The sequence below is a fragment of the Oncorhynchus mykiss genome, chromosome 7 (assembly GCF_057628025.1).
Source record: "Oncorhynchus mykiss isolate SJ-2025 chromosome 7, ASM5762802v1, whole genome shotgun sequence".
Lineage (NCBI taxonomy): Eukaryota > Metazoa > Chordata > Actinopteri > Salmoniformes > Salmonidae > Oncorhynchus > Oncorhynchus mykiss.
In genome coordinates this window covers 3,455,580-3,517,080 of record NC_143028.1, presented here as the reverse complement: position 1 = coordinate 3,517,080, position 61,501 = coordinate 3,455,580, and the positions used below count along the sequence as shown (strand labels likewise).

Genomic DNA, 61,501 nt, shown 5'->3' with positions numbered 1-61,501 from the left:
TTTGAGGTCATGCTCACAATTCACTCTGTGGCAGCATAATGACCAAACAATCTAATGTATGTGAGGCTCTTGATCATACATTTGATCATGACACTGGTGAGGAGAGAGTCCTTGTAAAACGTTGACACAAAGTAGTCTGATGAATAACACAATATGTTTCATCTGAGTATACGTTATAGTCAAAATAATCCATACATTATGCTTTTTTTAAACTCAAAAACGAGTTGTATGAGCTCAGGTCAATGAGGCCTACAGGCCATGAATAGCAAATAGAAGTTCAAAACGTGTAATGTGCACAATAACTTAAGTTGATAAAAAGATGAACACAACATTAGGTGATAATATGTATTATTGTGGATTTATAATCAGCTATAACGGGGCGGTCATTTTGAACCGGGAACGCAATGAATTAACATGAAACAAACACAACATGAGGGTTAACTAAAATGTCTAGCAGTCATAACGTGCATTATTAGTTCACCAAAGGCACTGAACATAAAAATGGAGCGCAGCACAAAGCAAGCAATTATTTCAGTGTAAAGCACTGAAGAAGGAGATGGTCTTAGTTGATGCATCCAGGGTTGAACGTGCATTAGTCCGTCCTACACAATCCTTGGTTGTTTGTTTGACAAAAGCTTGCAACAATGTTGCTAGTAATCCATGAGATCAAAGGATGCAGGGTTCCAACTCGTCAGGAGTAGCGCGGTAACAAAGGCGATCAAACTCAGAATTTTTAAGCACGCTGAATTTTTAAGCACGCTGACTTGTAGATGACCTGGAGCTAGTGGGTCTGGCGACGAATATGTAGCGAGGGCCAGCCGACTAGAGCATACAGGTCGCAGTGGTGGGTGGTATAAGGTGCTTTAGTACAAAACGGATGCCACTGTAATAAACTGCATCCAGTTTGCTGAGTAGAGTATTGGAAGCTATTTTGTAGATGACATCGCCGAAGTCGAGGATCGGTAGGATAGTCAGTTTTGGCGGGGTGAGTGAAGGAGGCTTTGTTGCGAAATAGAAAGCCTATTCTAGATTTGATTTTGGATTGGAGATGTTTGATATGAGTCTGGAAGGAGAGTTTACAGTCTAGCCAGACACTTAGGTACTTATAGATGTCCACATATTCTAGGTCGGAACCATCCAGGGTAGTGATGCTAGTCGGGCATGCGGGTGCAGGCAGCGAAAGGTTGAAAAGCATGCATTTGGTTTTACTAGCGTTTAAGAGCAGTTGGAGGCCATGGAAAAAGTGTTGTATGGCTTTGAAGCTCGTTTGGAGGTTAGATAGCACAGTGTCCATGGAAGGGCCAGAAGTATACAGAATGGTGTCGTCTGCGTAGAGGTGGATCAGTGAATCGCAGCTAGAGCAACATCATTGATATATACAGAGAAACGATTCGGCCCGAGAATTGAACCCTGTGGCACCCCCATAGAGACTGCCAGAGGACCGGACAACATGCCCTCCGATTTGACACACTGAACTCTGTCTGCAAAGTAGTTGGTGAACCAGGCAAGGCAGTCATTAGAAAAACCGAGGCTACTGAGTCTGCCGATAAGAATATGGTTATTCACAGAGTCGAAAGCCTTGGCCAGGTCGATGAAGACGGCTGCACAGAACTGTCTTTTATCGATGGCGGTTATGATATCGTTTAGTACCTTGAGCGTGGCTGAGGTGCACCTGTGACCAGCTCGGAAACCAGATTGCACAGTGGAGAAGGTACGGTGGGATTCGAGATGGTCAGTGATCTGTTTGTTGACTTGGCTTTCGAAGACCTTAGATAGGCAGGGCAGGATGGATATAGGTCTGTAACAGTTTGGGTCCAGGGTGTCTCCCCCTTTGAAGAGGGGGATGACTGCGGCAGCTTTCCAATCCTTGGGGATCTTAGACGATATGAAAGAGAGGTTGAACAGGCTGGTAATAGGGGTTGCGACAATGGCGGCGGATAGTTTCAGAAATAGAGGGTCCAGATTGTCAAGCCCAGCTGATTTGTACGGGTCCAGGTTTTGCAGCTCTTTCAGAACAGAACTGGAGTATTATGGCGTCTTATCAGTCCCATAGATTATAGTGTGTAGAGATGGGAGAGAGACAGGACTGGAGTATTATGGAGTCTTATCAGTGCCATAGATTATAGTGTGTAGAGATGGGAGAGAGACAGGACTGGAGTATTATGGAGTCTTATCAGTGCCATAGATTATAGTGTGTAGAGATGGGAGAGAGACAGGACTGGAGTATTATGGAGTCTTATCAGTGCCATAGATTATAGTGTGTAGAGATGGGAGAGAGACAGGACTGGAGTATTATGGAGTCTTATCAGTGCCATAGATTATAGTGTGTAGAGATGGGAGAGAGACAGAACTGGAGGAAGACTGGAGGAAGTAGTAGTTGCATTTGAAAATTCCTGTGTGTGTATGTGTGTGTGTGTGTGTGTGTCTGTGTCTGTGTCTGTGTCTGTGTCTGTGTCTGTGTCTGTGTCTGTGTGTGTGTCTGTGTGTGTGTGTCTGTGTGTGTTCAAAACAACCCCATATTCTGCTTAAGAACAGCTGTATAGCTTTGTCAACACTGTTATGAGGCACACAGTGTGTTATTATATTCCAGGATGACAACATCCCATTTCAGATCGTATTCTCATTAGCATGCGGGTGGGAGTGTCTTCTGAAGGGCCTTCACATCATGTTGTCACTCATATGGTGACTAAGTCCTCTGATGTCAGCACTAAACAAAATACTGCCTTACTGGTTGCTTAGCTCCCACCACACCCATGACAATTAGGGACGTTTATGTGTTCAAGGATCTGACTAGTGGTTCTGACTAATATAACCTTTCTGTGTTTTTGTACCAACACATTCGATTCTTACTGCACATTGACTTATTACCCTGTATACTTCTTTATTTAGAAGAATGGCAGGGGAGCAGGAGAGCATAACAAGCCCTTTGATATCTAGTGAGGACATTTAGAACCTTTCAGGGGGAATATTATGGTCCACATAGTGAGGCTTTTACTTCAGTTTACAGTCGTGGCTGGTCAGAAAACCTACAGCACAGCATTACACTGGTGAGTTGTTTTAACATCGTCAAGGACCGGGATTACATGTTGATGAAATCAACCAGATGAAAATGGAAGAGCTGGGCTCTAGTGACAGTTTGGAGGCCATTTGCAATGGGCAATGGCAATGGGCACCGGGCAATGGGCACCAGGCAATGGGCAATGGGCACCGGGCAATGGGCACCAGGCAATGGGCACCGGGCAATGGGCAATGGGCAATGGGCAATGGGCACCGGGCAATGGGCACCGGGCAATGGGCACCGGGCAATGGGCAATGGGCACCGGGCGCAGCAAGTCAATATTTTCAAGATGTTGTGGTCACTGGTCAACAGACTTCAGTCTAAAGTTGGTCAGAAGTCTGTCCTTACAAATACTAGCCGGAGTCTCACTCGAGTCCTGGACTATAGTATGATGACAGACTGTCTGTCGGTCTCCCTATGATTGTATCCCCATCAACTTCTGATTGTGTTTCCTCCACCCAAACAAACATCATCAAACATCTCATGTGGTCCTCTGTGGCTCAGCAGGTAGAGCATGGCGTTTGCAATGCCAGGGTTTTGGGGGTCGATTCCTGCTGGGATTGCCACAGGAAAAGGGTATTAAAGTGGCTGCAAAATGTGCATATTATATTCTGTGGCTTACTTCATCTCCTGTCATTGGTCTGCACAGATTTGTTTTGACCTATCCTGTGACCTCAAATTGTTGTAACTAGAGGAGGAGACAAGGGGAGAACGAATAAGAATAAGACTGTATGTAACGCAACAAAATGTGGAAAAAGTCAAGGGTTCTGATTACTTTCTGAAAGCACTGTATATCCATAAAAATGAAGCTGATTCATGTTTTCGACTGGCTGAGAAAAGCTGCCTGCCTGTCTGTCTCATCCCAACTCCCGAGGCGTTCATTACTATGGGACAGCTAGAGATCAAATTTGAATATTGAAACAATGTTGAAAATGTCAGAGAGACAGACAAGAAGGTTTATACAAATCTCCACTGTTGAAAACTAAATGTTAGTCTAAAATAAATAGTGTCTAGGTGGTTTTTATAGTGGAGATCAAGGTAATAAATTGCCTGGCTGGGCTGATGAGACAGTGGATTGGCAGTCAGATGGAAAATCGGCATTTTAAAGTCATAGATTTAGCCGGTGGTAATTTGTGGAATAGACACTGGCTGGAATGCAGTTTTAACCAATAAACATTCCGGATTAGACCCACCCATTGTATAAAGTGGGCTAGTACAGTAGGCTAGGGTGAGTACTATAGCGTCATGAGCAATAGCATGTGATGGAGTTCCATAAATTGTAATTGGAGGATAGATGTGAGGGTTATTGAATCAGGATCAAATTGTCTGTTCTCCATTCTGTTTAATATGACATGGAGTGGCCTGATAACTTGTACATGCAGGCGTGTACCTAAAAATTTCTCTCACGCTACAGTAGCTTCATAGGTGTGGCCACATCACTCATGGAGTCCCTGTTTTGGGGAGGGAGGGGTGTATGACTTTCAATCATGGCAGAACATGTTGAACCTAACCTTGCTTTCACTTGCTGTGGCACAAAAGGTTGTCCCACAGTAGATGCTTATCATTCACTTATCTAACACAGAGGTAGAACATACGATGCAGCCCTACAGACTACTACAGATCATCGGTTGAATTTACACAAGAAGCCTCACAACATCACAACAAAGAAAAAGAGCTTAAAGTAAGTTCATATTTGTCATAGGGCCAATGCTGTAAGGAGTGATATTCACAACCTGGTCTCAGAGCATTTTGTGTTATTCTGTATTTATATCTGAGACATGCCATTTAGCATGATCTGTTATGTTTCATGCGGTAGGTATTAAATTGTGGATGTCCATCACCCATTTTGTATGGTATGTTACAAATTACAATTCGTATTATAAGTTGTGATTTTGCAAACTGTACAATATGTTACGAACCTGCAAAACTTACTATATGTTACATATTTGCAAAACGTATGATATGCCACAAATTCTATATAGTTCACTAATATTAACTATCTGGCTGATGTTAGCTAGGCTAGGGGTTAGGGTTAGGGATCAAGGTTAGGGTTTGTCACGACTTCTACCGAAGTCGTTGCCTCTCCTTGTTCGGGCGGTGCTCGGCGGTCGACGTCACCGGCCTTCTAGCCATCATTGATCCATTTTTCGTTTTCCATTGGTTTTGTCTTGTCTTCCCACACACCTGTTTTCAATCCCATTCATTACCTGTTGTGTATTTAACCCTCTGTTTCCCCTCTTGTCTTTGTCAGAGAATATTTTATGTCAAATGTTGTTTTATGTTGTATAGGTAGGTGCGTGACGGGTTCTTGTACCCATGTTCGTTTATGTATGTACGTATTTAGTGTTTGGAGCATGTTAAGTGGACTTATATTAAAAGGCTCCATTTACACTCCGTTTAACTCTCCTGCCACCTATCCACACGACTTTGACAGGGTTAAGTTCATGAGTTAGGTTAAAGGGTTAGCTAACATGCTAAGTAGTTGCAAAGTAGCTAAAAAGTAGTAAGTAGTTGAAAAGTTGCTAATTAGCTAAAACGCTAAAGTTGTATGTGATGAGGTTTGAACTCACATCCTTTGGGTTGCTAGACAGTCGTGTTATATGCCTCCCCATCCACCTCGTCCAACCACCCTACTTTTGTTATTGCCCTAAGTAACCATCTATCTTATGTAACCATACAAAACGTAGCATATCATACTGATACATATCATTCTAGTGTTCCGGATTTACATTTACTATGTTACGGCTAGTCTATGAGACCAGGCTGGTATTCAAGGTGGGTACACAATTAAATAATTTAATTGTGATTAATTGTCAGAAATCATGAATTTATTGTGGGCAAAAGTTGTCTTGATCTTATTGTTTTGCCAAGAGAAATTGTAATTCAATTCAAAAGTTTTGAATATTATTATAGTATAGTAATATAGTATTCCCCAAATTGAATTGAGTGCATACTTGCACTTTATGATTAAAACATTCAGGTTAAAATGTATATTTCAATGTATTAAAATAGCCTTTTGAAATGATGAATAATAGCCTATTGAAATGTATTACATTTATGTAAACCTATTGAAATGTATTACATTTATGTAAACCTATTGAAATAATGACAGTATTGGTATATTACATTTAAATAGTCATATGTTACAGCTTTATTATTATTATTATTAATTGTGTCCAATATTATTAGAATTATTAGAATTATTATGTCCAATATTATTATTATTATTATAATTATTGTGTCCAATATTATTATTATTATTGTGTACATTATTATTATTAATATCATCATCATTAATAAGAATACGATTATTCTATTATTATTATTATTAATATTATAAATACGATAGAATGTGCCCTAGTGGGCTAAACCGGCATCGCAGCTTGTTTGACAAAAGGGGAGTGGGGGGTCGACTGAGAAGTCACTACAGAGTTAATAATTATAACAATTGAAATGCTAATCCTTACACATGAACGCTCACTCAGTCGGGAACAATTGCAATCAATATATATATTTACGCTCAGTGTGTCGTCTTGATCGCTGGTGAAAAGTACATTTATTTTGCAGAATTGTCCCTCTCTCTCTCAGTTGTGGTTAGATAGAATTGTTCAGAGTGACATTCGTTATAGAATGGATGTTTCGGCGGTTGTCGTTCTTCGCGTTCAATGATGCCAGATTTCCTAGATGCAGACTAGTAATTAGTATCAAAACGCACCAGTTCATAGCTGGATTCTTCACTGATCTTTTACACTTTCTCTGAAACATGAAATGTGTTCGTACCTCACGTTCTGTGAGGTGGAAGGATTTCCTTTGTCTCCATGAAAAACTACTCTCTATAACTGTGTGTCCATGAGGCAGGGTCTTCCTTAGGAGTTTACGACCTCACTCTGCCCACAGCATGATGCTCGATGTACTCAAAGAGGGCAACATAATGACACAGGCTTCAGCACATTCATAATCCCTCTTCTTTAATTCCTTATTAAATCCATATCAAACAATAAGAATAGGCCTTTTATGCAGAGAAAAGTCAAATCAACTGTCTGTACTCGGAGTAGGCTACACAGTGAGAGCATGCGCAATTTTACATGTTGAATGGCTTTCAATATCTGGGAAAATATCAACATCGGGCAGCAGGTGAGCAAGTGTCAGAATGTGGTGATGAGGCTTGTGGAACCTTACCTTGGTAAGGGAGGATCGTCACTATGGACAATTTCTTCCTTTGTTGGCGAACAAGTTGCTTACAAAGAAAACAAGTCTGGCTGGCACCATGAACAAAGTGAGATGGGAACTCCCTCCCTTTGCCCAAAATAAGGCTCCTTGGCAGCCGTTGCACCCCAGAAGTGCTGAAGAATGACAAGGGGACAGGGACACAATAAAGAGAAAACAGGAGACATTTACACACTACAACCAAACAAAGTATGTCAAAGTGTGACAAACAAGTGAAAGTTATGACGATTTTGCCATCTGTTAGAACCAGGGATAACAGCTAAATGAAATCCAACTGATGCCATTGGTGAATACATACAAGCTGACAATAATTGACTATTTTTGACTGCTGTCATGTGATACTTATATTAATTTCAATGCCATTATTGATTTTCACTATTTATCAAGGCCACTTGGCCCTTATGATGATGCTTAGGCTACGGATGTTGTCATCATTTGACCGCGCGTCTTGACTGGTCTGGGTGGTTGAGGTGTTTTACTTTTTTTTTTTTTTATAAAAATAAGCTGTTACCATGTTCCAACACATGTGCTTTCTGTTTCATAGTTTTAACAAAGTCACTCCACAAATACAATTTATGTAATGCTTGAATGTTTGTGTTTTTTGTGTTTTTTAGTTTGTACATACAAAACTAACTACATACAAACTACATATAAACTAATGAAAAAGCTATTGTGTTATTTAAAATAAAATAAAAATGGTAATCTAATGTTGTTACCCAAGGCCTTCATAAACACAACCAAAATATTATTTTTGCTTTAGCATGCTGTATATAAAATGTATTAATTACACTGTTAGAATGTTGCTGTCAGAATGACTGCTCATTAGTTTAAAGGGGGGCCCTTGAGGCCCAGCAGTTATAGTGTAATGTAACCTATGTTGATTGGCCATCCAGAGCCCCCCTTCATTTTCCTGGAGATGTTGAGAAGAAGAGCAGCACGGTCATCTGGACCAGAGCCTGAATCTCTTGACTGCCCCCCTGAAACTCCTGACACCAGAGAGATGAGAGACTCCCCCACAGCCCCACTGACTGACAGAACAGACCAGGAGGTGGAGGATCACACAGACAACATGTAAGTATGGAGATATCAGGATATATGTTTGGGGGGACCAGCTGGATTAAGCTGATTGAAAGCCAGTTTGCCTTGATTTTCCCTGTCTGATTGTTCAGTGCATCACTGATAATATCCCTGTCAATGTTTTGATTATGACAGGGATAGTGAGTATGTTGTGATGATGATGATGATGTTGTTGTTATCATCGTTGATTGTTGATTGTGACATGATCCTCCTATAGGTCTCCAATAGATCAAATGGCTGACATGCACCAAACCAGGAGTCAGAAATGGAAAGTAGTTTTGATCATCCTGTGTCTGTCTGTCACAGTATCTGTCACACTGTCTTCCCCATTGGTGACTTTCAGGACCAACTCTACTCAAGCTCACTCCCTTCCTCCCCCTGTTCTCTCTACCTGCCCTCTTCACACAGCCAATGAGACTATAACACCAGTCAAGGGTTCAACTCATCTAATGGTGTCTGCATACCAGGACCACAGGGAAAGGGGAGCCACGCGCATCATTGCCATGGTCAACAGAGACCGACCCATGTCTCTGTACTGTGTGTTGTGCTGCTCAGGACACGCCCCCCAGGTCGCTCCAGCTGCTGTCGTAACGCACAGCGTCCACTATGGTTACCCGTATGTGGCCGCAGACATGCTTTGCCTCGAAGAACCAGGATGCAACGCCACACACGTCACTCTTGGCACATCCCTTGACATCCAGGACTCCCTCAACCAGACATTTCTGAGCATCCAGAACCGGGAGAGACGGGAGGAGGACTTCCCCTTTTACCTCACCGTGTGCATGTCCAGCATGTTTGGAGACTACAACAACGTCCAACAGTTTGTCCAGACCATGGAGTTTTACAAGCTCCTGGGGGTGCGGAGGGTTGTCCTCTACCTCACCAGCTGTGGACCTGACCTGGAGAAGGTCCTCCAGTACTACGCAGAGGAGGGCACTCTGGAGGTGATTGGCTGGCCCATCAACCACTTCCTCAAGCCCTCTACTGGGTGGAAGGCCCAGGAGCTGGAAGGGGATATCCACCTCAACGGCCAGCTGACCATCATGAACGAGTGCATCTACAGGAACATGTACAGGTCACGGTACGTCCTCCTGGCTGACGTTGATCAGCTCCTGGTCCCGGCCTCACACAGCTCTCTTCTGCCCCTCATGGAGGACCTGCAGGGGCAGCACCCCGATGCAGCCGTGTTCCTGATGGAGACGCACCTCTTCCCTGCCACAGCCGGTACTGCTACGCAAGACCATTCCGCACGGAGAAGGGCGCCGGGTGTGGATCTGCTGGACTACGTCTACAGAGAGCTTGTTCTTGAAGACGCCTTCCGCTCCTACAAGATGGTGGTCAACCCCCGTCTGGTGCTGCAGACGGCCATGTTTGAGGTGACACAGAGCTATGGGGACTCTGTCAGGGTTCCGTCCGACGTGTGTAAGATCATGCAGGTGAAAGAGGCTCAGAGAGAAAGCTGGTCCAATGAGCAGCTGATCCTCGACAGAAGGCTCTGGGAATTTGGAGATTATCTTGTGCCATCTGTCGATGAAGTTTTACAGAAATTAGGAATTCAGACATCTCCTTGGGAGCGTGTAGTACTGTAGTTGGTTAAAAGCTTTCCAATGTTTTTCATTTGATAGAGATGAGAGAAACAGTGAATGAACTGTTACCTGCCTCTGATCTTCAGTCTATGTTGTTCCACTCAACCCTAAACTTTTCTTCTTGTTTGGATGTGTGGTCATTTTTCCTGGGGGAATTGAACTTAATTAATTATGCCTATAATTGTTACTGCTTGTTCTAAACTTTCTTACCGTTTTTAATGCTGACTTTATTGTAAAAGCTCTTGTAAGATTTATTACGCATGACAAATAAACAACTTTTTTAAATCAAGATGCCGTGTTCATCTACCGTGGTGCTCTAACACATCGGCACCCTTGCACTTTACAATGGAGCGCAATAGAGCAGAATATTGTGGTTTCTATTGTCAAAACTGGTTGAATGGCTAATTTGACCCTGTAGGCACCTGCAATTTATCACCTTTAGTCCAGGCCATTTGAGTGAAAAATCGAAATTTCAGTTTATAATTTTTTCTCTTGGTCCTGTGCAGTTATAAATCAAACAAATACACGTGTGAACACCAAATGGTTTTTCAACTTATTTTTTTGAAGAAATATTGAATCTTGCAAGTGTGCCAATATATTAGAGCACAACTGTAGAGATGATAATCATGGAAGAGCATCTATATCCCTCCAAACTAGGATTAGGATTTCTATGTAAACTGTCATTATATCCTTCTTTAATTACACATTAGACAGTATGTTAATAAAGAAATCGAACATAAATAGTTTGTGTGCTCTTGTTAATTTTTCCTTCTTGGATTATGTCTCTTTTCTAATTGGTGAAATCTCCCCAATTTGTAATTCCAGGGGTGCAACTTTCACTGGGGACGGGGAAATTGCTAAAGAAATATAAATATTATGTCCCCCCCACTTCTAAAATCAAAGTTGCGCCCCTGCGTAATTCACTGTTATTAAATGGGAAGGTATTTGTTTTATTCATCCTGACCTGAACCTTAAACCAGATTGACTGAAAAGGGCACGAGATTCATTTTATTGGGTGTAACACCATCAGTGGACAGAAGAAAATATAATATCAATAATAAACAGGAATAATAAACGTGTGAAGAGCAATTGACATTCTTATGTTGCATTTACATTAGAAAAAGGAATACAGTTGTTGTTGTTTTGTCTCTACATCAAGTGACAGTATATCTATTTAGTGGCATTCACTGAGAAACTGGTAAAGAAATGTATGATGGAACGTCGTACAACACTGACAATTAAGCTCCATAAATTGTCATGTTTTCAACAAGCTGAAACCTTCAGGCCCTGAAACTCCATTATGATACAAACTTCTTAATACAATTCACCTGCATTCCTCAATAGTAATTACTACCAGTACCATTGCACTAACAACTTTAGTTGTTTCTTGGAAAGAAGCAATAAATATTTTAGTAGCAGGCAGTACATATACTGTACTGTAGTTTCTCCGCCCTGCCTTTATGTACAAAGCTGATTGCTTCAGCAGGTAGATCAAGAGTCTTGGGAATGTTTAACCCTTTGGAGGAGAATGGACAACAACATTCCTAACGATTCTAATTGATGACATCACAAGGTGTTGTTGTTCATTATTAGTTATTGAACTGAAACCTAATTCTTCAAGAGGCAATCTTTTAAATGAGTGATATATAGCCATTGATTCTTTAAGAATGTAACTTAAAAGTGAGTGCTTTTTTGTTGTTTGAAATCCAGATTGCCTCTTTGAACAGGATTGAGGATGGCGTTCTAAAAAAAAATCACTCCTCATAAGGTTAAATAAATCCATCCATCCGTCCATGTGTGTTGGGTTTAGGAGAAACACACAGGGCCGATGTCCAGTCCAAACTCCTGATCCTCCTTGCCTATGTCCATGGGGGCCAAGTCTACGATAGGTAGTCTGGCTGGCGTCTGAGTTCTGTACTCAATCACAGTCTTGCCCCAGTCTCCATTCGATTTCTGCAGACACAGGAGAAGAAGACATACTGTAGCTATACCTCTGAATTCAACTCATTGTCCTGTACAACGTAAACAAGTAAACAATAGGACAGAACCACATAATCAGATGACTATGAAGGCAGACATGTATGAAAGCTTGTATACTTATTTTAAATGTATGTAGTTCTGTCCTTGTGATATCTCTTAATGTTCTGTATTATATGATGTTTTATGTGTTGTGTGGACCCCAGGAAGAGTAGCTGCTGCTTTAGCACTAGTTCATTATACAATACTAAATACTAAAAGACAGGGTGGGTGGGCTTTTGTTCCCACTTCCCAGACCAACTGTGGCACACCTGATTCAAACATTCAACAACGCATGTAGGTAGATGGTTGGGTGGGGGTGGGCGGGTGGGCGGGTAGGTAGGTAGGTAGGCAGGTAGGCAGGTAGGTAGGCAGCTAGGTAGGTAGGCAGGCAGGCAGGTAGGTATAGATAGGTAGTAGGGCTGTGGCGGTCATAACATTTTTTCAATCACCGTGTGGTGAGTTTTAAAAGCACATACTAGGTAGAAGTAGGTAGAAGTAGGTATAGGTAGGTAGGTAGGTAGGTAGGTAGGTAGGTAGGTAGGTAGAGGTTGGTATAGTAGGTATAGGTAAGTAAGTAGGTAGGTATACTGTAGGTAGGTAGGTACAGTAGGTATCCTGTAGGTAGAAGTAGATATAGGTAGGTAGGTACAGTAGGTATCCTGTAGGTAGAAATAGGTGTAGGTAGGTAGGTATGTAGGTACTGTAGGTATCCTGTAGGTATAGGTAGGTAGGGAGGTAGGTAGGTAGGTAGGTACAGTAGGTATCCTGTAGGTAGAAGTAGGTGTAGGTAGGTAGGTAGAAGTAGGTGTAGGTAGGTACAGTAGGTATCCTGTAGGTAGAAGTAGGTGTGGGTAGGTACAGTAGGTATCCTGTAGGTAGAAGTAGGTATAGGTAGGTAGGTAGGTACAGTAGGTATCCTGTAGGTAGGTTGGTACAGTAGGTATCCTGTAGGTACAGTAGGTATAGGTAGGTAGGTACAGTAGGTATCCTGTGGGTACAGTAGGTGTAGGTAGGTAGGTACAGTAGGTATCCTGTAGGTAGAAGTAGGTATAGGTACAGGTAGGTACAGTAGGTATGCTGTAGGTATAAGTAGATAGGTAGGTACAGTAGGTATCCTGTAGGTAGAAGTAGGTATAGGTACAGTAGGTGTAGGTAGGTAGGTACAGTAGGAATCCTGTAGGTAGAAGTAGGTGTGGGTAGGTACAGTAGGCATACTGTAGGTAGAAGTAGGTATAGGTAGGTAGGTAGGTACAGTAGGTATCCTGTAGGTAGGTTGGTACAGTAGGTATCCTGTAGGTAGGTTGGTACAGTAGGTATCCTGTAGGTAGAAGTACACCACTGGTCAAAAGTTTTAGAACACCTACCCATTCAAGGGTTTTTCTTTATTTTTACTGTTTTCTACATTGTAGAATAATAATGAAGACGTCAAAACTATGAAATAACAAATATAGAAACAAGTAGTAACCAAAAAAGTGTTACACAAATCAAAATCAATTTTATATTTGAGATTCTCCAACTAGCCAATCTTTGCCTTTATGACAGCTTTGCACACTATTGGCATTCTCTCAACCAGCTTCACCTGGAATGCTTTTCCAACAGTCGTCAATGAGTTCCCATATATGCTGAGCACTTGTAGGCTGCTTTTCCTTCGCTCTACGGTCCGACTCATCCCAAACCATCTCAATTTGATTGAGGTCGAGTGATTGTGGAGGCCAGGTTATCTGATGCAGCACTCCATCACTCTCCTTCTTGGTAAAATAGCCCTTACACAGCCTGGAGGTGTGTTGGGTCATTGTCCCTTTGAAAAACAAATGATAGTCCCACTAAGCCCAAACCAGATGCGATGGTGTATCACTGTAGAATGCTGTGGTAGCCATGCTGGTTAGGTGTGACTTATATTCTAAATAAATCACAGACAGTGTCACCAGAAAAGCACCCCCACACCATAACACCTCCTCCTCCATGCCTTACAGTGGGAAATACATAGGGCGGCAGGGTAGTCTAGTGGTTAGAGCGTTGGATTAGTAACTGGAAGGATGCAAGTTCAAATCCCCGAGCTGAAAAGGTACAAATCTGTCGTTCTGCTCCTGAACAGGCAGTTAACCCACTGTTCCTAGGCCGTCATTAAAAATAAGAATTTGTTCTTAACTGACTTGCCTAGTTAAATAAAGGGAAAAAATAAAAAACATATGTGGAGATCTGTTCACCCACATCTCACAAAGACACAGCTGTTGGAACCAAAAATCTCCAATTTGCACTGCAAACCAAAGGACAAGTTTCCACCGGTCTAATGTCCGTTGCTCGTGTTTCTTGGACCAAGCAAGTCTTTTCTTATTATTGGTGTCTTTAGTAGGGGTTTCTTTGCAGCAATTTGACCATGAAGGCCTGATTCACACAGTCTCCTCTGAACAGTTGATGTGTCTGTTACTTGAACTCTATGAAGCATTTATTTGGGCTTCAATTTCTGAGGCTGGTCACTCTAATGAACATATCCTCTGCAGCAGAGGTAACTCTGGGTCTTCCTTTCCTGTGGCGGTCCTCATGAGAGTCAGTTTCATCATAGCGCTTGATAGTTTTTACGACTGCACTTAAAAAAACATTCAAGGTTCTTAAAATGTTCCGTATTGTCTGAAATTCATGTCTTAAAGTAATGATGGACTGTCATTTCTCTTTGCTTATTTGAGCTGTTCTTGCCATAATATGGACTTGGTATTTTACCAAATAGGGCTATCTTCTGTCTACCCCCTTAACTCTGGGTCTTCCTTTCCTGTGTCGGTCCTCATGAGAGTCAACCCTGCCTTGTCACAACACAACTGATTGGCTCAAACTCATTAAGAAGGAAAGAAATTCCACAAATTATATTTTAACATGGCACACCTATTAATTGAAATGCATTCCAGGTGACTCTCTCATGAAGCTAGTTGAGAGAATGCCAAGAGTGTGCAACGCTGTCATGAAGGCAAAGGGTGGCTATTTAACACTTTTTTGGTTACAACATGATTCCATGTGTGTTATTTCATAGTTTTGATGTCTTCACTATTATTCTACAATGTAGAAAATAGTAAAAATAAAGAAAAACCCTTGAATGAGTAGGTGTTCTAAAACCTTTGACTGGTAGTGAGTGTGTGTGTGTGTGTGTGTGTGTGTGTGTGTGTGTGTGTGTGTGTGTGTGTGTGTGTGTGTGTGTGTGTGTGTGTGTGTGTGTGGGTGGGTAGGTAGGTAGGTATACTGTAGGTAGAAGTAGGTTTAGTGAGGTAGGTACGCATGTAGCTAGGTATACTGTAGGTAGAAGTAGGTATAGGTAGGTAGGTAGGCAGGCAGGCAGGTATAGGTAGGTAGGCATACTGTACTGTAGGTATAGGTAGGTAGGCAGGCAGGCAGGCATCGGTAGGTAGACATACTGTACTGTAGATATAGGTAGGTAGGCATACTGTACTGTAGGTATAGGTAGGTAGGTACTGTAGGTAGGTAGTTAGGTGACTTACGGAGCAGCCATCCTCCAGGACAGTGTATCTGAGGCGGGAGTTGCCCTGAACCTTGACCTCCTGTCCGTTGGAGCCCTTGAGGATCAGAGCCTTCTTCAGGTTGCCTGTGGCTTCGTCATTCACGGCCACGCTGTTCTTGCAGTGGTAGGTGACATTCTGGACACCCTCCTTAGAAAGCAGGCGGATCAGCCTAATCTGAATGGTTACGGCGTTGGGCAGCTCCTCCTTGTTGCCGTAGCTAAACTGGAATCAGAAGTTTATTGAAAAAAAGTATTTCACAGGGACACTATTGTACAATAATTAGCGTTTCAGTTTTTACATCAATGTTAGAAAAATACACTTGGAAGTGTAACAGTTTTTCACAAACATCTCCAGATATTTCTCTGACAGAAAGAAGTCTTCCATTGCTATATAATCAAGGCAGCAGAGGACGTATGTTTTTAAAGCAGTATTGTGCTTGGTGAATTTATTCTACAGTATGGAAGCTGGTTTATTCATAGAAGCAGTTGTCCGCTTTAGAGGTATCCACAGTGTAAAGCTATCTTGCGTTCATTGAATAGACATCGGGTATATTTTATATACTCACTTTAGTTCCTCCATTCATATTTGCTCCAAACCAGACAGGTTTGCTGGCAGTGGGAGTGGATTTGGTCCACCATGTTTTGCGAGGGATGCTGGCTGAGATGGGGTGGGCTGAGATGCAGGTCTCACCAGTCTCCATGTTGCAGAACACCTTGATAACATCCTTGGTACTGCCCTGGTTGGGGTCCAGCCAGTAGTCTCCTGGATATGGAAAGACCAAGTATCAGATCATACAGTAGATACATATCAGCTACCTCATCAGCTATTGGACACACGGACTCCACTTGTCAATAAAGTTAATATCACCTAACGAGTATATCCATCCATTAATTCATTTATAACACCCTAACTACGTCGCAGCAAATCAAACGCTTGAGTAAAGAATAGGCAAGACAAATAGCAGTTAAAAACAAGAGAAGAAGACAATCTGTGGTGAAAAGTGGACATACTGGTCTTTTGAGTAGTTAAAAACTAGAGAAGAAGACAGTCTGTGGTGAAAAGGGGACCTACCGGTCTTTTTAAGGGGGTGGCACTGCTTGATGTCCTGGCAGGTTTTGGCGGGGTTGGCCTGGCTGCCATCGGGACACTTCATGTTCTGCAGGTTTCCACTGAGGCTCTTCAGCGTGGTCTGGACGCTCTGGTCTGCCCCGAGGACGGTCGAGGCATTATTGGGACGCGCCTCATCGTCGTTGAACTCTGGAGGGGGATGGGGGCCAGAGTCGATCCAGTTGGACTCTGGAGGGGGTTGAGGGGGGGCTGATTCATCCCCGTTAAACTCTGGGGGTGGAGGTGGTCCATCCTGGTCCTCGCCGTAGTCGTAGTCGAAGGAGCTGCTGAAGCCAAACATATCAGCCCCAGCAGTGGGAGGGCCAGGGGTCCCTGGGGGACCAGGGGGACCAGCATCCCCAGGAGGCCCCTGGGAAAGAGGAGAGAAGTCAAGAAACAGGTATGTTACTGTCCTTTGATATGCCATGTCTGCTTGTTGACTTTCTTTGCATTAGAAACACTGAATGTTTCACAGGTATGACTTATCTGCATTAGAAACACTGAATGTGTCACAGGTATGACTTATTTGCATTAGAAACACTGAATGTGTCACAGGTATGACTTATCTGCATTAGAAACACTGAATGTGTCACAGGTATGACTTATTTGCATTAGAAACACTGAATGTGTCACAGGTATGACTTATTTGCATTAGAAACACTGAATGTGTCACAGGTATGACTTATTTGCATTAGAAACACTGAATGTGTCACAGGTATGACTTATTTGCATTAGAAACACTGAATGTGTCACTTATATTGGAGAAGCAATGTATCAACACCCAAAGCCTGGTTCCAACCAGCATAATGACAACAGAACCACTAGTCTCTAACGTCTCACCTGAGGTCCGATGTCTCCACTGGTTCCTCTTGATCCAGGAGATCCCATGGGCCCGGTCAGCCCGATTTGTCCATCACCTCCTGCGGGGCCAACCACACCAGGGGGCCCCTGATGAGAAACACAATGGGATTTATAAAGGGAAACAAACAGCACACACAAATGGACCATTATACTGAGGCATTGACAGCTTATTCAGTGTACTTACTCTGTGTCCAGTAGGTCCTACAATTCCTCGAGCTCCAACATCCCCAGATTGTCCCTACAAACAGAAGGCCATTGATTAACCTGTTATTGACTGACATAATTAATAATAAAAGCATTTCATTGATTTTGCCAAGTTGATAAGATTTTCCATAAATTAAATGACAGATTATGCCTTTTAATGGTGCTTAGGCAGTTTTTACTCACAGTTGTCCCAGGTAAGCCTTGCAATCCAGTGAAGCCTCTGTGGCCTTTCTGCCCTCTCTCTCCTTGGTCTCCTTTGGCTCCCCTGTCTCCCTGTGGCCCTTGAGGCCCCTAGGATTGAAAAAAAAACGACATGAACATTTGCTGTAAATTACTGTGAGCAGATTTATCCAGATCAACACTCATTGAGACTAATACAACATGGGTTTACTGGTCTGTCAATAGATACAGGTTCCTGTGTCAGTAGCATAGATTCATGTTAATGCTGGACACCAATATTGAGAATTCAATATGATTTCGATATCGTTTGATATTGATATCGATATGAGCAAGGCATATCGTAATAGCGGTTCTGTAGGCACAGAACCCTCTCACAGGCTCTTTAGTATACTTCACTACCTGTTGATGGGCGATCAAGTCGTCAATGACTCCAACCCCCCAAGCCATAGACTACTACATAGGCTACTACTATGGCTACTACTATGACTTCTCTGCTGCCGCACGGCAAGAGACACCGGTGCATCAAGTCTGAAACCAACAGGCTCTTGAACAGCTTCTATCCCCAAGAAATACGACTGATAAATAGCTAACAAAATACTGTAGCTACACAGACAATCTGAGTTAACTCTGTATCTTTATTGACCTTTTATTTCAATCTTTCCACTGTCTGACACACTCACTGTCACTCCAACACACACTCACACTCACTGTCACTCCAACACACACTAACACTCACTGTCACTCCAACACACACTCACACTCACTGTCACTCCAACACACACTCACACTCACTGTCACTCCAACACACACTCACACTCACTGTCACTCCAACACACGCTCACACTCACTGTCACTCCAACACACACTCACACTCACTGTCACTCCAACACACACTCACACTCACTGTCACTCCAACACACACTCACACTCACTGTCACTCCAACACACGCTCACACTCACTGTCACTCCAACACACGCTCACACTCACTGTCACTCCAACACACGCTCACACCCACTGTCACTCCAACACACGCTCACACTCACTGTCACTCCAACACACGCTCACACTCATGGCACTCCAACACACGCTCACACTCACTGTCACTCCAACACACGCTCACACTCACTGTCACTCCAACACACACTCACACTCACTGTCACTCCAACACACACTCACACTCACTGTCACTCCAACACACACTCACACTCACTGTCACTCCAACACACGCTCACACTCACTGTCACTCCAACACACGCTCACACTCACTGTCACTCCAACACACACTCACACTCACTGTCACTCCAACACACGCTCACACTCACTGTCACTCCAACACACGCTCACACTCACTGTCACTCCAACACACACTCACTGTCACTCCAACACACACTCACACTCACTGTCACTCCAACACACGCTCACGCTCACTGTCACTCCAACACACACTCACACTCACTGTCACTCCAACACACACACACAAACACTCACTCCATCATTTACACACTCACACATAATATGCACATACATTTATACTGACTCTACACACCTACTCACATGCAAGATGTCGCTACTCTGTTCAACTTATATCCTGTTGCCTAGTCATCTTACCCCATACATATCTACCCCCATCACTCCAGTATCCCTGCACATGTAAATATGGTATTGGAACTGACTTTTTAAATATGTCCTGTATACAGTATAGTATGCTTACTTACTTTATTGTGTATATCATATTTCTTATTCTTATTTCCTGTGTGTGTTTTTTCCCCTAGTAATACATTGTTATTGATTATTGCACTGTTGGGTTTGCAAGACAGACTTTTCACTGCATGCGACAAAACTTGGAACGGGCTTCCCATTGTATTCGAACTGGTTGGGTAGGTCAGGACCACGGGCATTCACACCTGACCCAATGGGCAATCAGCAAGCAGCTGTCTGAACTTTACAAAGCCTTGGAAGTGCGATGTTAGTCAACTGTTTCGATGCTATTCATCCAAACTGATATGATACCAATATTGGTTCGGGAAAAAGTAAACAGATTTTGCATATCACTAGTTTATACAGTATTTACGAATCAACAGGCATACTACTACCACTACTAGCGTACTCTACTTCATCAACAGGCATACTACTACCACTAGTAGCGTACTCTACTTCATCAACAGGCATACTACTACCACTACTAGTGTACTCTACTTCATCAACAGGCATACTACTACCACTAGTAGTGTACTCTACTTCATCAACAGGCATACTACTACCACTAGTAGTGTACTCTACTTCATCAACAGGCGTACTACTACCACTAGTAGTGTACTTACTTTATAGGAAATGTAAGAGAGGTGTTCTTACCAGCTTCCCCCGGATCCCTGATTGTCCCTGGGGTCCTGGAGGCCCTCTAGCACCCTAGCGTTGAAAAACAAAAAAACAATGTCAAGGGAAATGACAGCTCTTAACCCTGAAACATTACATTTTTACATTTAGTCATTTAGCCGACTCTCTTATCCAGAGAAGACAGGAGTGAGTTACAGTAGTGAGTGCAGACATTTTCGTACTGGGTTTTGACCTCAAACACTGTAGACTCCTATGACCTCTAACGCCATAAGGGTCTACAGTCATGTCTCAAGGCTAGAAGGCTCTGAACGTTGGTGTGGTAAACTCTGCGATGGCATTGTGGCAATGTCCAGATTACTCACATTGTCTCCTCTCTTCCCAGGGACTCCAGAGGTGCCGACTGGACCAACAGAGCCATGAAGCCCCGGAGTTCCAGCAAGACCCTCAGCACCAGGATTCCCTCTATCTCCCTACAGACAGACAGACAGACAGACAGACAGACAGACAGACAGACAGACAGACAGACAGACAGACAGACAGACAGAACGACAGGCAGACACATTTTCTGGTGAAATGGTTTGATCATACATTTCCATAAAGTTTCTTGTCCATCTGTAGTTGTGTCTTACCCTGGCTCCTATAAGTCCATCCTTGCCAGGTACCCCATCAGACCCAGCATTCCCCTGTAAAGACAGATTGCTGCATTAAGTTTACCTGCGCTGTATAGTACAGTATCCTTCTGTTACAGTAAAGACCTGCATTTCAGGGGAACTATTATAATTCCCACATGAATGAATTATCTTAATTACATCAAAATGTGGGGCAGAACTGATACAATAGTGCACAGAGAAAGCTCTGAACATAAAAAAAATATTAGCTTGAGACGGTCATCATGAACAAATTGAGTATGTTTTAATCCACAGTTGGTTTTTAATGGACATGTGTTCACTGAACCCACAGACAGAACAGTCATGGGTCAATTAAGTGGAAACACATACCGTAAGACCAAGGTCCCCTCTTGGTCCGGTTGTCCCTGGTAACCCGACTGCACCGACAGCACCCTTGCCTCCCCGAGTTCCGGGGGCACCTGATTTTCCGGGTGCACCCTGGGAAAATAAGTGTGACATCACTGGTCAGGACACAAATGGAAAGTGTATGAGCGTGCTGTATATCTGACTGAGTCTTGGATTGGGACTCTGTTCAGTGTATAATGATACTACTCTCTATAGAAATGAATGGTGAATGTGAACTTCCATACATACAGCAGTACCGGGGGGCCCAACCATCCCGCTCTCTCCTCTGACTCCAGGTATGCCCACAACACCTCGCTGTCCTGAGATACCTGGTGGTCCCGCCGGCCCATCAGGGCCCTGTCAGAAACAAAGACCATCCCATTGGCCAATGGTAACTTCAGATATTTATTAGTCTAGCAAAAGAAGTATAGAGTAATGGAGGATGGCAGAGAAGTCTCGCTCTGTAAACCACTTTGAACGATACAGCTAAAACTTTTACTTCTGTAACTCTCTCATATTTACCCCTGGTCCATCCTCTCCAGGCTCTCCCTTGTCTCCTGGGGCACCTGCTGGGCCCGGGGCCCCTCTCTCTCCTACACGCCCAGGGCCTCCATTCTCGCCTCTAAGTCCCGGAGTACCTGCCTTCCCTGGGGTACCAATGTCTCCAGGCACCCCTACCTCACCCTGGAAGAGTGGAAAGACAACGTGAGTAATGGAATAACATATTTCACTATATTGCTCTATGTTCTATTGTTTATGAAATCATTTATTGGTGATTTCATAGGTATTAAGTGATTTGATTGGTCGATAGTAGGATTAACTCACAACGGAGCCTGCTGGACCAACTCCCCCGGGGAATCCTGGGAAACCAGACCCACCCTGAAAATGAGATGAAATTATTATCAGAAAATATCAACATACTGTACTACATATTCAGTGAATTCCCTGGAAAGGCATTCCTACTCTGTGCTGAGTAGCCATGATCAGGTCTATTTCTACAGTAAATACCATGGAAAAGCATTCCTACTCTGTGCTGAGTAGCCATGATCAGGTCTATTTCTACAGTAAATACCATGGAAAGGCATTCCTACTCTGTGCTGAGTAGCCATGATCAGGTCTATTTCTACAGTAAATACCATGGAAAAGCATTCCTACTCTGTGCTGAGTAGCCATGATCAGGTCTATTTCTACAGTAAATACCATGAGGAAGTGTTTCTATCAATGCTCCAGCCTTTATACGTCACCCCCAGTACGACTCACTCACCGCGGCCCCTTGTGTTCCTCTGGCCCCCTTTAGTCCAGTCACACCATCAGGACCCTGGGAACCAAGTTTACCAGCTGTTCCCTGGAGTCCCTGTGCTCCAGCCTCACCCTTCTGACCCCTCTCTCCTGGTTCACCTTTGACCCCGGGTTGCCCATCGGGACCCTGCGAAGAGTCAGACACAATGACCATGATTACTGGGCAGATTCATCGCCATGCAAAACGACTTCCAAGTCTCACCATGGGTATAGTTACTATGTGGTTATATGGAAATGGTTATTAACTTTGACCATTACTGAAATGTTTTATTCAACATTATACAGCAGGATGTTTGCAGCGCAATCTGTTCAGACAACACCAAGCCAAGGTTGACAAATTAACAGAACATCAAGGGACACAATACAGCAGGGAAGGCGCCTGTCAGAGCTGACACTATTGGGCATTGTTTGAAAGCCACTCACAGGAGACCCAGGGAATCCTACTGCACCGGTTGGACCAGGCTCCCCAGAAGCTCCCTATAACAGATGTTGGGTCAGAGGTCAGTACAGAGCTATATGAGAACTATTAACAGTATATTGCAAATTCTTTTTTTACTATGGGACAATTGTACACAAGACAACTTACAGTATTTCACGTGTGTCAATAATTGTACAAAATGAATCGCAGTACTTACGGCCACTGCTCTCGCTCCTCGACGTCCAGGGGGCCCTTTAGGGCCGGCCTCTCCCTAAAACAAACAAATATAATATATTGTCTGGGTATCTGTGGTAGGCACTGAGGCCTTCATATGGATAGGTGTTCTCTGCTACAGTGTATGTTCATCTAGTCTGTCTGTCTAAGTGCTGTTGGTGACTGTATGCTGGATGCTCCTTTAGGGTCTCGGCAGGGTTACTGTTATTAAAGCACTATGTGACAACTGATGATGTAAAGAAGCCTTCATGAATACATTAGAGAGAGTGAGTGAGTGAGTGAGTGAGTGAGTGAGTGAGTGAGTGCTTTACCTTATCACCACTGAGCCCAATGCCTCCTGTTGGTCCAACTGGACCAGGAAGTCCCTTCAAATGAAAAACAAACATGATTTCAAATATTCGCCAACTTGCGGTGAACAACTTACTATGGTTGTGAAACCAATGAAACTAGAAGGTGCATCAAAAGGTGACTACACTCAACCCAGGGCCTAAAGCTGGTTATGATGACGTCACTACATTTTGACATATCATTCAACTTGAACCTAACAGAATTTTGTTATGGGTGACATTTTAAGATGTTATTTTTGCTGAAACCCTTGATGTAATCCATTTAGGTGACTCAGAAAGGTATGTGTAGACATGTATGTGTAAGGTAACTCTCACCCCGGGCCCGTCGTTTCCAGCAGTACCCTCGGTTCCTTTCTCACCAACTGAACCCTAAGGAGAGAAGAGGGGTCAGCAGAACAGGACTGCAGAATGAACCCACCCAGTTATAAACATGGAATACACCACTCTGAAGGGTGACAACTTGTAGTTCCTTCTAGTGTCTTGGACTCTGGAGGTACTTTGTGTACTTAACCAAGTTTTGGTTGATATCTTCCCCTCAAACACAGATACTTACCACATCTCCTTTAGGACCAGGAGAACCAGGGATACCCCTCTCCCCTGGCATCCCCTGCAGGCCTGCAGCTCCTATGTCCCCAACGGTTCCTTTAGTTCCAGACCCCCCCTGGGGGAAGGACACACACAGAAACAACTCTCATATCATGTTTGTGGGAAATAACATGGATATATGAGGTCATCATTACATTGTTAATCTGCATTAAGCCTCCATCGTGGAAGTGATACCTGGTTAAATGACTGAATGAATAAAGACACAAATAAATAAATAAATCAATATTTGAAAGTGATGTGCTATAGTACTTACCTTTGGTCCCTCTGGTCCTGGCCCTCCTGAAATACCTTTGGGCCCCGGTAGTCCGTTAGTTCCCACATCACCTCTCTCTCCTGGGATGCCCCGCTCACCCTACGATACAATCATACAATCACCCACTGGTCAGCTACAAACAACTTCTTTACAGCACTGTATGTTATTAACAGGGCCTTGTGTTTTGGTTATCATATCAGATTACCTGGATTTTAAGCTTTTTCCAGAAATGAGAAATAGACCAAAAATGAAAGCAATGTCTGAGGATGGTGATGGACCATCTGACATTTAAAAAAAAGGGGACAGTTTGATGAATAATCTTTACATAAAGACCAGGTCATGTGACAGGATTAACAAAAACACAGTGCCCTAGTTACAAACCTTATTTTACTAGTGAAGATTAGGACTGAACTCAAACAAAACCTCATTGGGAAAAAAAATGCATTTTGCCACATGATAGGTTTCCATTATGTATTAGGTAATTGTACTTCTGAATTGAAAAATATCAATATGATTATGATTTCAGTTGGAAGATGCATTTTCTCTGCAGAGGGGCAGGGTTACTTTCCCTTATTGAGGGTTGTATTCAAATGGGCATCAAATGAATAGATAAATCAGCTATGAAGATGGCTTACCCTTGGCCCTGTGAGACCAGCAGCCCCTCCCTCTCCAGCGATACCCTGGGAATGACAATACCAAACACATTTCATCAACACAACAGACAGGCTGTTTCAACCCCCTCTTCCACCTTCCTTACTGTCCAATCCCCTTCCCTGACACACTTCCTGTATGTATACTTATGCTACATTTTTATGATCTTCTACTTATTATTTTCGTATTCTTATCTTTTACTATTTCTTATTGTTGTCACATTGTCGAGAGGGAACCTGCAAGTAAGCATTTGGTTGGACTGTGTATACCATGTGTATCGTGGGCATACGACCAATCAACTTGAACTTGTTTACACAGGCAGCCTAATTTGGATCTTTTTCCACTAATTGGTCTTTTGACCAACCAGATCATACATTTTGCCAAGAAGCAGTTTGACGTTTATGGGCCAGATCGAAAGTCAAAATTGGCGATATATTCGAGAAAAAGGTATGAAAACAAAAATGGTCTTAATTTAAGGTTAAGCAAAAGGTTAGCATTGTGGTTAAGGTTAGGTTTTAAATCTGATTTGATGACTTTGTAGCTGTGCCAGCAAGTGACTACACTGCAGAGCTGCCTCCAGAACATGAGTCATCCCAATAAATGCCAACCTGCTATCAATAATATGGTTAAAGATCAGAATTGGCCTTCCTGTGTAAATGCAGCATTAAATAACCCTGAAACGTTGATGAACGTTGGATGTAATAAATGTATCACTAGTCACTTTAAACACTGCCACTTTATATCATGTTTACATACCCTACATTACTCATCTCATATGTATATATTGTACTCTATACCATCTACTGCATCTTGCCTATGCCATTCGGCCATCGCTCATCCATATATTTATATGTACATATTCTTATTCATTCCTTTACACTTGTGTGTATAATGTAGTTGTTGTGAAATTGTTAGATTACTTGCTAGATATTACTGCATGGTCGGAACTAGAAGCACAAGCATTTCGCTACACTCGCATTAACATCTGCTAACCATGTTAATGTGACCAATAAATTAGATTTTATTTGAACCTGATAGTAGTGTTTTATATCTATAACTCAACTCAAAAACGTGATACATTTCTAGATTCTTACTGTAGATAATGAATGGACTGTGTTTCGTTATGTTGGCAGACTCATGACTGGTTAATATGTGCCTTTGTTTGGTCCACTGCAGGAAAAGGCACACATACCCAGTCATGAGTCTATCAACATAACAACATTTAGTTCATTATCTAAAGAAATCATCTATTGTTGAAATGTAACATAAATAAGCTGTAAACAAATCAACTGTAAACAGAGGTTATTGTCTGTCACAGTCGGGCGTGATGTCATACCGTACCTCAGCACCTGGTTTCCCAGACTCTCCAGGTGGACCAGCAGACCCAGGTAGACCCTGAAATACATCACACCATTATAGCTCTCATTTCCCCTTTATTGATTAGTACTATCACTAGTCTCTATCCTAGTAAATACAAGGTCAATAAATCCCATGTGAAACAGCATACCTGGAAGCCATTCATACCAGGAGGTCCTTGCTCTCCTCTCTTCCCTGCAACTCCCTAAAAGAAGTCAGGTATGGACAGGAAAACCAGCAACGGTTTAAGCTTACCATAACCCCATACAGTATTTAAAGTTTAAACTGTGTTGGTATGTATTGTTTAATTGAAGCATATTAATCAGATACTTACTGCTGGACCAGCAGTGCCACCAGCGCCCATCTCTCCAGCTTTCCCATTAACCCCCTGTATGAGAAACAGTCCTCAGTGGTCAGTGTGTACGATGAGGTACTACAGCAGAGTTCTACCAGCTTACAATGGGAGAAAGCATAGAATGGAAACTGAAAATGTTTTATTTAAGCATTAAGGCCCGAGAGGGTGTGGTACATGGCCAATATACCACGGCTAAGAGCTGTTCTTAGGCACGTTGCAAGGTGGAGTGCCTGGATACAGCCCTTAGCTGTGGTATATAGGCCATATACCACAAACCCCCGAGGTGCCTTATTGCTATTATAAACTGGTTACCAACGTAATTAGAGCAGTAAAAATAAATGTTTTGTCATACCCGTGGTATACAGTCTGATACCCCACAGCTGTCAGCCAATCAGCATTCAGAGCTCAAACCACCCAGTTTATATTTGGAAATGAACCAGTTTGAGGGGCAGTTCCACCACCTACAAAATCATATTTGAACCTCTGATGAGTGTAGTGTACTTACCCTCTGTCCTGCAACACCTGGGGTCCCCACTTCTCCTGCCTTACCAGGGTCTCCCTGTGAGGACAAATTAACAATGATCCACAATCAATAACATGTCAATGTTTCCCTCTTCCTATATCATATAAGTAGCATTCCAGTGTCTCTCCTGACATTGTATGGTTCCTGGAAGACGCATTCAAACAACTACACTATTTCATTCATCATTCTACATGTGATGGGTTTAATGGAGATGCTTCTGCTGTATATTGTGGAAAGGAACACACACACACTCACATGATCTCCACAAAGTGTGGGTTACTCACAGTAAAGCCTTTTGGTCCAACTACACCCATGGTTCCAGCTAGACCTCTGGTACCATCTGACCCTGCTGGACCTGGTCCCCCATCCTCTCCTCCTCCTCCCTGAGAGAGAGAGGGAGGGAGGGGGGAGAGAGATAGAGAGACAGAAACAGAGGTATGTTCACATTTGGCCTGTCTATAGATAAAAACATGTATTACACACTCCCCTGCGTATTTAATATGTTTCTGAACACTTCTACATTAATGTGGATGCTGCCATGATTACGGATAATCATGAATGAATCATGAATAATGATGAGTGAGAAATCCCCCCCCCCCAAAATGCTACACTATTGTAATGAGGAGAGGTTAGGATGTTTTGGGGCCTGATCTTTGTGCATCTGAAACTTTCTTACTCATCATTCATTCAGGATTATCCATAATCATGGTAGCATCCACATTAAGTGTTCAGAAACATTATATTCTTATTTACAGTAAAGGTGACTCCAACATGACATAATACATTATTTACCATTCATTTCTATTGGGCATAACATAATCTGAAACACAACCAAAACAAACTGTAAATGCATCCAACAAGACTGTAGCGTCTGGGATCGGTACATCCCAACATCACACCTGCAGGACAGGATGGCAACAACAACTGCCAGAGTTACACCAGGAACGCACAACCCCTCCATCTGTGCTCAGACTGTCCGCAATAAGCTGAGAGAGGCTGGACTGAGGGCGTGTAGGCCTGTTGTAAGGCAGGTCCTCACCAGACATCACCGGCAACAGCGTCGCCTATGGGCACAAACCCACCGTCCTTGGACCAGACAGGACTGGCAAAAAGTGCTCTTCACTGATGAGTCGCGGTTTTGTCTCATCAGGGTGATGATCGGATCAATTTGGAAGTGGAGGGTCCGTTATGGTCTGGGGCGGCGTGTCACAGCATCATCGGAATGAGCTTGTTGTCATTGCAGGCAATCTCAACGCTGCGCGTTACAGGGCAGACATCCTCCTCCCTCATGTGGTACCCTTCCTGCAGGCTCATCCTCCAACATGACAATGCCACCAGCCTTACTGCTCATTCTGTGCGTGATTTCCTGAAAAACAGGAATGTCAGTGTTCTGCCATGGCCAGCGAAGAGCCCGGATCTCAATCCCATTGAGCACCTGTTGGATCGGACGGTGAGGGCTAGGGCCATTCCCCCCAGAAATATCCGGGAACTTGCAGGTGCCTTGGTGGAAGAGTGGGGTAACATCTCACAGCAAGAACTGGCAAATCTGATGCAGTCCATGAGGAGGAGATGCACTGCAGTACTTAATGCAGCTGGTGGCCACACCAGATACTGACTGTTACCTCCGCACCAATGTGTCGGAGGAAACACTGTGCACCTGGCAACCTTGGTTAGTGTGTACTGCGCCCGGCCCGCCACAGGAGTCGCTGGTGCGCGATGAGACAAGGATATCCCTACCGGCCAAGCCCTCCCTAACCCAGACGACGCTAGGACAATTGTACGTCGCCCCACAGACCTCCCGGTCGCGGCCAGTTACGACAGAGCCTCTGGTGGCACAGCTGGCTCTGCAGTACAGCGCCCTTAACCACTGCGCCACCTGGGAGGCCCTGACTGTTACTTTTGATGTTGACCCCCCCTTTGTTCAGGGACACATTATTAAATTTCTGTTAGTCACATGTCTGTGGAACTTGTTCAGTTTGTCTCAGTTGTTGAATCTTGTTATGTTCATACAAATATTTACACATGTTAATTTTGCTGAAAATAAATGCAATTTACAGTGAGTTTACAGTACAGTTTTTTTTTGCTGAGTTTATATATATATATATATATATATATATATATATATATATATGTAGGTAGGTAGGGGAGTAATATATATATATATATATATATATATATATATATATATATATATATATATTTCCTGACTCATATCCACACACCATTGGTCCTTGGTGTCCCTCAGGACCCTGGGAGCCGAGAAGACCTGACAGACCCTGAGGAAAGAAAAGGGAGGATTTTAATAAAACATTTCATCTAGGATTAACATAAGCATGATGATCACCAAAAAGGAATATTCTTCTGTGATACAGAATGCTGACGAGAGGTAGAGGTATGTTATCTCACCCGTGCCCCTGGAAGACCTGGCTCTCCAGTGCGTCCAGGGTCACCATCGGCACCTTTGGCACCAGATGATCCACCCAGTCCTCGCTCACCTTGGGCACCCTGATCACAGTGTGGCATTTGATTGGCATAATATTATTATTCAATGACTTATACCTGCTGACCTATACTATAGATTCAAAGATAAATCAACCTACCTTTTGACCAGGTAACCCATCCTGACCAGGAAAACCTCTACTGCCAGGAGCACCCTGGAAATTACAAATTGTTTTTAACAGAATTTGCTAAAAGGTTTAGATTTTAATAAACTAATTTAGCTGTTTGCTGTTATTGAATGTACTGAGGAAAGACAGAGAGAGAAAGAGAGAAAGACAAGAGACAGAGACAGACAAAGTTCTTGTAGTCAGTGAAAGAGCTGATTTACTCTCTCTCCATTGGGTCCAGCGGCTCCTGAAGTCCCAGCGTCACCCCGTCCTCCCCTCCTCCCCTCCTCTCCCATGGGACCCAGCGCTCCATGATCACCAGGTGCACCCTACAATGATGTCATAATCAAACAAGATGGCTGCCACATCATACATTAGTGTTTGTTATATTTTACTGTGTGGCCTTTTAAGAGCACCATGAAATGAATGGAATGTATTGTTGTTGCACTCAACTTTGGGTGTGGATGAACTTACTAGTCCCTAGGAGAATCAAACTGCTCAACATGCACTAAGCACTTTAAAGCTGGCCTGGACTGAAGGAAGAGCCCAGTGGAAAATGTTGCTACCCTTGATGTTGTCTAACTCATTGCTCGATAATGCAAAAGACACTTCTGTCAAAGGCCAAATAAATGAACTGAACATGCTGAACTTTGGAGGAAGGCTCAGATAGACATGCACTACATTCAGAAAGAAACCAGTGCCAGCATAACCTGCCCTTCAACATAACCTGCCCTTCAACATAACCTGCCCTTCAACATAACCTGCCCTTCAACAAATGCATGTGGTTGCTACTGTGCATGATTAAACAATGAAATTAGAGAGACAGTCATTATGACGGGTTGTATATCTTACAGATTCTCCTTTGAATCCAGCCTCTCCTTTGAATCCGGGAATGCCTAAATCACCCTTGTGAGAAGAGAAGAATATGATGAATAGATGTTTCTACCGACAATGTACGATCTCAAGTTTTTAGAGGTAGCTTTTCCTGACGGCGTTATGAACATGCAGCCATATGATGGCATTTTAACTGGAGCATGGAAACCAGCAGTAGTTCCTATGACCTTTGTAACAGCTAGGGGACCTGACAACCATTCTTGATCCAAACAATGAAATGAGTGGTCAAAATTAAACAACAAATCTCCTACCAGTTGGCCCTTAGGCCCGGGCAGTCCAGTGGTTCCCTGTGGTCCGGGGGGCCCCGCGGGGCCAAGCAGTCCAGTCAGACCCTGGACACCTGGAGCTCCCTGGGGTAGAAAACACATCATTATACCTAAACCTGTGTTCTGTCTCTGTGACTCTGTGCCAGGGCCCATTCTAACAGGACAGACTGTAGTCTACTGTCTCTGTGACTCTGTACCAGGGCCCATTCTAACAGGACAGACTGCAGTCTACTGTCTCTCTGACTCTGTACCAGGGCCTAGTCTAACAGGACAGACTGCAGTCTTCTGTCTCTGTGACTCTGTACCAGGGCCTATTCTAACAGGACAGACTGTAGTCTACTGTCTCTGTGACTCTGTACCAGGGCCTATTCTAACAGGACAGACTGTAGTCTACTGTCTCTGTGACTCTGTACCAGGGCCCATTCTAACAGGACAGACTGCAGTCTACTGTCTCTCTGACTCTGTACCAGGGCCCATTCTAACAGGACAGACTGTATGGTAGCACCATGGTGTAGCCGGAGGACAGCTAGGTTCCGTCCTCTTCTCTTCTACTGTCTCTGTGACTCTGTGCCAGGGCCCATTCTAACAAGACAAGCTGTAGTCTTCTGTCCAGACAGCATGTGGGGACCAACACCCTATTACATACTTTCAAGGATTTTACATAATACATAATAATAATGAGTAATACATAATCAGATATTAATATTTGGAATATTGGAAGGTGAGAAATACATTAGATTTAAGGGAGGAGAAGGGAGTAGCTGAACAAGGAGATGAACAAGGAGATGAACAAGGAGATGAACAAGGAGAGGAACAAGGAGAGATGAAATGGAGGAAGTTATACATACGGATGGTCCTTTGGTTCCAGCAGCACCCTCTGTTCCTGTTGGACCCTACAGAAATCAACATGTTTTTTAAAGTCATTTATTTCAACTTAATTTAACTCGACAAGTCAGTTAAGCATAAAATACTTTAAAATTTACAGTCATTTGTCATGTCATTGGAATTTACAATGGAATTTTCTTTCAATGGACGTTCCAATCAGAAAGCAGATTCGGCTACATTTTCAGTGAATCAGTCTACACCCTGAAGTGGTGAGTTGTTGATAGTACAGATGTCGTAGGTGTAGAAATTATTAGCATCATGAATTAGCCAAACACCTGAATTCCCGTAGCTCCAGCCAATCCCACGCGTCCGGCCTCCCCTCTTGGTCCTTGCTGGCCCCCTGTCCCTCGTGCTCCTGGGGGCCCTGGTTGCCCCTGGAGACAACAGTGTCACAGTCAGAGTGTGTTTACGTGCACTCTAATCAACCGTTGATGAACAGATTCATAGCTCATAATGACTAAAACACCCTCGTAAAAACACCCTCATATAAACATCTTTATCGGAATAGAGTAATCCGAATGGGCCTGTTTAGAATGAAATGTAATTCTGAGGGGGAAGGACTGGGTTATACGTTTGAGTAACCAATATTTAGTACATGGCTGGTGTGAAGAAGAGGACTGTGCTCCATCAAAGTATATTAAAGAATGAACGGTACTCACCTTTATACCTGGACTACCTGGGAATCCTAGAGCTCCAGTGATCCCCATGGGACCCTAGAATCACATCACATCCAGGATGGTTGGTTGGTACAGTAGGCGTGTCATTCACACCTGGGGCTGTATCCAAAATGGCCCCTTATTCCCTTCACTATATAGAAACTATATAGGAAATAGGGAGCCATTTTGGACACATCTGGTGTTGGTTAGTACTGGAAACATCACTTTTTCCCAGTTGACATCACTGCTGATTTGTAAATGTATAACACTTTTATACTGGCTTTCAGGAAAATAATTTGTTATATTGCATTTGTAATACTGATTTGTGTATGATAATAATTTGATATGAAGGGTGATGTTTTGTTGGATGTTAGAGGTCCTACCTGTGGTCCTGCTTTCCCAATATGTCCAGATTCACCACGTTTCCCCTGCATGGAGAGAGATGCACAACTGAAAGAAGATTTGACAAATTCACCTCTATCATCTCATCATCAATGCACATCACCATAGGAGGACAGTGGCAGCATAGGCTGTCATTGTAAGCCAGGATGTCATTGTAAATAATAATTTGTTCTTAATTGACTCGCCTGGATAAATAAAAAATAAAAACAAAGGCTACAACATGTGTCACTGAGAAGCCAAATCAAAACATTTTGAACCTACATATAAACCAATGATGCCTCATGCCACATGTTGAATAAGAACTGACCTCAGATCAATTTAATTCAGGTGGGAAATCAATGGATTGAAGAGATGGAGCTGTGTAATGTAGAGTTATAGGTCAGAGGTCAGAGGTAGTCATATCTCTCTTACCACAGGTCCAGTTGGCCCACTCCTTCCTCTCTCCCCTTGCATTCCTGCTGGACCCTAAAATATACAGTATCATGTTTGACATAATATTACACTCTTCACTAACAGACTGGACACATATCAGCGTATTTACAGCTATTGGTGTGTGTGAGTAACAGGTATTACAATCATAGAATAATTTATTAGCAATTAACTCATTGATTATGACCTACCGCAGGACCAGGGGGCCCCATTCCACCTGGAGTACCTGATGGGCCCTGTAAAATAACACAGAGAGAGAGAGTCACGATATGTGCAGCAATTTCAAACAGAAACAGATCATTTTTAGATAGTAACCTTGCGAAGCAGCACAAATATAAAGATATGCATGATGGGGAGTTTACCTTTGACCCAGCAGCACCAGATTGACCTCTCACTCCTAGAAGACCTGCATGACCCTGTTGATGAGACATTAGCTCATTAGTTCTGATCAGGTCTGTTCTAGGCTCTAACGAATCTCACAGAAGTTCATAACAGCACAGTGCCAAGTTACCTATTTAAAAAAATTTACATGCAGCCATGTTTCAAACTACAGTACATAGATATGAGCATTGTGATCATCCATGTGCTGCTGCTAACCTTAAGGCCTTTCAGTCCAGGGTGACCTGGCAGTCCTGGGAAACCTCTGGCACCCTGGAAATCACCACATTTAATCACTCTTTTACTTTCACATTTATAAGTACATACAGTGGCCCCATTAAAACAACAGTCTATTCTAATTGTGGACTATTGTTCATTGGTTTTACTCACAAAATGAAGACTATTCAAGTTTAGGCTGAAGGCAATGGTACCTGCTTTCTTAACTAAGTACAGTTGGATGGGAGTGGATGGGAAAATAAAGCACATCCATCTACAGTCTTACAACTCACTCTAATCATTTGGAATTGTTATAAGTGGTATAATTAAACTCTTGAAATGTCTATCATAAAAGAAGTGTGTAATTAATTGTGTTTTTGCAAATGCCTTTGCCTTTCAACACTCATTTGATCTGCAGTGACTGAGAAAGATATTTCATGCAGATAATTAGTTGTTTGAAGGCTGACAGATAGTTGGTTTCAGTTGAAAGACAGTTTGTTACTTACGGCAGATCCAGCGGCTCCTTTATCTCCATCTATTCCGGTTGGGCCAGATTCTCCCTGTGAAGGGAAAACATCACGTTCACATAGCATTCTCAGCTGCTAGAAGACATTACAGTACAGGTAGGTAACAAATAGTTGTAATTTTCACTCTCTCAGATATAGACAAACAGCATTTCCCTTACAACAAAAACATTGCGGTTTTGAAACTGCAGTAAAAGTGAAGTAACTGCAGTCAACTGTGGTATTTTGGATGCAGTGATTGCAGAATAACTGCAGTTATACTGCACTGTAACTGCAGTTACACTGCAAAATTACTGCAGTAAATGTATTTATTTATTTTGGATGCAGTATTTGCAGCCCACTACCGTTATACTGCATTCTAACTACAGTTATATACAGTATATATATATATTTTTTTACATTTATTTTATTTTATTTCATCTTTATTTAACCAGGTAGGCTAGTTGAGAATAAGTTCCCATTTACAACTGCGACCTGGCCAAGATAAAGCAAAGCAGTGCGACACAAACAACAACACAGAGTTACACATGGAATAAACAAGCGTACAGTCAATAACACAATAGAAAAAAAGAAAGTCTATATACAGTGTGTGCAAATGTTGTGAGTAGGTATGGCAATTAATAGGTCATAGCAGCGAAGTAATTACAATTTAGCAGATTAACGCTGGAGTGATAAATGAGCAAGTAGTGATAATGGTGTGCAAAAGAGCAGAAAAGTTAATAAAAACATAATGGGGATGAGGTAGGTAGACTGGATGGGCTATTTACAGATGGACTATGTACAGCTGCAGTAATCGGTTAGCTACTCAGATAGCTGATGTTTAAAGTTAATGAGGGAAATTTACGTCTCCAGCTTCAACGATTTTTGCAATTTGTTCCAGTCACTGGCAGCAGAGAACTGGAAGGAAAAGCGGCCAAAGGAGGTGATGGCTTTGGGGATGATCAGTGAGATATACCTGCTGGAACGTGTGCTACGGGGTGGGTGTTGTTATCGTGACCAGTGAACTGAGATAAGGCGGAGCTTTACCTAGCATAGACTTATAGATGACCTGGAGCCAGTGGTCTTGCCACGAATATGTAGAGAGGGCCAGCCGACTAGAGCATACAGTTCGCAGTGGTGGGTGGTATAAGGCGCTTTGGTAACAAAACAGATGGCACTGTGATAGACTACATCCAGTTTGCCGAGTAGAGTATTGGAAGCTATTTTGTAGATCACGTCGCCGAAGTAGAGAATCGGTAGGATAGTCAGTTTTACTAGGGTAAGTTTGGTGGCATGAGTGAAGGAGGCTTTGCTGCGAAAAAGAAATCCGATTTTAGATTTGATTTTGGATTGGAGATGTTTGATATGAGTCTGGAAGGAGAGTTTACAGTCTAGCCAGACATCTAGGTATTTGTAGTTGCCCACATATTCTAGGTCAGAACCGTCCAGGGTAGTGATGCTAGTCGGGCGGGCGGGTGAGGGTAGTGAATGGTTGAAAAGCATGCATTTGGTTTTACTAGAGTTTAAGAGCAGTTGGAGGCCACGGAAGGAGTGTTGTATGGCATTGAAGCTCGTTTGGAGGTTAGTTAACACAGTTTCCAAAGAAGGGCCAGATGTATACAGAATGGTGTCGTCTGCGTAGAGGTGGATCAGGGAATCACCTGCAGCCAGACCGATATCATTGAAATATACAGAGAAAAGAGTCAGCCCGAGAATTGAACCCTGTGGTACCCCCATAGAGACTGCCAGAGGTCCAGACAACAGGCACTCCGATTTGACACACTGAACTCTTGTCTGTGAAGTAGTTGGTGAATCAGGCAAGGCAGTCATTTGAAAAACCAAGGCTATTGAGTCTGCCAATAAGAATGTGGTTATTGACAGAGTCGAAAGCCTTGGCCAGGTCGATGAAGACGGCTGCACAGTACTGTATTTTATCGATGGCGGTTATGATATTGTTTAGTACCTTGAGCGTGGCTGAGGTGCACCTGTGACCAGCTCGGAAACTGGATTGCACAGCAGAGAAGGTACGGTGGGATTGGAAATGGTCAGTGATCTGTTTATTAACTTGGCTTTGGAAGACTTTAGAGAGGCAAGGCAGGATGGATATAGGTCTGTAACAGTTTGGGTCTAGAGTGTCTCCCCCTTTGAAGAGGAGGATGACCCCGACAGACTGGTAATATAGGTTGCAACAATGGCAGCTGATAGTTTTAGAAAGAGAGCGTCCAGATTGTCTAGCCCAGCTGATTTGTACGGGTCCAGGTTTTGCAGCTCTTTCAGAACATCTGCTACCTGGATTTGGGTGAAGGAGAAGCTGGGGAGGCTCGGGCAAGTAGCTGCGGGGGGACTGTTGGCCGGGGTTGGGGTAGCCAGGAGGAAAGCATGGCCAGCCATAGAGAAATGCTTATTGACATTTTCGATTATCATAGATTTATCGGTGGTGACCATGTTACCTAGCCTCAGTGCAGTGGGCAGAAAGTCCCAAAAAGTTTTGGGACATTGTAAAGTCCATGGAGAACAAGAGGAGGTGCTCTTGTTCTCCATGGACTTTACAGTGTCCCAAAACTTTTTGGAGTTAGAGCTACAGGGTGAAAATGTATGTTTCCTGACTGACTGCGTGTATTGGTTCCTGACTTCCCTGAACAGTTGCATATCGCGGGGACTATTTGATGTTATTGCAGTCCGCCACAGGATGTTTTTGTGCTGGTCAAGGGCAGTCAGGTCTGGAGTGAACCAAGGGCTATATCTGTTCTTAGTTCTAAATTTTTTGAAAGGGGCATGCTTATTTAAGATGGTGAGGAAATTACTTTTATAGAATGACCAGACATCCTCGACTGACGGGATGAGGTCAATATCCTTCCAGGATACCTGGGTCAGGTCGATTAGAACGGCCTGCTCGCAGAAGTTTTAGGCAGCGTTTAACAGTGATGAGGGGTGGTTGTTTGACCGCGGACCCATAGCGGATGCAGGCAATGAGGCAGTGATCGCTGAGACCCTGACTGAAAACCGCAGAGTTGTGTTTGGAGGGCAAGTTGGTCAGGATATTATCTATAAAGGTGCCCATGTTTACGGATTTAGGGTTGTACCTGGTGGGTTCCTTGAGGATTTGTGTGAGATTGTGTAGGGGGTGCGTACTGGCGGCAGAGAAGTCAGGCGCAGGAGAGTAAAAACTGATTTCCCACGGCACAGTTTAATAAACAAAACCACCGTAAACAGAACAATAAATCAATGGGTAAAACAAAACCAGTTACACACCAGCATAACGTGCACAAGCACTACAATAAACAATTCCGGACAAGGACATGGGGGGAACAGAGTGTTAAATACACAACATGTAATGATGGAGTTGAAACCAGGTGTGTGAGAAGACAAGACACAACAAATGGAAAATGAAAGGTGGATCGGCGATAGCTAGAAGACCGGTGACGTCGACTGCCGAACGCCGCCCGAACAAGGAGAGGGACCGACTTTGGTGGAAGTCGTGACAGATTGAGGGCATCTAGCTTAGATTGTAGGACAGTGTACAGTGTATATTACAGTGTACTGCAGTTATACTGTACTCTGACTGCAATCCTTTTTTGTATGGGTTAAACAGATGAACCGCACTTCAGAAAGGTAAACAAACAGCAGTCCAACATAATGTGAAACTGATTCTGGATAGGTGTGTAAGCCTAAATGTTCACTGCAGTAAAGTTTGATGTAGAACAAAGGTTAAAAAAATAAAATCTAAGTCTCCATGTTGGGTTTGCTTAAGTGACATGCCCGAGAAACTGGTGTTTGGAGGACATGTTGCCATGGTTCTTCTCGGGCCTTCGAACCAAGCCAATATATCCTCCAAACTGTCACGCCCTGGTCTTAGTATTTTGTGTATTCTTTATTATTTTGGTCAGGCCAGGGTATGACATGGGTTTATTATGTGGTGTGTTTTGTCTTGGGGTTTTTGTAGGTATTGGGATTGTGGTATAGTGGGGTTATCTAGAAAAGTCTATGGTTGCCTGAAGTGGTTCTCAATCAGAGGCAGGTGTTTATCGTTGTCTCTGATTGGGAACCATATTTAGGCAGCCATATTCTTTGAGTGTTTCGTGGGTGATTGTTCCTGTCTCTGTGTTTGTTTGCACCAGATAGGCTGTTTAGGTTTTTACGGCACGTTTTGTTAGTTTGTTCCTGTGTAGTTTCTTTATTAAAGAACCATGAATCAAAGTAACCACGCTGCATTTTGGTCCGCCTCTCCTTCACCGCAAGAAAACCGTAACACAAACACCAGCTTCAAAGGCATTACCACCCGTTGTATAATCCCGAACAAAAATGTGTTAGGCAGTTTCGTGTTCTCTAATAGCCAAGAGGTTTAACTTGGCATTCTACCATCTCCGATAAAAGTTATTAAACGAGTTAATGACACAACATGGCATGTTAGACACAACCGGCGCCTATCATTCAAATGTATTTATAAAGCTCTTTCCATCAGCAGATGTCACAGTGCTGTACAGAAACCCAGCCTAATACCCCAAACAGCAAGCAATGCAGACGTAGCACGGTGGCTAGGACTAATCTGCACTAATCTTACTACATACTATGAAGGAACATATGCAGAAAGCAACCAATATCAACATACTAGGCTCATTCATACTCAGAAGACGTCATATCTAATGCAGGTTGTTCCTCACCACTGGCCCTATGGGTCCTGGTCAAAAGTATTGCACTATATAGGGAATAGGGACACGGCCGATGTCTGTTGGAGTGTAGAGTACTTACATCTGGTCCTGGTTTTCCTGGTGGGCCCTCAGGTCCTCTGTGACCAAAGCCACCCTGTATAAAAACATGTCCAATCACACACAGTCAATACAACATATAGCTCTGGTGTAACACCTCAAGACAGACTGTGATTGGTAGATCACCGCAAGACAGTGTGTGATTGGTAGATCTTGGTGTAATACATCAAGACAGTGTGTGATTGGTAGATCTTGGTGTAACACCTCAAGACAGTGTGTGATTGGTAGATCTTGGTGTAACACCTCAAGACAGTGTGTGATTGGTAGATCTTGGTGTAACACCTCAAGACAGTGTGTGATTGGTAGATCTTGGTGTAACACCTCAAGACAGTGTGTGATTGGTAGCGGAGGTAGTTCAGTGATCGAAGCTGGTGTGATGATGATAACTTTGCCTGAGAACTGAAGACTTGTGTTAGCTCCCTGAGAGTCAGTTGACTCAGCCGCGGTATGATTTTTTATTGAGCGGATGTTCAGGAACATAATTACAAATCATTTGTAGACTACAAATTGACATCAAGAAGCCCAAACAGATCATTTCTCACCTTGCTTACATTTGAATGTGATCACAAACTGTTTAATGCGATCAGAAACTGTTTAACTCTATATTATGCCCACATAAAGGGCTTAGGCCCTTTTTTTGTTGAGTTAGCTCCCTGTGCTAATGCCTAGGCTTTAGCTCAATGGGCTAACAGTCTTCAAGCATGTAGGTGACCAGGATTCAAACCCAGTCAAAAAAGCATCAGAGAGATGACTGATGCAGAGATTATGCATGGTTCTTACCATGGATCCGGGGTCTCCAACGTCTCCTGGGGCCCCCTGCCCCCCTGTAGGGCCCTACAAGACAGGGAGGAAAAGGAAATGATCACATATCTGTCTGTTTACTTACAGAAATGATCTCCATTAAGAATTGATGTCTGAAAGGTAGATATAGTCAGCCATCTTTGACTTACTGGTTGACCGGACTGTCCAGGAGGCCCTCTTGGTCCTGCCTCACCCTAAAATATACATGGAGACAACATACAGGGGTGTTAACCCTGGTGTCCTGGCTAAATTCCCAATCTGGCCATCAAACCATCACGGTCACCTAATAATTCCCAGTTTACAATTGGCTCATTCCTCCCCTTCCTCTCCCCTGTAACTATTCCCCAGGTCGTTGCTGCAAATCTGAACGTGTTATCAGTCAACTTACCTGGTAAAATAACAGATTAATAAAATAAATAAATAAATACAGAGACAGAGTAATGAGTAATATAGGCACAAACCTAAAGGAACTGTCATTCAATCAAGCCCGCCAAAGACAATGTATTAGACAGGATGCAGCTGAGGGGAGGACGGCTCATAATAATGTCTGGAACGGAGCAAATTCAATGGCATCAAACACACGAAACACATGGAAACCATGGAAACCGTGAAACTAATTCCGCTCCAGCCATCAACACGAGCCTGTCCTCCCAAATGAAGGTAACACCAGCCTCCTGTGGTAAATACTCTACAGTATGTCTTTCCTTGTTTACAATCTACTGCCCATGGACACACACACCTAGCAAGGACTACCATGCAATGAGGTTTGTTTGGGACTTTTTTGTAGAGGACAGCAGATTTAATAGTAACTCGCCCTGTTGCCAGATATCCTCCCCATCATCCCAGGTGATTTAATAGTAGCTCACCCTGTTGCCAGATATCCTCCCCATCATCCCAGGTGATTTAATAGTAGCTCACCCTGTTGCCAGATATCATCCCCATCATCCCAGGTGATTTAATAGTAGCTCACCCTGTTGCCAGATATCCTCCCCATCATCCCAGGTGATTTAATAGTAGCTCACCCTGTTGCCAGATATCCTCCCCATCATCCCAAGTGATTTAATAGTAGCTCACCCTGTTGCCAGATATCATTCCCATCATCCCAGCTGATTTAATAGTAGCTCACCCTGTTGCCAGATATCCTCCCCATCATCCCAGGTGATTTAATAGTAGCTCACCCTGTTGCCAGATATCCTCCCCATCATCCCAGGTGATTTAATAGTAGCTCACCCTGTTGCCAGATATCCTCCCCATCATCCCAGGTGATTTAATAGTAGCTCACCCTGTTGCCAGATATCCTCCCCATCATCCCAGGTGATTTAATAGTAGCTCACCCTGTTGCCAGATATCCTCCCCATCATCCCAGGTGATTTAATAGTAGCTCACCCTGTTGCCAGATATCATTCCCATCATCCCAGCTGATTTAATAGTAGCTCACCCTGTTGCCAGATATCCTCCCCATCATCCCAGGTGATTTAATAGTAGCTCACCCTGTTGCCAGATATCCTCCCCATCATCCCAGGTGATTTAATAGTAGCTCACCCTGTTGCCAGATATCCTCCCCATCATCACAGGTGATTTAATAGTAGCTCACCCTGTTGCCAGATATCCTCCCCATCATCCCAGGTGATTTAATAGTAGCTCACCCTGTTGCCAGATATCCTCCCCATCATCCCAGGTGATTTAATAGTAGCTCACCCTGTTGCCAGATATCATCCCCATCATCCCAGGTGATTTAATAGTAGCTCACCCTGTTGCCAGATATCATCCCCATCATCCCAGGTGATTTAATAGTAGCTCACCCTGTTGCCAGATATCATCCCCATCATCCCAGGTGATTTAATAGTAGCTCACCCTGTTGCCAGATATCATCCCCATCATCCCAGGTGATTTAATAGTAGCTCACCCTGTTGCCAGATATCATCCCCATCATCCCAGGTGATTTAATAGTAGCTCACCCTGTTGCCAGATATCCTCCCCATCATCCCAGGTGATTTAATAGTAGCTCACCCTGTTGCCAGATATCCTCCCCATCATCCCAGGTGATTTAATAGTAGCTCACCCTGTTGCCAGATATCCTCCCCATCATCCCAAGTGATTTAATAGTAGCTCACCCTGTTGCCAGATATCATTCCCATCATCCCAGCTGATTTCTCACCGAAGCCTGCTGCCATTTGAGAGACCAGCTGACCCTGGGGGGGAGAGGAGGACGGTCATTCATTCATTATCACCACGGTGTGGAAGTTCTTCACTGGTGACCACAGACTCCGTATGAAGAGAATAGGTGCAGTGTTCCCCCCCTCAACTGGACAGGTACAATGAGAAGAGGGATAGAAAAGGTTTGGAAGCTCTGAGCTATCCCTACAAGCCCCCAAGTCTCTTCATGTTACTTACTTTGATGTTTTGGGGTGAAAAAGATTTCAGGTACAGTAAGCACATTCGTCCAAAAAGCTAAACAAAATACAAAATGGCTGTATTTTTTCCAAAACCAACCCTCTCAGTCAGTTTACTAACAAGTGTAGGGAGGGAAATCACTTTTGACCAGAAATGAAGGTTACAGACTGCACCAGTGAAGAGTCGGGCTGGGGAGACAGACAGACAAACTCACCCCAGGGTGTGAGGGCTGGCCGGGGGATCCTGGCTCACCAGGGTTCCCTGGGACTCCTGGTTCCCCGTCGATGCCAGCTGGGCCCTGTAAACCCTGGATTTTAGGAAACATATGCAAACACATGAGTGACAGTATTGAACGTCACTACTACAGAGATGATTCGACATGTCTACCAGATTCAACATATGAAGGTACTGAAGAGCAGTGAGTTATCTCAGGATAATTTGTTAGTCCTCGGTCACATTGAATCGCAGTATTGTAAGACGCTTCTCTAGATGTAAATGTCATGGTGTTAGACATACTTTTCTGCCCTTGAAACCAGTGTATCCTCTGTTCCCCTGAGCCCCGGGAGGACCCTGAAACATTGACACAGATAACAAGAAAACATGATCACTTCACATGATATTTTACACTAGCAGTAGTGTCTTCCCACTGTAGCTGTGGACAGAGACCGCAGTAGTAGCATCAGCTAACCCTCCTTGGTTACTGACACTCTATAGTACCATCTAGTGTGGTAAAGGGAATCTGACTGAAAATTAGGAGGGGAGTGGCCAGCCAAACTTCTATACAGTATACCAGAGGAGGCTGGTGGGAGGAGCTATAAGAGGACGCGCTCATTGTAATGGTTGGAATAGAATCAATGGAATGGAGTCAAACACATTGTATCCATGTGTTTGATGTCATTGGTACAGTTCCATTGATTCAATTCCAGCCATAACAATGACCCGTATGAGAAACTTCTAACATAATCATGTCAAATAATAATGTCTACAGAGTGCTCACCATTGGTCCGGGTTGACCTACTGGCCCCACGACCTGGAAACAAAAAACAAACAAAAACACTTATAAAAGTGACAGTATGATGTTTTTGATAACAGTTGTCATAATAGGTGTCAAAAGTCATGTGAATTGTTAATTAACAGATGCGCTGTCTCTGAGAGGTATAAACACAGACTTACGTAAGGGATATCACCAGGTTCGCCTTTCTGACCCTGGAAATCAAATGCATCACATAACAATGTGACAATCAGCTCAGCTATTCAGGTAGCCTGGTTCCAGATCTGTTTGTGCTCTTACCAACCCCATTGCTCATTGTCAAGCCAAATACGTGTATGACAATGAGTGACAAGGAGTTGGCGTGACAACACAAACAGACGGGCTCTCAGGCTAATATTCAGGGGTGTGTCCAAGTAAAAATTGGAAAACCGAAGATTGAGAGTATCTTTTATCATTACTCACCTTGAACGCCATCATTTCTTTGAGGAAGGGAAAGGAAGAAATCAGATTTTAATGTAGATCTTTCATCCTTAATTTGACATGTGATCTTCAATGACTTGATACTGTGTTATATGTTGAAACACTATGAAATCTAGTATGTTTTCCCCTCTTATCATCAGTCAGTGAGACACCTCCAGGGGATCCAAACTTAATCGCTACGTTTCACACTTGGGTTTCCGTGCAACACCTTGCAGTCACAGTTCGTCTGAGGTAATGATGTAGACATGTGAGCCCCGCCCTTTAGACATATAATTCATATATATGTTTAAGCATGTATGTATGTATGTATATATACATATATATCTCACCTATCCTCCTGTTAGCGCTGGAGAAGCTGTCACACACGGGGCAGCACTCTCCCTCAGGGATGGTCACCTTCTCACAGTTCCCCACCATCTCACACTGCACCTCCTCACAGATGGTGGTTCCACTGTCACACACACACACCCTGCACGGCTCTGGGGTCCACATGTCGTTGTGGGCGTACACCTGCCCGTTGTCCCTGCAGGTCTCATCCTTCTTCTCGTCTACTGAGTCATGGAGATTGAAGAACAGAATATGAATCAGACATAGGTCCTATTAGAAAATACTGAGAGAACTGAGAGGATGTAGTGAGTCTGAAATTAGAATGTTGTAAGAAATGTAACAACACCATTAATCAAACACCATTCCATCATGACCATGAGGAATAATTATCTTAGTGGGCACTTGAAACTGTAAAACATGGATCAATGTAATGTGGTGAGAATGTAGTCACCTGTTTTGATCGTTGGTAGCAGATTATCCCAGGTAGTAGCCTGCTGGCCCTGGGTTCCTGCGGCCTCAGAACACACAGGGCAACATTCTCCCTCAGGGGTGCTGGTGTCCTTACAGGCTAGGTCTTCACATCGGATGTCTTCACAGGTAATAGTCCCCAGGTCACACACACAGATCTTACATGGCTCCGGGTTCCAAATCTCGTTGTTGCTGTAGACTTTGCCGTTTTCGGCACAGCTGTCTTCGTGCCCTGCCAGAGCAAGTAAACAGCATTTACACACGTATCTTCACATGTTATGTCCTCAACCCATATGAGGTAAGAGGTAGAATAACCCTCTACAATAACACCAGGAAACAACACCACCATGTTTCTGGGATTTTCAGAGATGACAAAAAACATGAATTATCATTTCTGGCCAATAGAATCAAGGGGATGTTTAGGAGGCCTGATGAGGGATGAGAGTTTTTAAGGACCATGTGACCTGATGAGTGTCCATGTGACTGAATTATTAGTCTAGTAAATTGTGTGTTTCTTCTATGGCCACTAGGTGGCAGACTGAAGAGAGAGAACACTGTCCCAGAGTGTGACAATCTCACATTTACTATAATGTGGACAATGTGGTGTTGGTGTCATTGTGTTTAGGTACACGTCCGAAATTCTGTTAAATCAAGTATAGCTCACTTGCCACAAACTCGCCAATGCGTGAAGCGTTCAGTTTAGGGTTTTTATGAAGAATATAACACATTAACACCGTCTCAGATTGTCCCCTGGATAGAATGTCCTGACCTACTCTTTATGAGTAGGTCAGGACATACTCATACCTACTCTTTATGACCTACTCTTTATGAGTAGGTCAGGACATACTCATACCTACTCTTTATGAGTAGGTCAGGACATACTCATACCTACTCTTTATGAGTAGGTCAGGACATACTCATACCTACTCTTTATGAGTAGGTCAGGACATACTCATACCTACTCTTTATGAGTAGGTCAGGACATACTCATACCTACTGTTTATGAGTAGGTCAGGACATACTCATACCTACTCTTTATGACCTACTCTTTATGAGTAGGTCAGGACATACTCATACCTACTCTTTATGAGTAGGTCAGGACATACTCATACCTACTCTTTATGAGTAGGTCAGGACATACTCATACCTACTGTTTATGAGTAGGTCAGGACATACTCATACCTACTCTTTATGAGTAGGTCAGGACATACTCATACCTACTCTTTATGAGTAGGTCAGGACATACTCATACCTACTGTTTATGACCTACTCTTTATGTTTCTATCATTTTCAGTGAAGCTCTTCATTGTCAAAATGTGAAGTTAAAGGTTTTTCCTCCAATGTGTAATTATGAATCTTGGAAGAAGCTCATACCAAGGGTGTAGTTGCGTAGGGTGATTGCTCACCATAAGAGCAATTTCACAATTTTCTATGACAAAATAGGAAGTTCGTCATTATAAATCATTACATTACTTATCAAAATTACATCTCCCCAGTTGTCATTTGAAGTTGTGAATTCTAGGCCCACATCTAAATATAGTCGACATAAGTACTGAGTAAGACAGTGACGTTATGTAAGTCCAAACCAGTAATATAGACTAAGAAATCAGACTTTCCATTCAGGTTCTGGGCTTGATGTTATTTTTGTACCTTTATATATAGGTGCCTACATTGCTCTTCCCACTTCAATGAGATCCCTGAGACTAAAGTTCACTGACGATAAGAGGAAGATGATACACAGCACGATGACACAGAACAGAAGCTCTTTTCACAATTCATCTGTGAATCGGGGAAACATCGCTCCAATACAGATGCTGCCTGGAAGCAAGAAACAACCCAAGCACCTCCCATGGCATTATCTAGGCGGGGTGGTGGGGCCTCTGTTGGAAACTAAGGGAGTGAAACTAGGAGAAACACTGACCACCTGCTGCAGTGCTATATGTAGTATCCTTGCGGAATCTCACTTTTATAAACTTAGCCCGTTTTATATGAAAAACGTAACTTCTAAGTACTCATTATGTGGGCGAGCTTCTCCCCAAGAGAGAAGCTACTTTTCAAAAGCAGGAGTTATTTCAGGGAAAACCACAGCGGCCTATATTATAGGTTATGCTTAGCATGTGCCTGTGGCTGGGCTGTATTTCTGAGCCAGCCATGAGATGCCACACCCAGCTAACTCCACAGCCATGGAATCTAAACGCTTCATCATATGGACCAACTTCCATTTACAAAATGTTATAACATTATTAAGTCAGCTGTACCCAAGTGAATAATGTAAATGAATCAATAATATGTATATTGACTTCACCAACCCGGGTGTTATTATTAAATCCATTATATTCAGAGTGTTGATCACTATAAAAGTGAGGCCTGTGGTTACTGTAAATTTAATCCATTTGTGGTTTGCACATGGACCAAAACACCGTTCCTCTTCAGTTAATTATCCAATATGGCCGCCTGCTATAACTTCCCACTACACACTGACCTTCATGTCACTGTGTTGCTCAGCTGTGAAGTCAGGTGAAAGTGATCTTGGTGTTATATTATCAAGCACTATCACACATTGTCCAATAGTATACTGTTTTACAACTACAGAACATGGGGGAACATTTTGGAAAGTATGGTTTTCATGTCTTTTTCACTGTAGCGTTAATCTGCTCAAACAATGCACCACAAAAGGTTGTTGGCTTGGGGAGGACGGGCTCGTTGTAATGACTGGAGCGGAATCAGTGGAACGGTATCAAATACATCAAACACATGGTTTCCATGGTTTCCAGGTGTTTGGTGCCATTCCATTTGCTCCGTTCCGGCCATTATTATGAGCCGTCCTCCCCTCAGCAGCACCCTTACTACACAATACCTGTGACTTTTTACACTAACACGTTTTCTATAGCAACATGGGCCTAAACCCCCGAGCAGCAGGTGTGACCTACTGGGTTTGAACTCAGGTTGCCTGCCTGCAACAAGTCTGCTTCCACCCGCTGAGCTAAAGCCTAGGCATCAGCTTGGTTGAGCTAACATCTATCTGGAGTTCACCTATCGGATAGGATTAAAGACATAGATATAGAATGAATAGAACGAATTAATAGGACGAATCATTGACTTGAACGGGAACTCCCGTTCTATTCATTCTGTTTCTATGCATTTCATCTTATCCGATAGATGTAATCCGGACAGATAACTTTTAAAAAGCCGGGCCCAGGTGGCAGGTAAAGTTAGGCCTACTTATCACCTGACTGACCTGTCGCTACACAAGCAGACACAAAATGACAAGGAGAGAAACCAGACTCAATAATACGTTTTGTTCCCCACATCAGTAACTTACATCCTTCGCTGTTCAAAGACAGCATACTCCTAAAGGGTTATAGGCTTTGTGGATGCCGACAGTATGAAGCATATTCATACCCAGCATGCATCATTTCACTGGGTGTGTCCGGTCGCTCTCTGGCAAACCCCTAACCAAAATCAGTGGCCTGTTTTGGTCCGTCCCCACATCATTATGGCCACGGCGCTCTACAACCCTTCATTCAGCCTTGCACTGAAATAGCCCAGCCAGTCAGCCAGCCAGTCAGCCAGTCAGCCAGCCAGCCAGCCAGCCAGTCAGCCAGCCAGCCAGTCAGCCAGCCAGCCAGTCAGCCAGCCAGCCAGTCAGCCAGCCAGTCAGCCAGCCAGTCAGCCAGCCAGTCAGCCAGTCAGCCAGCCAGTCAGCCAACCAGTCAGCCAGTCAGCCAGCCAGCCAGCCAGTCATGCACACAACACCACTTTAACACGTAGTCTGTCTAAGAGGGATGTATTTTTGTTGCTGTTATTGTAGAGAAGAATTTGTTCCTAACTGACATGCCTTGTAAAAACCAAATAAAAATATGGATTCTATCCATGTATGTATGTTTGTATCCAGACATTTCTGAGAGAACCTATCCCATTCGTTTTATTTGAACACTTTATTTACTCTCTTGTAAAAAGCTACAATATGAACAATGAGAAAACAGCATCCATTAAAAGTGTTGATTTTATTTTCTGTTTTTTGGGGGGTGTGATGTTGAGTGCAAGGCCAACGTGGTCCAGAGACTGGGTGGCCTGTAAACTGGACTGAACCTGCTGTGAGTGAGCGGTATGATGGTACTTATAAAACAAACCACTTCCTACAGTAAAAAAAATAAAGACACATTTTAGTACTTTATATTTCATCGTGAGAAAATAATTGTGATATTGAGGCGTGTAAACTGAACACAAACTTAAAACAAAAAAATAAAGAAAAAGAAAATAAAAAATAGAAAGATAGAAAAGGAAATATGAACGTTGCTTATACAACACCTATAGATGTTCAATAAGGCCCATAAAAGTATTAAACACATAAAAGTGTTGCATCCTCTCATTGACATGCTTGGTCTATCCTGAGAAGGGTTGCAACAGTAGGGTATATTACTCTAAACGTTCGAGTACTTTACCAGTAAACTAACAGAATGTTGGTAACTTTCAAGGAATATATGGAATCTTATCAGATGACATCTAGGGGCCTTTTTGGGTACTTCAGATTATAACAGGTGTCTGTAATTATCTCTGTCCCTCTGTGTGGCTTATCACATGTAAAATATATATACAGTATATATATATATATATATATATATATATATATACATGTCTAATAAGATGACTTTTAAAATAAAAAAATGGAATGACAAAACTGTAAAACATCTGAAATATAAACCTTAGTGAATATCATTTGTGTTTAATGAGGGTTGTTTCAGCATGAAATATTATGTATATATTTTTACACACTTGTATTTATTTTACTATGTCAATATGTCTTTGTTGTAAATGTTTTGTGGCCAAACTGGTGGCAGTTGTGAAAAAAGACAATAGTTGGAAGAGTTGCAGAGTTAATGCCATTGTTGGTTAGAGGCTTTCTTCATTAATTATGCTCTTTTCTCTTGAACCATGTGGTCTATCCACTAGAAACTCATGGACAATATGGACACAGATATAAAAAAATGAATATTATATATGAATATATATTTTTTTTAGTATTCAAGTATACATCACCAAAGTTACCATAGATTGCCATAGATCACTGAAGATTCCAGTAACTTTGTTATTTTACGGGTAGCTTTGCAACCCTAATCCTTTGTTCCCAGAGGGACTTTTACAAAATGTGTTCCCTGTGGACTCAAGATCTCCATGGAAAAACAGTAATTCCTGTACTCTGCTGCAGTTCTGTGGAACGGGTTACCAAGCAACCTGAAAACTGTCTTCAGAGAAAAGCTTTAAGGTGCCACTTAAATAATATCTGAGAAATAGTGTGTCGGTGTGATTAGAGGTGTGATTAAAGGTGTGATTAGAGGTGTGATTAGAGGTGTGATTAGAGGTGTGATTAAAGGTGTGATTAAAGGTGTGATTAGAGGTGTGATTAGAGGTGTGATTAAAGGTGTGATTAAAGGTGTGATTAGAGGTGTGATTAGAGGTATTCTTTGATGAGGCGACTCCTAAACGGGCACCTCTGTGCTGTTGATAAGGTTGATATAGTAGTAATTGATTTTACAGTAGTTTTTAAATTGCATTGTGTGTGATGTGTCAATCTTGACCACCCACCATCTACCTGCCGAAGAGGACCACAGCAGTCCACCACAGTGGACGCATCATAATACCCATAAAAACAGGGTTTTTCCACCATTAATTTTCCACATTGTGAATTCTACAAAAAATTCCAATGAATAGTGTGTTTGGTGTAGGCTTAGCTTGGCATGACGTTTTGATAGCCTGGTCTGTGTTTGGTGTAGGCTTAGCTTGGCATGACGTTTTGATAGCCTGGTCTGTGTTTGGTGTAGGCTTAGCTTGGCATGACGTTTTCATAGCCATGTAATTCTCTCTTGGACAATTTTATCAATTATTCAATTCAATGTGACATCTGTAATGTCGTCTGCGCCTGACACAGCCTACGACTTCTAATTATTAAATCAATTAAATCAATCAATTAAAAAAATGTAGAACAAAAAGTTAAACACATGAGCAATTCATATCACTCAGTACAAGCAATAGCAATCAACACAATCATCCGTCAGTCAGACCATAAGTCATGCAGTGCAGCCCCGTCCACTCACCTAGGTTGACATCCTGGCTGGTCACTGTCAATACCGGAAACAGAGATATAGCCAGACATAGAATAATCCTGGAGAGCACAGAGGTGGCCATGTCTGCACCTGAGACAGGCACCTTCCCAACACACGTACAGGGCAGAGAGGAAGACGAGAGGAGAGGAGGATGAGAGAGCTAGGCTAGCGTTGCAGTGCACAGTACCATCCAGTAATATCCAGGTAGCCTTGAGAAGAGAAAAGAACTGCCTGAACTAGACCAGAGAAACAGTCTCTCTCTCTCGCTCTCTCTCTCTCTCTACTTCTCTCTCTCGCGCCACCTCACTCTCTCTCTACTTCTCTCTCTCTCTCTACTTCTCTCTCTCTCGCGCCTCTCTCTCACTCCCTCTTTTAAAGGGTTGTCTAACCTCTAATTTTCTTCCTTTTTTCCTGTGCTCTCAGTCTCAGACAGCCAGCATTCAGCAGATTACTGAAAATAGAATCCGTTTCTGATTACAGATGACATTATAGTAACAGTAAAAGGCCCTATATATAGGATGTCATGTGTGTCATCCTAGAGCTCTGACGAGGAGGAGTAGTAGGAAGGATCGGAGGACCAAAATGCAGCGTGGTATGTATCCATAATATAATTTAATGAGACTGAATACAAAAGAACAAGAGAACGGGCGGGCGGCTCTGGCAGCTCAGGACAGACGGGCGGCTCTGGCAGCTCAGGACAGACGGGCGGCTCTGGCAGCTCAGGACAGACGGGCGGCTCTGGCAGCTCAGGACAGACGGCGGCTCTGGCAGCTCAGGACAGACGGGCGGCTCTGGCAGCTCAGGACAGACGGGCGGCTCTGGCAGCTCAGGACAGACAGGCGGCTCTGGCAGCTCAGGACAGACGGGCGGCTCTGGCAGCTCAGGACAGACGGGCGGCTCTGACAGCTCAGGACAAGAGGGCGGCTCTGGCAGCGCTGGACAGGAGGGCGACTCTGGAAGCGCTGGACAGGAGGGAGACTCTGGAAGCGCTGGACAGGCGGGAGACTATGGAAGCGCTGGACAGGCGGGACACTCTGGCAGCGCTGGACAGGAGGGAGCACCTAGAGGGAGGAGACGGAGAGACAGCCTGGTGCGTGGAGGAGGCACCGGATGGACCGGACCGTGGAGGCGCACTGGAGGTCTCGAGCACCGAGCCTGCACAACCTGTCCTGGCTGTAGCCCGGCCAGTGCGGCGGGGTGGAACAGACCGCACTGGGCTGTGCTGGCGAACTGGGGACACCGTGCATAGGGCTGGTGCCATATACCCCGGGCCGAGGTGATGCCGGCTTCATAGCACCTGGCCTAATGCCCACTCTAGCCCGGCCGATACGAGGCGCTGCAATGTAGCGCACCAGGCTAGGCCTGCGCACTGGGGACACCGTGCGCCTCACGGCATAACACGGTGCCTGCACGGGGAGTTGGCTCAGGTCTCCTACCTGACTTAGCCACACTCCCCGTGTGTCCCCCCCCCCAATACATTTTTGGGGCTGCCTCTCGTCCCTGTTGCGCTGCCGTGCTAACTCCTCATAATGCCACCTCTCGGCTTTGGCTGCCTTCAGCTCTCCCCGGGGGCAGCGATATTACTTGACATTGTGAAGGCATTCACAGACGTTTATTCATTCCATGTCCCCATATGGTCATTTGCACAGTAATACGTATTTGTGTCCCGCTTGTCTTATCTCTGTAATAGCCTACCTGGGTAGTCATTCTGACCTTTAGAAAGGACCTTCTATTCCTGGTCTGTGTTCATGGACCAGTGTGAATACAGACATAGTTTGCACTGTGGAAACCACACCCATTTCCCACTTTTTAAAAAGTCTCATAAATAAACATTACGTAACATTTCCCAGCCAAACAGCGAAATTACAAGGAAGGCAAGGTCATAACATAACATATCCTGTATGACCTTTGGGTGGGGAAAGCCTTGGTCTAGAAGTATTAACCTCCCTGTAACATGTAGACTAGTCTATTATTGGTACCAGACACAACCACAAGAAATGTACATTTGAACATAGACACCATAAAGACCACCACTCTTCTTGCTATTTGTCATGCTAGTTCACAACACAGGAAGCAGATGTTTCACATGCTACTCTGCTATTTGTCATGCTAGTTCACAACACAGGAACCAGATGTTTCACATGCTACTCTGCTATTTGTCATGCTAGTTCACAACACAGGAAGCAGATGTTTCACATGCTACTCTGCTATTTGTCATGCTAGTTCACAACACAGGAACCAGATGTTTCACATGCTACTCTGCTATTTGTCATGCTAGTTCACAACACAGGAAGCAGATGTTTCACATGCTACTCTGGTACTTGTCATGCTAGTTCACAACACAGGAACCAGATGTTTCACATGCTACTCTGGTACTTGTTTCATTAGTCCATTGTTGATATAGTCCCGAGTGGCACAGTGGTCTAAGACACTGCATCTCAGTGCTTGAGGTGGCACTACCGACACCCTGGTTCGAATCCAGGCTGTGTCATATCTGGCCCTGATTGGGTGTCCCATAGGACGGCGTACAATTGGCCTACATTGTCTGGGTTTGACCGGTGTAGGCCGTCATTGTAAATAAGAATTTGTTCTTAACTGACTTTCCTAGTTAAGTAAAAAAATGCATGTCAGCAATCAAGTTTTCAAGATATAGAACTTTCATCATGTTGACTGTATCATACCTTCTGTATTATGAAAGTTAAATGTCTTGAAAACCAACAACATTTGGGACCACACCAATAGATAGCTTTTTGGTGGAGTTTTCCTTTGAGTTGTGTAACCCTGATCCATTTAAATTTGATCAGATTCCCTAACCAGCTACAATTAAACTGTTGATACTTACACCAATATCACTTTTCAGCGCTCAGGGCAGCATTATTGATAGACATCTAGGGCCTCAAAGACAGAGTAGCACAGGAAGTACTGCATAACCCATTGGTGAGCTCACTGGTCACATGACAGGAAGAATGAAGGCAACTACCTGTCCAATCACGTTATGGGACAGCTTGTCCCTATATCCCCTTACATGGTGTCTCCATTATTCATTAGCCCTGAGCTGCACAGCTGAATGACTCTACCTGTTTGAGAGACATCTATTCAGAACAACTGTCCACCTGTGCAGAACTTCCCAATGTGAACTCACCAAAGACAAGAAAAAGAGGAAAAACGTGTTTAATAGTGTAAACTAAAGGATTCACATTTGCCTGGACAGCGGACACTTACAGTATACCTGTTGCTGCCTTGCATTTCCAGCAGTGACTCCTGCACCCGTCTGCTGTTCCTTGGTCACCGGTATGTTCGCTGCGGCGACTAAGAACTTTGTGAAGCAGGTGGGAGACACAGGTCGGTTGATCCCTGTACCGAGCCTGAGTGAGGCTGACCGCTACCAACCCCTCAGCCTGGTCACCAGGAAGAGGAAGAGACACTTCTGGAAGAAAACCAAGTACGCCTCAACCCCCTTCTCCCTGAAAGACATCCTGGTGGGGGAGAAGGAGATCACAGCAGGTAGAGTCCAGTGAGGGGAGGAATGCATGTTTATCAGCAGCTATTAACGCCTATGTCATTCATTATAGAGCATTATAGAATAGCTTATAAGGTATTATAATGAGCTTATAATGCATTATAACTGTCTTTCACTTTGAAAAAGTAAATCATGTGTTTCTGCAGATGTAAAGCTAGTCTCATACAATATCAGCTGCCTTTAACAATGCCTTTTATTCCATTCAAACAGGGGTGTCGTCGTACCAGCTCCTGAACTATGAGGACAAGTCTGACGTGGCCCTGAACGGCAGATTAGGGAATCACCTGATGAACGACGTGGGGTTCAACATCAGTGGTTCAGACTCTGTGGCTGTCAAAGCATCCTTTGGGATCGTCACCAAACACGAGGTAGAGGTCCCAACTCTGCTCAGGGAACTCAACTCCAGGTACACTGCAGGTGGTGGAAAATAGCTTAGAATTTAATCAATTTCATTCTGGTTTTGTTTCTGATAAGATATTACCAAGGGTCATAATGGTGATGACAAACAACTAATATGTCAGGTTAGTTAATACATAACTACAATGATTAAATGTCATTATTTTGACATAACTACAATGATTAAATGTCACTATTTTGACATAACTACAATGATTAAATGTCATTATTTTGACATAACTACAATGATTAAATGTCATTATTTTGACATAACTACAATGATTAAATGTCATTATTTTGACATAACTACAATGATTAAATGTCATTATTTTGACATAACTACAATGATTAAATGTCATTATTTTGACATAACTACAATGATTAAATGTCATTATTTTGACATAACTACAATGATTAAATGTCATTATTTTGACATAACTACAATGATTAAATGTCATTATTTTGACATAACTACAATGATTAAATGTCATTATTTTGACATAACTACAATGATTAAATGTCATTATTTTGACATAACTACAATGATTAAATGTCATTATTTTGACATAACTACAATGATTAAATGTCACTATTTTGACATAACTACAATGATTAAATGTCACTATTTTGACATAACTACAATGATTAAATGTCATTATTTTGACATAACTACAATGATTAAATGTCATTATTTTGACATAACTACAATGATTAAATGTCACTATTTTGACATAACTACAATGATTAAATGTCACTATTTTGACATAACTACAATGATTAAATGTCATTATTTTGACATAACTGCAATGATTAAATGTCACTATTTTGACATATAGAGAGCTTGGGACTATAAGGTTCTATCTGTATTTTAGTCAACATGTAGTTATTGAAACAGCCTTGTTCTGTTCAATGTTCTCTACCTATACAGTAGTCTAAATACCTCAGTTCAAAATTGCTGACACCATTCAAACCAATGAGGTTTCAGAACTTTAAAGCCAATTATCTCAGAATCATCTTTCTCCAGATGGAACCAAGCTGTCGATGTTCTAATGAGACCATGTTGGTTGTATATACTGTATATTACACCTGGACAGTAGAAGTCTTTCTGACACAGGTTTGTGTTCTGGTTTCTTTCCACTATAGGAAAGTGGATCTGGATCACTGTCTGATTCGTCAGTCCAAAGAAAGTGGGCGGAGTGTTCTCTGCATTGTCATGGAGAGCATCCGTACAACGCGTCAGTGTTCTCTCACTGTCCACGCTGGCATGAGACGGACGACTATGAGGGTAAATACACACCTACACACACAGTACACACACACATACAATACGCACACCTACACACACGGTACACACATGGTACACATAAGGGTACACACACCTACAAACACACAGTCCACACACACACAGCACACACACACAGTACACACACACATACAGTACACACACCTTTACACCGTACACACACACAGCATACATACAGACACAATACACACACCTACACACCACACTCACACACAGTACAATACACACAGAAACACTGACATCTGACACTCTCAGCAGGTAATGGTTGAATGGATGAATGCCCTGTCTCACCTATCTGACTGGTGTTCTACAGTTTCAGATTGATGATGGTCAAAACCCCAAAGGTCGAGACAAGGCCATAGTGATCCCAGCTCACACCACCATCGCATTCAGCATCTTTGAACTGTTTGTTCGATTGGATGGACGACTTGGTGAGACAACCACAACAAACACACTTACACTCACTCACTCACTCACTCACTCACTCACTCACACACTCTCTCTCACACACACACACACACATACACACACACACACACACACACACACACACACACACACACACACACACACACACACACACACACACACACACACACACACACACACACACACATACACACACACACACACACACACACACACACAAACATAGTTCCCCTTCTCCTGATCAGATATCTGTGTAAGCCCTGAGTCGTTGGGCGGATTTGAGAAGGAGCTGATCAGAGAGCAGCTGGGTGGTTTCATTGGTCGATTCTCTATGGGACGGCTACGCAGGTTCCTGTCTGGGATTGTGTACGGAAACCCCTTCAGAGCAGGTGGGAACCTTCCTTCATCTCTTAACCTTTTACTGCAGTGGGCTGAATCTGGGTCACACAGAGTGATTCTTTGTAGTCTTAAACACATCTACTTTGAAACAAAAGTATACACCTCACACACATAGTTATGGGCTTAAAAAAATAGAGTTGAAATGCATCCCAAAATTACACTTTAAATACATCACAGAAGACTGAAATACTGTCAAACAAAACTGTTTGACATATACGAAACACAGGATTGTCTGTGTTTAAAAAAACAAACATGTTTATTAATTATGAAATTATAAAAATATGAATGAGGCCACTAGGTCATTTGACTGCAGGAAATGGCTACACCTCCTCCTGTTCTTATCGTAGAGTAAATCTAAAAGACTAGAACAATCTGACCTGATCTTACCTGTATAATGCTCTATAAAGAAGGTACAGCTCCCAAAGTGGTCTGATCTTACCTGTATAATGCTGTATAAAGAAGGTACAGGTCCCAAAGTGGTCTGATCTCACCAGTATAATGCTGTATAAAGAAGCTACAGCTCCCAAAGTGGTCTGATCTTACCTGTATAATGCTGTATAAAGAAGCTACATCTCCCAAAGTGGTCTGATCTTACCTGTATAATGCTGTATAAAGAAGCTACATCTCCCAAAGTAGTCTGATCTTACCAGTATAATGCTGTATAATCTTAAGGATCCGCCCCTTTTTCACCTAAAATGACACACACATACCCATGAGCTAACTGCCTGTAGTTCAGGACCTGAAGCAGGATATGCATATTCTTGATACCATTTGAAAGGAAACACTTTGAAGTTTGTGGAAATGTGAAATGAATGTAGGAGAAAATAACACATTAGATCTGGTAAAAGATAATACAAAGAAAAAAACATGTTTTTTGTTTTGTTTGTACCATCATCTTTGGAATGCAAGGGAAAGGCCATAATGTATTATTCCAGCCCAGGCACAATTTAGATTTTGTCCACTGGATGGCAGCAGTGTATGTGCAAAGTTTTACACTGATCCAATGAACCATTGTATTTCTGTTCAAAATGTTGTATCGAGACTGCCCAAATGTGCCTAATTGGTTTAATTAATAATTTTTCTAATTCATAACTGTGCACTCTTCTCAAACAATAGCATGGTATTATTTCACTGTAATAGCAACTGTAAATTGGACAATGCAATTAGATTAGCAAGAATTGAAGCTTTCTGCCAATATCAGATATGCCTATGTCCAGGGATTTTGTTTTTTTACTGACAACCTCATGCTAACCGCATTAGCCTACGTTAGCTCAACCGTCCCGTGGGGGACCCACCAATCCTGTAGAGGTTTTAAAGAAGGTACAGGTCCCAGAGTGATCTAATCTTACCAGTATAATGCTGTTTAAAGAACAATTGTTAGCTCCATATTGTTGAGAAGAATATACACCCAGGGATCCTAATAAAATACCAATAAAGAGTATAAACATATATAAACACAAACCAGTGAAGGCTGGTGGGAGGAGCTATAGGAGGAGTGGGTCATTGTAATGGAATAAATGGTAAGGCGTCACACGTGGTTTCCATATGTTTGATACGTTCCATTAATTCCATTCCAGCCATTACAATGAGGCCGTCCCCCTGTAGCTCTTCCCACCAGCCTCCACTGACACAAATGCTAGTGAAAGCACAGGGTAATGTAAAGATAATGAGTGAAAGCAAAATAATCCCTGCACATTTTCCGATGTTCCAGTGACACTCTTATCCTCATCCTTGCTTTCCCCTACTCAAGACGACAGGACGTTTGAGGAGCTCACCCACACCCACTCAGACACCTACATGGACGACGTAGTGACAGACTACTATGAAAAGGCAGCCAGCATGACGGACGTCTCCTCCACCTACCTGAGAGGGGACTCCCACTCCCGTGTCAACCTCCTCAACCACAACATCCCCAAGGGCCCCTGTGCCCTGTGTGGCCGGGGCCAGACACCGAGGGAGACGGTATACGGCTGTCTGGAGTGCTCCTCCGGCGGGCACAAGTACGTCAGGCTACACGTGGTGCCTTGTTTCGACCTGTGGCACAAGACGCTCAGCTGAAGAGATGGACTCAGGAAGAGAGAGGGAGGAAGAGAGAGAGGTCATCCCTGATTAGGCATACAGTACCTAACTAATAGCCCTGTGCCATACTGACAGTCAGAAAACTGGGTCTGGCCAATGTCTGTAGTACTGTATCTTATTTGGAGCTGCCCTCCACTCCCCCTCAATGGATCCTCCCAAGTGACTCCCTCCGTTAGTCTACATTAGTCTCTACTCTTCCATCTCTATTCCAACTATTTCATCTACACTTGACCTTGTTTTGGCCTCATTCTGCTGGTTTCAAAGTGTGTCATCAGGTCTTTTGGGTCATCACCTGACGTTCAGTGTTTGTAGTGGGGTGTTTTGACCTCATCAGGTCAGTGGGACATTGTAATGGTGAAAAGAGAGTGAAGAGGCTGAAAATCTACATTCATATTGCCATGGTTACATGACATGGATTCTCCTTTGTTGTTATGTTTTTGTGACATTTTGTTTTCTATGGCTGGATTATTTATTTTTAAATAAAGATTGAGGTTTTCTCTGTAGCATAGACTGTATCTCTGTAGAGTCCTCGCATGTACAGTACATGGATCTTTCTGATTGGACGCTAGAGGGCTCTGTAAACATATCCAACAACTGTGGTTCCCGACAAAAACCACAAGGTGTCGATAAAGACCAACTCCTAGTTTTTTCTCCAGCTAACACCACTGTATTATTGAACTTGCTTTATCAAGTTGATTTATCAAGGGAGAAATTGGAGATGCCCCCGCAGAGAACCACTGGAGCTCAGTGGGATTATAGTATAGGTTTCACTGTCTTACATTCTGAATTGGTCATGAATAAGTCCATGGTGATAATTGGTCATGAATGAGTCCAGGGTATTATTGGTCATGAATGAATCCAGGGTGATTTATTGGTCATGAATGAGTTCCGGGTGATAATTGGTAATGAATGAGTCCAGAGTGATGATTGGTCATGAATGAGTCCAGAGTGATGATTGGTCATGAATGAGTCCAGGGTGATGATTGGTCATGAATGAGTCCAGGGTGATAATTGGTCATGAATGAGTCCAGAGTGATGATTGGTCATGAATGAGTCCAGGGTGATAATTGGTCATGAATGAGTCCAGGGTGATAATTGGTCATGAATGAGTCCAGGGTGAAAGTTGGTCATGAATGAGTCCAGGGTGAAAGTTGGTCATGAATGAGTCCAGGGTGAAAGTTGGTCATGAATGAGTCCAGAGTGAGAGTTGGTCATGAATGAGTCCAGAGTGAGAGTTGGTCATGAATGAGTCCAGGGTGAAAGTTGGTCATGAATGAGTCCAGGGTGAAAGTTGGTCATGAATGAGTCCAGAGTGAGAGTTGGTCATGAATGAGTCCAGAGTGATGATTGGTCATGAATGAGTCCAGAGTGAGAGTTGGTCATGAATGAGTCCAGGGCGATAACTAATGAATGAGTCCATGGTGATAATTGGTTATGAATGAGTCCAGGGCGATAACTGATGAATGAGTCCATGGTGATAATTGGTGATGAATGAGTCCAGAGTGATGATTGGTCATGAATGAGTCCAGGGTGAAAGTTGGCCATGAATGAGTCCAGGGTGATAATTGGTGATGAATGAGTCCAGGGTGATAATTGGTCATGAATGAGTCCAGGGTGAAAGTTGGCCATGAATGAGTCCAGGGTGAAAGTTAGTCATGAATGAGTCCATGGTGATAATTGGTGATGAATGAGTCCATGGTGAAAGTTAGTCATGAATGAGTCCAGGGTGATAATTGGTGATGAATGAGTCCAGGGTGATAATTGGTGATGAATGAGTCCAGGGTGAAAGTTAGTCATGAATGAGTCCATGGTGATAATTGGTGATGAATGAGTCCAGGGTGAAAGTTAGTCATGAATGAGTCCAGGGTGATAATTGGTGATGAATGAGTCCAGGGTGATAATTGGTGATGAATGAGTCCAGGGTGAAAGTTGGTCATGAATGAGTCCAGGATGATAATTGGTCATGAATGAGGGAGATAAACAGGACTATCTGTAGGATCACATCTGATTACCTGTCACTGAGAAAAACTATAATCCTGAATGATTCAGTCATCATGTGTTAAATGAGTGATATAATGAATCCCACTGGGAAAGACATGACAGCATGGGGACGAGGAGAAGGATAGAGGTTTGGAGAAACGGACAGATGGGACGTGACAGAAACCTGGGCTGTGATGATGTACTGTGAAGTCATGTGAGTTCTATAATTATATATCCCTCCACTTTAAACTAATCTAATACTTCTGAGAGGGACGGACGGGGCAGAATCACATGGATCTGCTTAGACAGGACACATTCTTGCAGGCAACACACACACACACATATACATGCCGAGCATAGCACGAAAGAAAGAGATTGTGTGTGTAGACTAGAGAGACAACATGGAACGAATAGGGAGAGGGAGAAGGAGAGGGAGATGAAGAGGGAGATGGAGAGGGAGAGTAAGAAGGAGAAGGAGAGGGAGAAAGAGAAGGAGAGGGAGAGTGTGAAGGAGAGGGAGAAGGAGAGGGTGAGAGTGAAGGAGAGGGTGAGTGTGAAGAAAAGGGAGAAGGAGAGGGTGAGAGTGAAGGAGAGGGTGAGTGTGAAGGAAAGGG

At 43.2% G+C, this 61,501-nt stretch overlaps 3 protein-coding genes across 5 annotated transcripts; 2 read left to right on the top strand and 1 right to left on the bottom strand.

The window, feature by feature from the left end:
* The first annotated feature begins 4,572 nt into the window (after nt 1-4,572).
* LOC110527304 (beta-1,4-galactosyltransferase galt-1) lies at nt 4,573-10,691 on the top strand. Its single transcript, XM_090239810.1, has 3 exons — nt 4,573-4,739; nt 8,179-8,356; nt 8,580-10,691. Exons 2-3 carry the CDS (start codon nt 8,202-8,204, stop codon nt 9,949-9,951), a joined length of 1,527 nt encoding a protein of 508 aa, XP_090095936.1. The 5' UTR covers nt 4,573-4,739; nt 8,179-8,201; the 3' UTR covers nt 9,952-10,691.
* A 243-nt stretch (nt 10,692-10,934) lies between these two features.
* Nucleotides 10,935-51,130, bottom strand: LOC110527301 (uncharacterized). 3 transcript variants are annotated; one of them, XM_090239807.1, is made up of 54 exons: nt 50,773-51,130; nt 44,661-44,909; nt 44,212-44,430; nt 43,865-43,881; nt 43,585-43,617; nt 43,409-43,441; nt 42,928-42,981; nt 42,626-42,718; nt 42,132-42,209; nt 40,167-40,211; nt 39,997-40,050; nt 39,200-39,253; nt 34,454-34,507; nt 33,951-34,004; nt 33,716-33,769; nt 33,545-33,589; nt 33,336-33,389; nt 32,906-32,950; nt 32,526-32,579; nt 32,142-32,240; nt 31,830-31,874; nt 30,967-31,065; nt 30,674-30,727; nt 30,043-30,150; nt 29,816-29,869; nt 29,622-29,720; nt 29,438-29,491; nt 27,500-27,598; nt 27,198-27,251; nt 26,672-26,725; nt 26,489-26,542; nt 26,323-26,376; nt 24,966-25,010; nt 24,331-24,429; nt 24,025-24,132; nt 23,787-23,840; nt 23,436-23,489; nt 23,108-23,161; nt 22,896-22,949; nt 22,438-22,599; nt 21,999-22,052; nt 21,696-21,857; nt 21,423-21,530; nt 21,159-21,266; nt 20,790-20,843; nt 20,523-20,630; nt 20,179-20,232; nt 17,829-17,936; nt 17,626-17,679; nt 17,421-17,528; nt 16,545-16,950; nt 16,039-16,235; nt 15,453-15,695; nt 10,935-11,901 (listed from the first exon to the last, which is right to left on the bottom strand). In XM_090239807.1, the coding sequence occupies exons 1-54, from the start codon at nt 50,861-50,863 to the stop codon at nt 11,755-11,757; spliced, it is 4,848 nt and encodes a 1,615-aa protein (XP_090095933.1). In that variant the 5' UTR covers nt 50,864-51,130; the 3' UTR covers nt 10,935-11,754. The 3 variants fall into 3 exon arrangements, with proteins under 3 accessions (XP_090095933.1, XP_090095934.1, XP_090095935.1); XM_090239808.1 differs by lacking the exons at nt 42,132-42,209; nt 42,626-42,718; nt 42,928-42,981; ... (4 more) ...; nt 44,661-44,909; nt 50,773-51,130 and adding an exon at nt 41,092-41,124; XM_090239809.1 differs by lacking the exons at nt 42,132-42,209; nt 42,626-42,718; nt 42,928-42,981; ... (4 more) ...; nt 44,661-44,909; nt 50,773-51,130 and adding an exon at nt 40,936-40,961.
* A 189-nt stretch (nt 51,131-51,319) lies between these two features.
* Nucleotides 51,320-59,410, top strand: LOC118941097 (pejvakin). Its single transcript, XM_090239817.1, has 6 exons — nt 51,320-54,285; nt 54,512-54,707; nt 55,841-55,982; nt 56,314-56,431; nt 56,675-56,818; nt 58,579-59,410. Exons 1-6 carry the CDS (start codon nt 54,075-54,077, stop codon nt 58,884-58,886), a joined length of 1,119 nt encoding a protein of 372 aa, XP_090095943.1. The 5' UTR covers nt 51,320-54,074; the 3' UTR covers nt 58,887-59,410.
* The last annotated feature ends 2,091 nt before the right edge of the window (nt 59,411-61,501 follow it).

Bases quoted from the DNA above. Each gene is read 5' to 3' on its own strand.
- LOC110527304 (XM_090239810.1), top strand. From the start codon at position 8,202: ATGTTGAGAAGAAGAGCAGCACGGTCATCTGGACCAGAGCCTGAATCT. The intron at 8,357-8,579 runs GTAAGTATGGAG...ATCCTCCTATAG, and splicing joins GAGGATCACACAGACAACAT to GTCTCCAATAGATCAAATGG.
- LOC110527301 (XM_090239807.1), bottom strand. From the start codon at position 50,863: ATGGCCACCTCTGTGCTCTCCAGGATTATTCTATGTCTGGCTATATCT. The intron at 39,254-39,996 runs GTAAGAACCATG...GTTTTTATACAG, and splicing joins TTGGAGACCCCGGATCCATG to GGTGGCTTTGGTCACAGAGG. The intron at 32,951-33,335 runs GTAAGAGAGATA...CTCTCCATGCAG, and splicing joins GTGGGCCAACTGGACCTGTG to GGGAAACGTGGTGAATCTGG.
- LOC118941097 (XM_090239817.1), top strand. From the start codon at position 54,075: ATGTTCGCTGCGGCGACTAAGAACTTTGTGAAGCAGGTGGGAGACACA. The intron at 55,983-56,313 runs GTAAATACACAC...GGTGTTCTACAG, and splicing joins TGAGACGGACGACTATGAGG to TTTCAGATTGATGATGGTCA. The intron at 56,819-58,578 runs GTGGGAACCTTC...CCCCTACTCAAG, and splicing joins CGGAAACCCCTTCAGAGCAG to ACGACAGGACGTTTGAGGAG.